Consider the following 72089-nt stretch of genomic DNA (forward strand, 5'->3'; position numbering starts at 1 on the left):
TAGTGTGAGTAGTGGGATGGAGGTGTTTCCTTTTGTGTCTTTTACCATGTCTGAGGTTACATCCAAGTCTAAACTATCTGTGGCAAATGTCTTCCTTCCTGAGTTGGCTCAGCTCCTCCACCAGTCACTTAATGAAGGTAATGATAGTATAACTCAGTCACTGGTGAAGGTCATGTCTGAAGACCATGTTCAAAATAAAGGTTCAAATGTACCAGAGCTGACCGGCTCCCAAGCCACACCCTTCTTTGATGGGCCAACAGGTGTGTCTCTGTCTGAGCCGGACCTCAAGAAATGTGTTTTCTCACCTCCGGGGCCCTCTGAAGCCACAGTAAGCAAGGATATTGCAGAGTTGGCGAATCATGAATTAAAGTGTGACATGACTAGTGATCCTGTTTTCCCTGCTACTCTTGTGTTTAATGAACTGAAAACGGTGAATGCCGATCATGAACTCACGTTAATCCGTCAAGATGAAAACATAAATGCAGATCATGGTAACCTGGACTGTGTAACGTCACAACATGAATTCTGTCTTCCTGAAGGTAATAAACAGGGTGATTTTGAACTGTTTTGCTCCAGCACCATTACCTCCAATCAGGAGATGGAGGCTGAGATCAGGGTTAATGTGACACCATTTTCTCCTGTCTCTGTGAACTCATCACTAGATAAGATTTTGACCTTGAACAATGGTGTTACCACTCACTCACAGCCTGAAGTGTCACCTGCTCCACTCCATATAGTTATCACTCTGAAGCCACAGATCACTGCGGGTGTGGGTTCAAGCAAATGTGTCTGGCCAGCCCCTCTGAGCCTTACACTGCCATTGATTAGGTCCAACAAGCTTATGTTGACTCCTCCTGTGACTACAGAGACTGGGCCATTTGCCTTTAAGCCAATTAAAACTGATGCAGACTCTGAGAACCTAAAGACTGCTGGCTCAGAACTGGTGGTCATTAACACTGCTCACTTCATGGACTCCTGTGCTAAGATAGTAAGCACTATGGACTGTTTTTCACCTGCTCTCTCTCTGTGTGGACTTATGCCTCAATAGCCTGTTTTTCCTTAGCCTTTACCGCAGTTAGCAGCTCTGCTCCCTGCCCAGGTGGCAGCTCTGCTCCTGGTCCAGCCAGGGGCCTCCATAACTGTTCATCCTGCGTCTGCTGCTGGATGCCCGGGTGTGCCTACCCAGCACCCTGCAGCAGCCACACCACTTCACGTCATGTCAGCTGGGGGGCCCGAGGAGCCCGTCCAGCCTCCTTCTGTTCCACCACCTGCGGCTTCGGCTTCGCCTGGTCCAGCTTCGGCTTCTGCTTCTGCTTTGCCTGGTCCAGCTTCGGCTTCGGCTTCTGCTTCAGCTTCGCCTGGTTCAGCTTCAGCTTCTGCTTCAGCTTCGCCTGGTCCAGCTTCGGCTGCAGCTTCGGCTTCGGCTTTGCCTGCTCCAGCTTCGGCTTCTGCTTCAGCTTCGCCTGGTCCAGCCTCTGCTTCTGCGTCGGCCTCGTCTGGTCCTGCAGCTGCCACGCCGCCGCCCATGCCACGTTCTGCACCTCGGAATCGCCGGCCACTTTCCGGGCCACCAGCTGGACGTCATCGCCGTCGAGGTCGGCCCCCAGAACTGTTTCCCCGTCACCGCCGTTGCCGTCCGCACGATCGGCCCCCTGAAATGCTTTCCCCTTGGCTCCTGTACTGTCGGGACCGGGGTCGGCCCCCTGAACTATGTTTCTGGACTCTATTCCCTGCAACCCATGGTTGTTCTTGGCCTGCCTGTTTTGTTTTGAATGGTTTCCAGGGCCCCTGTGCTTTTCATGGACATTTTGTGTTGGACTATTTTCTGAGTTCCTGTGCTAGACATTTTGGTTTTGTTCCGAGAAACAACACAGTGAGCACAGGAGGTCAACAAAAAATCAGCAAAAGACAAAAGGGACCCTCACACTGTGCCGAAAGAAAACGAGTGCGCGTGAGATAACACGAGCCTTCAGCCTGACTACTTTATCAAAGACATAACAATATGCTGCTAATGTTAGATAAACCTTGTTCCCAAACACCAGCTCTGACAAGTTATTCTCACTCTGAATTTTAATGGAAGTGATTTGTTTGTTATGTACAGTGCATCTACAAATATTCACGGTGCTTCACTTGTTCCACCTTTTTTCATGTTGGGGCCTTATTCCAAAATATATAAATTTCATTTTCACCTTGAATTTCTACACATAATATCCCATAATGACAAAGGGAAAAACGATTTCTTGAGATTCTTGCAAATTTTTAAAAAATAATATGCATAAGTATTCACAACCTTTGCCATTATGCTCAAAATTGAGCTCAGGTCCACCCTGTTTCTGCTGATCATCTTCATCATCAGATGTTTCTGCAACTTGATTGGAACCTACCTGTGGTAAATTCATTGACTGACCATGAATTGGAAAAGCACACACCTGTCTGTATAAGGTCCTATAACTGACAGTATCAGTGCACAAAGCAAGCCATGAAATCCAAGGAATTGTCTGTAGACCACTGAGATAGGATTGTATCAAGGCACAGGGAAGGGTGCAGAAACGTTGTGCAGCATTGAAAGACCCAATGAACTCAGTGGTCTCATCATCTGTGAATGACTCAGGACCAGGACTCTTCCTAGAGCTGACTGCCTGGACAATCTGAGCAGTCAGAGTAGAAGGGCTTTAATCAGGGAAGCGCCATGGTCCCTCTCACAGAGCTCCAGCATTTCTGGTTGGAGAGAGGAGAACCTTCCAGAAGGACAGCTTTTCTGTTTAAACAGGCCTTCTGTTGATTATTTATTTAAAATTGATCAATTGTTTTATCTTAAATTACTTGTTAATCTTACTGTATTACATTTAAACTTTTGTATTGTCTATACTGTCTATTTTGGTACCTAACTTTCTGTTTATTTTAGCCTTTTGTGTACAGCGCTTTGTGACTGCCTGTCTATGTAAAGCACTTAATAAATAAACTTACTTCCTTACTGCATTAATTTCTTTTGAACTCCACAAATCAGGTCTGTATGGTAGAGTGATCAAACAGAAGCCAATCCTCAATAAAAGGCAATGAAAGCCCATCTGGAGTTTGCCAAAAGGCACCTTAAGAACTTTTAGAACCATGAGAAATTTCCCTGGTCTGATGAAGGATATACCATAAAGAATACCAGGCACCCCCTCATCAACTAGCCAATACCATCACTACAGTGAAGCATGGTGGTGGCCACATCATGCTGTGGAGATGTTTTTCAGAAGCAGGAACTGCGAGAGACAGGGTGGAGGTAAAATCCATGAACGCATGCACAGACATCCTTGATGATAACCTGCTCCAGAGCACTGTGGACACTGTCATAACAGAGGAGTGGCTTCGGCAACTGAATGCCTTTGAGATGCCCATCCAGATCCCAAACTTGAACCTGATTAAACATCTCTGGAGAGATCTGAAAATGTCTGGTCACCTACCCTCCCCATCCAAGGTGATGGAGCTTGAGGAGTTCTATGAAAGAGAATGGGAGAAATTGCCCAAAAAATAGGTGCACCAGGTTTGTAACATCCCACTCAAAAAGACTTCAGGCTGTAACTGCTGACAAAGGTGCTTTAACAACATATTGAGGCCGTGGATACTTTAAAAACATTTCATTTGCAAGAATTTAAAGTAAACCTTTTTCCTTTGTCATTATGATGTATTGAGTTTGGAATTTTGAGGTGAAAAATGAATTTGGTCCTTTGTGGAATGAGGCTGTAACATGCTAAAATGTATAACGTGAAGAGAAACACTTTCCACATGCACTGTATTCTTTCTGTGAACTGAATTTAAATAGATAAAAACATTGTTTCTTCATTACCACAAAATCTGTTTTTGCACAACCTCACAAAAATGAAACACTTATGCAGCATGCTCTAGAAGAATGCAGTGAGCCCACTTCACAAAACTGGCTGTTTATCATAAAAAATATCTCCTGAGAAATAAAAATAATTTCATTTGTGGAGCTAAAGCAATTACAAATGTCAGACATACCAGTTTTGCCCTTCTTCCTCTCCCCCTCTATGTAATCTTATGGTAACTGGTCTCAGTTTGTTACGGGTCAATGGGCACATGACGTGAGACAGCTTTCACACAAACTCTGCAGCAGAAAATGTGTGAACACTTTCCCTCAGGCAATAAAAAATAAATGATCACTTGTTTAAAGATGTCCTGGCTCAGAGGAGAATGGAAAGCCAAAGTGAAACTGGAACTTGGGTTCATAATCAAAAGGAAAAGAAAAATGCCATTATAATCAAAACTTTAATAGTGGACTGGTCATGCAACACAGAGCACCTGTATAAAAAAGCCCAAAGCCGACTGTACTTCCTCAGGAGGCTGAGGTCTTTTAACATCTGCAGGAAGCTCCTGAGGATGTTTTACCAGTCGGTGGTTGCTGGAGTACTTTTCTATGCTGTGGTGTGCTGGGGGAGCAGCACAGCAAAGAAGGACTCATCCAGGCTGGAGAAACTGATCAGGAGGGCTAGCTCTGTGGTCGGCATGAAGCTGGACACTCTGGTGACAGTGGCAGAGAAAAGGACATTAAAGAAACTGATGGACATTATGGACAATGCCAGGCATCCTCTGCACACGGCCATTAACAACCAGAAGAGTCTGTTCAGTGACAGGTTGCTTCTCCCAAAGACAAGAACTAACAGACTTAAAAACTCCTTTGTCCCACACGCCATCAGACTGTTTAACTCCTCCCTGGAGGGGAGAGGGAGGGGAAACAGGAGGACAAAGGAGGGGGGAACAACTAAGCTGTAGTGCCTCTTCACCTCACTGTGCAATACCTTTTGTGCAATACTTTTGTAAATAGTCAACGGTGCAATAGACTCAATACTTGAAATGTGCAATTCACTTGTATTTTTATTTTTATTCCTATTTATTCTATTTATCCCCTTCGTATATTTTATTTATATTGTCTCTGTATTTATATATATATATATGTGTGTGTGTGTGTGTGTGTGTGTGTGTGTGTGTGTGTGTGTGTGTGTGTGTGTATTATATATATATATATATATATATATATATATATATATATATATATATATATATAATATTCTGTAACTCTGTAACTTCTGTCGGTGCTGTGCTTTTTTGGAAATCGAATTTCCCAGAGGAACCCACCCGAGGGATTAATAAAGTTCTATCTGATACTTGCTTATCTCTCCCTATTCAACAGTGTAAAAGTTATGTTTAGGCCATTTGTCAAACCATTATGTTTTACCATAACTAAACAGTACTATTAATCATTTATTTTAAAAAGAAATGTCAGTGTTTAAAAGAACCATGACCTAGATACCCATAACCTTTATACCATCAACATATATGGTTATACCTCCTTGGAAAGAAAGGAGTAGTTAAGTCGTCTTCTATTATAATTGAGAGATTAGGATGAAGGTGAAGATGTTTTTAGGAAAGCACTGATTATAACTGTTGAGCTCTCTTTACATTCTTTTTTACATTCTGTAAAAAGGGATAAAAAAAAATTCAAGGGAAAATGAAGATAGCGTCGGACCATTATGATCCACTAGAACAACTCGAATATTTCTTGGAATTAGAGCTGGCAGATTGAACGCATTTTTCTAAAACAACAACAACTACAACAACAACAAAAAATACTCTCTAATTAGGTGTGTTGATGTTGGCAGTAATAGTGGTGATGAATGCTGTCTCAAATGTCAGTCTAATATCCAAAATCCAGAAGTATTTAACTGTGCTAAGCACTGGTGAGTGCAAAAGCTACAGTGCGACTCACATCTATTTCACACTCATTGAACCGTTTAGTGATGGATGGGGACATTGTCATATTTGAAGAGAACATTCCATCTGAAAGATTTAATCATAAGCATCAGGTAATCACCCAGAACAACTCTGCATTGATTTGCAGTTAACATTTCCCCTAAGGCCCCAGGTACACGGGACTAAAGACTATTTGGCGACTGCCTGGTTACCACTGGTTTCAAGGGAAACATTTGCATTCCTTGACCAGCAAGTAGTTGCTTGAGGTTGTTTCCTGTTGCTTGGTGAAATCAGCTGCCTTTGCACCTAAAATCTCCTCGGAATTGTTTTGGTTGCTAACAGATTCCTGTGGTCAGCCATACTTTTACTTGGCCAGGCAACGATTGGCTTCTTCTGGTTGGCATGGCACTTTTTCAAGTTTCACTACTGCTAAGTTAGTCAGCAAGTGTTGGCAGACCAGCTGGTATCGTCCATGCAGGCTATGAGTGAACATGGCAATCTGTTAGCAATCAAAGCAACTGCAAAGAGAATTTTGGTGCAGTACCTTATTTGCAACCAATTTCCCATTGCAAAGGTGGAAAAACTACTCACCAACCCAACAGGGAGTACACATACACAAGTCACTAAATGGTTTCTAGGTCTCTATGAAGCCTAAGGTGGACAAGTTGTCTCAGTAACCAAATCAAAATGCGTCCTTGCAGGATAACAAAGCCACTGGATCCTCTGACAGCAGGTGTCAAAGATGTGGGATTTTTTATAATTGGCTATCCTATTATGTCAATATCACCTTGAAGAAGAAAAACATTTCTTATGATATTTATCAAGCACTGAAAGAAAGATTAAAATGAACCTAGAGGGGCCTTGGTGTCTCATATTTAATTAACTTATTTACCTGTGTCCCATGGCAAAGCATGGTCACACTGAGGCAACCTTGGGTGTGTGTATGTGTGTGTGTGTTTGATGTGTAATATTCTCACTTCTAAAAGCCCATTTTTCCTTTTATCTGCAAGCTGTTCTGTGCATTACGCACACTAGTTGTGTGGCTGTGCATTTACTTTTTCTGTATTTACCACAGCTATCTTCAACATCTAAGGCTGGACTATTGACTACAAAACAGAAGGTTCTTAAAAAAACCAAAACAAATAAAACCAAAGGCTATCCTTGAAAGCATAGTGAGGTTTTCCAGGATTTTCTTTCACTCAAAGTGTTTTTGTAAATGCTCTTCAACAGACTGTCAATTTTAGAAGACCGTGAATGCACCACACACACATCACCAGCAAGAGGGGAGCAGTCCTCCTCGTTAAGCTCAACGTACTGAATCTCCCCTAATTTTGGACAAAGAGCTCAGCCAAGTGTGGTGAAAAATAAAGCCCTGTTTTCACAGCATGTGTATTCTGTTTTTTAAACCACACTTCAATTAATGATCATCTGTTTCACTGTTTTTGAAAAAAAAAAGAAAAAGTAATGGCTTTCATACAGTATACATAACCTGGAAATTAATGGGGTCACTTTTCAGTTTCAGAACTGGATTTGAAATCATTTCACTGTATCTGAGTGTTTCACCTCAATAAATTAATCATTAGGTGAATGAATCAATTATAATCTCAGAAAAGACATTCTAGCTTTCGAGATGAATCGTACAAGCCTGTCTGAATGACTCCTGCACCACAACATGAGCAGCCATATCAGAAGCACTTTGTGAATGAAATGGAGCAATCCCAAAGGCAGTTGTGACTGTAAGCCATTTTGTGCTATTTGTGGGTGTCATAATGACAAGCGGTCTCTTCACTGAATTGTTGTAATTTTTCACACCAACCACGATTGTTTCTGGTGGAGATTTGGTTTAACGGATTTGACATTAAATACATTTTAAAGTGCCAGTGAGAGTAGCGCAGGCTATTGTTAGCGTATTCTTCTGACTCTCTAAGGTTCTGTGAGATCCTTTATTCACCACATTGAGTCAGCAGAGAGAGCAGGAATAGCCTATTGCGCTATTGGTTAAGGAATTCTCAGATTTGACAGCGTGAATCAAATGATTCTGTCAGACAGATGGGATGATTCATATTAGATAAAAGAATCCAAAAGGCTATGTATAATGCAGAAAAAGCACTTCCTTTTAAACAGATCCCCTTCCATCCTCTGACCTCATAAAATAAGCTACAGTACTTTTTAGTTTTGGGGGTTTTTTTTCTCCAGCGCATTCTTGTCAGTTCAGACTTCTTTGAGCTGCTTAGCAATCGCTTTTGTTCGAGTCTTTCTTTACATGTGTTCATGTGCAAATGGGACAAAGACAGCAAAAATGGTGACAAGATGTCTGGTAATAATATATCCATGGAATCTATTGAAAAAAAAAAAGAATTGCAATTTTTATTTGTATTCATGTACAGTATGAACTACAATCTCATGTATCAATAATTGAACATCATCCTCAGGGAAATTAGTTGGACTCCTTACAAGCACAGTCTCTTGTTATTTTTTTCTTTTTTCTTTTTTCTTTTTTGTCATTTTTTTAAACAATCGAAGCACATGTAAAATTATGATCTGATTTTTTTTTCTTTTTTGCAATGTGTTTTTGAAAATTTTTTTTTTTCCTTTTGTAGAAATTTAACCGTGTGATGAATACTCTCTCTGAAAATGAGAGAGAATGTCCCCAACATATAAGTATCCCTCCCCATACATGGACAGTTGGCAGAATAACACACAAGAATTGGAATCACCTTGGCTAAGGATTTTGCACAAAAATCAAGCTCACTCTGCTGGTATTTCAAGTCCAACATTCTGCATTCAGTCCTAAATCCATTCTGGCTTTCAAGGATCTTCAATCTTACACTGTCCAACTAAAGTAAATACCAATACAGAGACATTCCATTCATTCTGAATAACTCACAACCCTCGACCCAAGTATATATATAAAAAAAAATCTGAACCTTGTTTTTTTCACTGTAGCCAGCGTCAACATTGAATCATTAAGCCACCAAAAGCGTTGAAAAGGAATTGAGCACTGAAAAAAAATGAAACAGTGGAAAGGGAAAGAATGGTTCACTCACTGGCATTACCAATCAATAAATTCCAACCCTGACGGGGAACAAGTTACTGATTCTCTCTCATAACCAAGTCTTTAAATGCATATTTTCCGTCATGTTTGTTATTCGCCATCTAACTGCTATTGTAGAAAACAAAAGAATTCATTTAGAGAGAGCGAGAGCGGGAGAGGTTTCTGAATATTCAGCACTCCGTTCCCCTCATACTTCTAGCAGACCTCACAGAGATGAAAGCTAAAAAGGCAAGCGGAACTGCCTGGACAGCTATATTGTCAACTGTTTTTTTTTTTTTTGGTTACATCATGTGACGATTTACACTAAATAACTCAAACGCAGAGACATCATGTGTGGGTCATATCCCGTCCAGAGCCATCTGTAAATATAAGACTACGTTTCATTTTGCCAGTTTTGTCGATGATTAGATGTATTTGTGAAGTGGCCAGTGGGACACATTAAAATATGCTTGTTGCACAGACACCAAAGCGAAAGGCATATCTACCTCCTCTTACTTTCTGTACAAGGTCACTGTTTCCATGGCGACAGGCTGATGGCTAGTTTTTCCTCCTTATTTCTTATCTATTTTTTCACTCCTCTCTCTTCATATCTGCAATATCTCTGTTTGAAGACCCCTCGTGACCATTATAGGTCTGACTCCCTCTACCCAACTGCTGTTCTTCACTTTTCAATTCTACCTTCCCCTTTCCTTAAGCCTTCTCCGTTGAAAGACTAAATGAAAAAGCGGAGCGTAAACAGACTACAGGAGAGACAATGTTTTGATGGTCTATAAATGATGCATCATCAAAGAGAGTGTGTGTGTTTGTTTTCCTCGAAGAAAAAAAGCCGAGTGGGGGTCGCTTCAATATCAAAGGCCTCTACCCCCTGTTAGATGTTGGGTAAAGGGAAAGTGAAAAAGTCTCGTGCTGTTTCCTTATCAGCTTTCCTCTGTTAGCCTGCAAATGAACTGCTGATACAGATTAATGAGCTATAACCCATCTTCCCTTATTTTGTTGCAGGTTCCTAGCTGCTTCACTGACTATGTTAGCTCCGTCTGCTTTAGTCTGACAGGGTCACACTACATTACAAAGCAGCCTCATTTGCCTCTTTATCTGTTCTAACAGATGGACTATCAGCGCCTGAGCTTGTGTGACCCTGGGGTGATGGCAAGGTAATGCGACACTGAGTGGACGTAGATCATTACTGGGTTAACAGGGAGGCTACAGACCACAGCCTTATGCTTCCCGTCATTTTCCTAAGCAATATTCTGCCATCGTGCGGCACATGCCGGTAGATAAAGCGAGACAAATGAGACATGGCGAGGGGTGAGGAACGTGCCCGAGCTACGCGACAGCAAGACAAAGAAGCAAGAGGACATGGAGGAGAAGAAAGTGAGGAGAAAGAAGACAGAGGGTAAAACGGCAACATGGAGAATTCATGGGGGTATGAAGAGGGAGGGGGAGGTGAAGGCGGAAAAAAAAGACAGTCAAGGTAAAGCGTCAAGAGTGTAAAGAAAAAGTAGGAGGAGGAGTGGGAGCAAGACCTTAATCTTAATTAAAGTGAAGGATATATGGCTGTTGTTTAGAAGCCACAGGGGAAATGCACATTTACTCATTTGGCAGCTTTGCTCCTCAGGCACGCTGGCTTCGCTGTGATATCATCCAGAGCCGTGCCATTAAAAGATCTAATTTTGTGTTGAGTGACAGCTAGAATAGCATGGCGAGGAAAAGAAAAAGTCATTTTATGTTTTCACGTTTCATAAACTTCCTTCAAATTGGAACTGGTGTGCTGCACTACTAAATAAATGCTTGTAAATACTTGGGCATTGTCCTTCAATAAACCGTGTTATCAGATAAAATGTAAGTAGTGAATGAAGAGCATTGCATTAGAGTTTAAGGCCAATGGAAATAGTGAATGCTGCATTTGATACCTTTCAGTTTCCGTTTTAGCAAACCATTCTTTCCCTTGTGCAGTATTACACAGAGAGATAGAGAGAGAGAGAGAAATAAAGTGAGCTAAAAAGCTATCACAAATTGTTTTTCTTCATTTAGCCACTAGACATATTTTTAATAAATAATCTTTGTTTTTGTAAAGACACTTTTTAAAGTTTCATATGTCGTCCCTTTGCCAAATGCTGACTAATCGCCATAATTGACATCAACTCTGTGAAGTCAATGGCATTCAATTTCTTTTATCTTTGCGTTTTGGTCCATTGTACTCCAAGTGTGTAACGGCTGATGCTGGACATTTAGTCAAATTTAAAATCAGATTTGGGTCTCTTGTACATTGTCTTTTGAGCAAGCTTGAATCAGTAAAGGTTCCTGTGTGGCTGAGCTGTGTATGGTACTGAGCATAGGAGGATGGTGATAAGAGCTCTTGTAGGTGTTGTAGTGGTTGTAGTGCTCCAGAGGGGGCAGCGATAGGTGTCTCTCCATGGCAGCAACACCTGCCAGCTCTTCTTCAACGGTAATGACCTCCATGGAGGAGGCAGGGCCATCGGGATCCTGCTGGTTGTGTTGCTTCCTCATCTTGTAGAAAATAACCAGCAGAACAGCAGCCATGAGTGTGATGGCCACGAAGCAGCCAATGATAATCTTAGTGGTTTTCATCACCTCATCCAGGGATCCCTCTCCCTCCGGATCAAGAACTGGAATGGTGTAAGTCCGCTCTGTGGTCCTTGTGGAAACAGGAGTACCTTTTGTTGTTGAGGAAGACACCCAGCCAAATGGGGGAAGTGGTGTTTGGCTATCCTCCCCCATCATGTCAGTGGTCTCAACTGTGACTGTGGTAAAATAGGTCACCCCACTGCTGTCCAAAGAAGTGACATTAAGCACAGCGGAGGCAGAAATGTTGCCTGCTGTGTTGCTAACCATACAGGTGTAAGTCCCAGTGTCCTGCATTGTGACGCTAGTAAAGTTCAGCGTCCCATCATTGAGGACAGACAAACGCACTTTGTAGGCCCCGTGAGTCACCAGTGAGCCGTTTGGTGTGAGCCAGCTGATGGAGGTCACCGAGCTTGTACGACATTTAAGCTCTGCACCCATGCCTTCGGTCACATTCAAGTCACTGGGTGGCTCCACAATAACAGGGACATCACACTGAAAGTAGCTGTGGTCCAGTTCTCCAATGTAGCGACCTTTCAACGCTGAGGGAGTATGGCAACGTGCACAGCAGCTGGTATTGGCTGGTACAGTTTCCTTCAGCCACCAGCTGAGCCACAGAATATCACAGTTGCAATTCCAAGGATTGTGATGGAGGTGGACCCGCTCTAAGCGATGTAACGGTGTGAAGAGGTCATGGGGTAGAAATGTAAGATTGTTATGAGCCAGGTTGAGCTCTACCAGTGACTGAAGATCGTCAAAGGAATTCCTCTCAATAGTTTGAATCTGGGCATGCATCATCCACAGCTTCTGGAGGTTCACTAGCCCTGTAAATGAACTGGGCTTTATAACAGAAAGCTGGTTACCTGACATTTCTAGCTCTTCAAGCCTTACCAAAGGTAAGATATTGGGGATCTCTTTGAGATTGCACATTCCCAGGTTCAGGTAGCGGAGATTGCTCAGGTCCTTGAAAGCCCCGTCAGAAATATAGGAGAGACGTTTGAGCTCACCTAGATCCAGCCTTCGAAGCGAGGGGACCCGGTTGAAGGCATAAGATGGTATACTTTCGATGGGGTTGTTTCTTAGCCACAATTCTTTCAGCTTGGACAAGTACTCGAATGCTCCATTGGGGATTGTCGTGAGCCGATTATCAAAGAGCTCCAAGGTGTTGAGGCTGGCCAGCCCATTGAAGGCGCCAATTTCAATGCTGCGGATGTGGTTCTTGCTCAGTTGTAGGATCTCCAGATGGCGCAGATGTTTAAAACTGTCCACCTTGATTACCTGAATGAGGTTATCCTGGAGGTTCAGGTAGCGAGTGTTGGTAGAAATGCCATCTGGAACATCCCTTAGACTGCGGCGCGTGCATATGACTTTGCTGAACTGGTTACTGCATGAGCAGACGGAAGGACAGGTCTGAGCACGAACCAGCCCAGCCACCACCAGGATCTGAAGGGCCAAAAGCAGCACAAAGAGGGGGTTGGATAGTGCCCCCTTCAGCCTACGACCTCTCATTGTCTGGCGCTGGAGGGAAGAGATCATTGTGTTCAGCATTCATAGTTCATCCGCTGTTTGTGTTCTCTGTAACGAGAAGAAGCAAAAAAGAATAACATTAAGTACCAGGAAAAGTAGCCGGCAATACATTGCACATGTTGTTATCATGTATGAAGGCAAACCCAATATCTTTGTATATTTAGACTGTTTGGTCACATGAAATAAATGGCACAAAGGTGGAACTTCAAGCTCTGAGAAATTGTAATAGGCATTTGTTTTTCATTCTTTTTTGGCATTTGGACTGAATTGTTGAATAAATTTATACAGTACATTGTGCAGAGAATAATGAAACAACAAGATCAAGAATTCAAAGCCTAAATTAATTGTCAGTATTACTCATTTGTGTATTGAAACACAAGTATTTTTTTAGCTCCTTAACTCTGGACTGTCCCAGATTTTCAAGCTTCACAGAAGCCGACACATCTACACAGGAGACTGAAAATGGAAAATGAGAACTTAGTATCTGCATCCCATCAGAGCCCGACCTGCAAATTTCTTGTAAGCCCCCTTCTCATTGGCATCATAAGACAGAAATTATTTAATAGAATAAAAAGCCTTAGTCATAAAAATTTCAAAAGAAGTGCAATCCACTGGAGTCATTTTTTTTTTCAGTGGAAGACAAGTCAGTAACACCAAGGCATTATGCTCAGTGAATATGGCACGGCACTGTCAAACACACTATATGAACGACAGTTAAAATTACTTTCTGTCCAAAACACTACTAAAAAAAGGTATGTAAAAAAAATCAATTTCTTCTTGGTTAAAAATGTGCTATAGGTTATATGATACGCAGCAGGTTTCATTTAATTTAATTTTGTTTTTACTCCAAAGCTTGAAAATGATCTTTAAGTAAGGCTTTAAAAAAGTGTTACACAATTACTACTTTTTCCTCATTTAAAGCAGCGTTCCAGCCCTGTTTACATTTTATTATGATCCAATGTATGGCTCAAGAGTGTGAAGAGGTCTTATACTGTCATTAAATAACTATAGCAAAATTTCTTACATCCAAAATCAAATGACTAACAAGAAACTCGTTACTCTGCTATCTTTGATTAGATTAAATTGGATTATATTAATCCAGTCACCCAATAGATCTACTTTAAGAATATGCCTGAGCATGCTGAAGATAAAAATAGACCACAAGATTCATACACATACAGCACAGCACAGCCTGTACCTCCCACTTTTACACTGCAGTGTGGATATGATGTTATTGCAACTCTGCCCCCCAAAGATGGTACCCTACAATAAAGTTGTACATGCAGTATAACAAACCTACCCGACATGTGGAGAAAGTATAGGTTTGGCAACATTGTGTCAACCTCTGCTGTTAAGTGATACACACGTCATCCTTCACTGCACTTAATGGGTTCACCAACAGCAAAGCACTCTTGACTTTTGCAAAAAACATTAACCTTGCCTACTGGTTCCTTAGATTTAAGTATTCTCCTTGTCTCTTCCTGGCTCTTCCAAGTGAAGTTATCTGTTAATCATCTCTTTCCATCAACCCACGAGCAAGGAGAAACAAGTATATTATGACAGGTGTTTTCTAAACTGTAAAAAATTGTTAACTGAGGCGGAAATGTTCTCCGGTGAGGATGAGTGGCTGACTTAATCAGTAGCAATGAGTCTACATGTGGCTTGGTTTTGCACCAGCCAGTCTGTCATGATAGCTGTGATGTAGTGAGGCTGTGGAGAGACGTGCCTCTGCTGGGGAATCAGATCGAATAAGGCCTCCCACTGGCAGGAGCTCATTTTGTTCGGCTGGAATTACAACAACTGCCACCTAAGAGAAGAAAATGTCAGACATGGCAAACACACTAATACTGATTATTTGCTGTCAATAAAACATCACAGTTTGCACTTCCACTTGAATGCTTAAAGAAAAGAGCATGTCATTGCCACTCCTGGAGCAATTGTACTTTTCGGTCACATGCCTTATTCATAAAGCACTTGATCTAAAACCAGTTTTATCAGCACAGGATGTCTCATTCCATGAAGAGATGGGACATATATTGCATAAGGAAAGGAAAACGCTACCAACATCCTTCCTGCCTTTGTTGCTGCAACACTGCATGGATTAATTTCATCTAGGCTCGCTCAACATGTATTCAGACTCACTAAAAGCAGTGGCTGCTTACATCTAAAATCCTGCCAGCAACATAAAAACACACCCACCCTTACTTCTGCAACAGCCGCCACTGGCATTGTGTGTGACACCACAGTGATTTGCCAAATGCATTTGTTATAATGAGTTTGTTGGAAAAGTGCTAGGGTAACATATGTCTCAATCAAGGTGTACACAGCAAGGAGAGCATTTAAATTACAATGTCAGATGATTAGTCTGTCAGTGTTGCACACTTGAAACAACAACATTTTACTCTGACTAGGAAAATGTGTTATAGCGGACATTTCCACACGCTGGGGAAGCAAGCTTGGCACAGATGTCTAGACACTGAATGCTTTCCAGTCAAGAAATTTAGTACTACTTGGAAAAAATAATCTCTTTTGTAGTCTAAATTAGTGAATATGAGAATAAATATGTTAAAAGTTCTCAGCACAAATCAAACTGACGGGAATCTTTGAGGATGAAATGCAACAAGAAACGTTTCATTACGGATCATTTGCATTTGTTGGCAGCTGTTCCCCTCTGAGTTGTAAGGGGGAACTTTGAATTGTTGTGCACATTTGCATTTCCACTTTTCCACAAAAAAAAATTAAAAAATAAAAGCTCACATTCATTAAGCGCTGTGTCGATCTCATGTTTGTCTTAAGATCATCACACTGACTTCCCACAGCTGATTTCACTTTGTGTGTTATTTACACTTTCAGTTTTTCTTTATTAAATGTAATGGTACAATAACTAAAGCCAGCTGAAAGAACAATAAAAAAAACTGTCTTCTATATTATTGCATTATTAACTTACTGCATTAGGGAAGAGTGAGTCAAACCAAAAACGAAGTCACATTGTTCATTAGACAATTACTAATCAGCCATTTGCAGTTGATCTGGTCTATATGAAATTGATAGAGTGGATAAAATATGGAGTGATATGAAATGTGGCAAGTATCTCATTGTGCTGGATAAAAGACGCCCGTGGCCACGGACAGGGCTGTCTGATGAACTGAATATCATCTTCTTAATTCATTCAATGCATTAGTGATTCATTGTATTTGCATACGTTTGTTGCATCTCTTGCTTTTAACATCGTTTGTGCTGCTGTGTAACCTCACAGGCCATCTGGGTCTTGGAAGACCTGAGCATAGACAATGTGCCTTAGACATGGACAAAACAAACAGTGTTTGAAAGTCTCAAACAGTTTGAAAGTGCCATATTATTAAAGTGTTACATTAGCATATGCTTTGTATACAACAACCTGCACCCCATAAGCAACATAACACACATCAGTATGCTAAACAAGGATGATATGGATTTAGAAATTCGGGGGGGTCATTCCACTGCAGGGCAATCTGCCACTGCATGTGACGAATAAACTTTGAACTTGAACTTGAAATTTACATTTTCATAAATATCTTCCACACATTCCAAGGACGAGTAATGATATATCTGTAAAATTTTACTGTTTAAAGTTTTCACCATTTGCACATACAGAAACATTTCTTTGATTTGCAAACCTTACTCAAACAGTGATCAAGAGTGGACTGTTAAAACTACAATGACAATACCTACTGTGACTGTTTTCTCTACATGTATATGAATTATTTGCAGAATTGTAATCTGTTATGATTTATGTTCTTTCTGCAAATTATCTAATAAATTAAACATGTCAAATTTTCTTCAGTAGTCATCCAAAATATTTTGAGTGACAACTGATTAATGAATACTTTGATCATTTAAAACAATACTAACATCTAAAACAAGCTGACCACAGAACATTTGGGTCTGGACAATGTTCTTTACTTTCTAACATGTCATAAATAAAACTGTGAACTGAAAAAAGTGATATTTAGCTTAAATAATAATTAAAACAATGACCCATTTGATAAATGACTGGAATACAGTGTGAAATGTGTGCTAATATCCAGTGAGGCATCCAGTGTTGTGCCTGAAGTGTTCTTATGCTGATCAGACATAAACATTAGTAGCCTATACGTATATGTAAACATCCTGAAAATAATTACTTGTTATGTTGAGTTAGTAATTAGATTTTTGCAAGCGTGACTGTGTTTGTGCCACTACATATTGTCAGTAGGAAGACTACTAGACTTTTAAATCCAACATAATAAAACATTTCTCTCTTTGCTGCAGTGCGTGTGCACGCTGGCATGCATTTTTTGTCCCAGAGGGTATAAGGAGGGGAGGAGGGGGGGCAGCTTTAAAATCTGGCACTGAAGGCCATCATAACCAGCGGCCATCACTGACATGCAGACTGGAAGTGCTTCACTCTCCAGTTTTCGCTTAACCTGAAAGAAAGGCAATTCGCCTTCCTCCATTTTGGCCTCGGTGCTCTCAGTGCTGGTGTTAGGGAAATAAATCTACACATGCTGCCGGGTGCTGCTGACTTATCAGTCATATGCTGTTCTTACAAGAGGAACGGAAATGACGGCTGGTTGTGTCTCAGCACTGAAAGAGAAATGTTTTCTTGAACATTTTTCACTCTATTGGTTTGATCCAATATGTTTTTTGGTATAATTTCTAGCTTGCTTGATGTAGCGATTTTTAAACCTCGTATCTAGGATATGGCCTTGCTGAAGATGTTGCATGTATTGCTTAGCACCACATCTGTCACCCACCACCCTGGCTGGGTCAGTTGTTGACCAAGCAGCTCTTTGCTCTGACTTCCAATCCACTCCTCCCAATACAGTGAAGTCAGAGTCATGAAAACAGAAAGAGCACATTTTGATGTTGATTATTTCTTTACACCCTTTATTCTGGATTACCTTCAAGATCATGAGTAAAATGGCCAGAACAGAACAGGGCAGACACACATCTGAGTTAAGCAAAATGTAAATATATTTGGTGGAACGGGCAGGTGATGGAAGAAACATCCCGGAAAAAAAAACTGCACTCCATGACGATATGAAGCCACAAAATAACATTTTAAAGTAGGTTTGAGGTAATGTGTTTCTGATTGCATGGGATTCACATCATTCACATTGTGTTAGAAGCACATTTAGTTGCAGATTTGCTTTAGACATGAAAAAAAGTAGTAGTAGAAGGTTAAGCTTTGATTTTCTTCCTAGTCTTATGTGGAGATACGAGCACAGGGCGTTAGATGGAATGACTCTATGTAGCCATAGGGTAAAGGATGTTATGATGACTGCAGGAGCACTCTAGACTTATTAAAGTTAAATGTGTTCACACTGACCCCTTTTTCATCCTAAAGCAGCATTGATTGATTGGTTTTGGCCTCTATGGAGAAGAAAAATCAAAACAAGCTTGCAAACACATTGACTTAACACACAAAACCCGAGGAATCTATTAACCTATCCATCTACTGACGTTCAAGGTCACGAGGGCACTACAAATATAGTAATTCATTAACGCAGATACAAAGTTGTAGTACGACTGCATTTTATCATTAGTTTTATTTCTCTTTGGTTTTTTTGGTTCATTATCTGAAAGTGTTAAGATTTAGTTTAAGTCTTTATTTGTGTTAATTTTTATACTTTTTTATACATATTTTTCACAACCTGTTTTAGTCAACAATAATAACCACAATTATAATAATCCACAATGTTGTTGTACATGTACAGTAACAATAAAGGGCTTTTTTTATTCTATTCTATTCTATTCTATTCTATTCTACCCTTGCATAAATGTCACCAGTGTTTTGGTGAATGTAGGTAAAATCTAATCTATAACCATCTAAGCAAGCTTTGATTGCTCCGTGCACAAAATGGAAACGGACAACAATCTCAGTCTCACGAGAGCAAAGGTGGTACAGTTGACCCTCTGACCCAAAGCTTAACCTCTGCCATCCCTTCAGGGGGAGCGGTGCTCCCAGATGGCATCATATTATTGAAAATCATCACGTATTTTTATGACCAGGCTCATTTTCTCCAGTCTGTGATAGAAGAGATTAAATTAAAAGAAAGGCAGAATTGAAACCAATCAAACTGCCATCTGGAATTATAGTTAGACAGACAATCACTGTGGGGACAGAAACATATAGGGACACTTTCCTTTGCCATCAGGCAATGTGTGGTGATATTATTTCTGAAAACAGAACAAAAGAAAATTCTAATTAATCTGTTGTTTCTTGTGAGGAATGTGATAACAGTTATCAGGAAACCAGCCCTTTTTTTCCTATAGACTGATGATTGGTGTATGAGTTCTGGTCTGTCCACAATTTGTTTGCATTAGCATAATTCACTTTGCAACTGCAGTTCTGAAAGTGCCGTAAAATAACTGATATGATGAGATTTTGTATCGCGTGTCAAATTTACCTGTTATAAAAACAAGAAAACACAAACATTAAAATCTGTCAAAAATGTTTTTAAAATTAAAAATGACTAAACTCCCTGAACTCAGTCACACAGTTCTATACTCAATTTTGAGACGGTACACTGGGCTCCTCTGAGTACTCAGAAATTAATCAAGTATAACATGCAACCATTAAAACAAATTTTTCTGTTCAGGAATGCAAGTAAATAACTGTAATTAAGCATCTTAATAATAATAATTATATATATATGTATATATATGCGGTATAAACTTAAAACTGGGTGGTGGTCTAATAAATTTGTTACGTGTTGTATAAGAGGAGTTTTGAAATGTAAATCCTCTGTGTATCAAAGTTACACAAAGATTTAAGATAAAAAATTAAAAGTCTTGCAGCTCATTAGCTCATTCACAGCAATAATCATAAATAGGGATGGGTATCGAAAACCGGTTCTTGTTGAGAACCGGTTCCCACTGTTTCAATTCCTTGGAATCATTTGCCACTTTTAAAAACGATTCCCTTATCGATTCCAGTCGCCCCGAATGACGTCATCACGTTGAGTAGCGTCTTTTACCCAGTAGGAAACACGGCGCCTGAGCGGCACAAACGCTCAAAAGTTTGGTTACACTTTATGAGAAAGGATGACAACAGGGCAACGTGCAATACTTGCAAAGTAGAGATTTCATCAAAGGGAGGAAACACTACGAATATGCAAAAGCATTTGCTCAAAAAACACGCGATTGCTTTCAACGAATGTCGTGTTTTTGATCCGCTCCGGACTAGCGAAGCTCAACCCAGCAGCAGCGGTAGCGTTTCCACGTCCTCTCCCGTTAATACTGCAGGTAACTAATCAATTAGCATTGCATATTATGTTAGCGCGATTTACCTTATTACAAAACCTGCTATTACTGTGCGTTGCATTTAGATAACCATGATGAGAGAGACAGAGTCTGGCTGGCTCAGATGCTGGCAGTTCTCGCTGCAGTCTACCGGTAGCGTCTCCTTTCAGGCCAGGATAGACGAATGTCACCCAGCAGTGTCTAAGTTTGTGGTCAAAGGCTTGCACCCATTTGCCGCAGCAGATGCCCCCGATTTCACTTTGGTAAGTGAATGTGTTTAATTGTAGGCAGGGACATTACTGGATATTCTTGTGTAATTGCTGCAGAATAATTTATGTTAAACTTTGTTATTGCTACAGAAGAATATTTATTTTATTATTTTACATATACATTTTTTTTCCTGGGGACCCTGTGACACCCCATTGAAGAGCCGTAGGCTGTGAATCTCTTAAGATCTCACTGTTGGGTTTGTAAGGCCATGTTACTCCTAAATTTCTATCTTGTTCAAAGAGAAGATATAAAACACAGTTCTAAGCTAATCGACTTTAGTGTTCTCCTTTTAAAAAAAAAAAGAATCGATAAGAGAATCGATAAGGAATTGAATCGTTAAACAGAATCGAAAATGGAATCGGAATCGTTAAAATCTTATCAATACCCATCCCTAATCATAAACATTATTCTAAGCATATGTTAATAATACATGTTTCTAAACAAGAAACAGAAGAAATAGAAATTCTGCATTCATCCAGTTCTCAAAAGCAGCAGGAAGAATTTCACGGTCTGATCCAGGATCACAGACACACATATTTCAGGATGTCAGTGGGGCAGTTTGAACTTGATGGCAGAGTTGGGACCGCATCTAAAGAGGTAGAGAAATTATTTCAGAGACCCAAATGACCCGGAGCAATATCTAGCTGTGTGTCTGAGGTATTTGTGTCTTCAGTAATGGTGCGTGTTTTGAGCTAAGCGCGCACTTGTTGCCAAATGCAGTGGTATGATTGGTTATATGAGTTTATTTGGAACTGACAAATCCAGCTTGGGCCGAAAAAAATAAATGGCGCAAATTGGTCCAGTGAAATCAGTCAGAGTGAATGACTGCATTAAGAACAGTCCGCGTCCAGTGTCTAAAGGCCTTAAGAAAGATTGCTTCTGTGACTGTTGTTAACTGCAGCAGTTATTCATGTAACCACAATGCCTGTTGTGGTTGTTAAACAGTGTCCTGTTATATAGAGTTTTGTATGTGCCTTTCACATCGACTACAGGAGGTATGACAGGGTTTTAGAACTGAAAACAAGTATAAGCCACAGTGGTATTTTTAATTGACATCGGTCCATATGATGATGATAGGACTCCATTATGTCAATAAATGTTATTCAGTGGGCTCACATAACTAACTATACTAACTCAACTAAATAAATGTATACAAAGTAACAAAATGGTAAATGGCCTGTGTTTGTATAGCGCTTTACTTAGTCCCTATGGACCCCAAAGCACTTTACACTACATTCAGTCATCCACCCATTCACACACTGGTGATGGCAAGCTACATTGTAGCCACAGCTGCCCTGGGGCGCACTGACAGAGGAGAGGCTGCCGGACATTGGCGCCACCGGGCCCTCTGACCACCACCAGTAGGCAACGGGTGAAGTGTCTTGCCCAAGGACACAACGACCGAGACTGTCGGAGGCAGGGCTCGAACTGGCAACCTTCCGATTACAAGACGAACTGCCAACTCTTGAGCCACAATCAGTTCAAAAACATGAACCTTGGTTGGGTCACGGCTCTGTCCCTGTCCCTTCTGCAGAAAGGGACAGTTTCAGGTAAGTAGAGGAAGATTGCTAACATGTGCCAAGCAAGAGGGTAAAGAAACACCTTTCAAGTGATAATTCAATCCCTATTCACGTATTACCTTATGCTGCCTCCATTATAATAATTACATGAGCTAAATAATCTGCAGGGACCTCCATGTTCAAATGCACTCTGCCAAGGCTCTGTCTGGTCTCTGCAAAGGGATTAAGACAGGATGCCCTAGGTGGCAGACTGACTGAATATGAGGGCGCTCTTAGTATTCGTGTCACTTGTCTAACCCACCAATCTGCTCCCATGACTGCGCTTCTAAAGAGAGATCTGCAGGACTGGCCAACTGTAGGTGGAAGGGCATCGGGGCAGAGTCGGGGATGATTAAACTAAATGAAAACATGGCACAGTGCAGTATGTTAGTATGACTCAAGCAGTGGTGTCAGTCTTGATACTTGGTTGCACACATATGGATTAACATTCTCACTGGAAAAAAATAGATTTGGTAACCAGAAAACTGTGAAGAAGCAGATTCTCTCCACATGCTGTGCATAAAGGAAGGTAGCAGTCTGTGCTAGGTTGGCTGACTACACACAGCCAGCATTGGTGACTGAATAAGGATCTGCACAAACCTCATATATTCCTTTATTAGTACAGTATGACATAAGATTTCTTTGTGTGAGCAGTGATGTAGTAAGGAGAGAAGTTGTGCTACCAGCAAAAGAATACAGAATGATTTTGTTTCTTCATTTAAAAGAGGAACCATTAAAAAGGTTTCACATTACAGTGATGCTCTTGTTACACTGTATGCATTTCCAAATGTTTTAAGTGAACGCAATTTCTTTTAGGTTTGTAGGCTCAAGGCAGAGGGCCAGGAAACTGTGTTTTAATTATGTAACGCTGTAAAGTGCGAATATTCACAGACATGGATAAAGTTTGCAATTTACCAGAATCCTTGAGATTTCTACCTCACAGTGGGAAATCACTAATATAGTGGTATTCTAATGCCTCTAAAATGCTGCCATTCATTGTTAGTATTGAGAAAGACAACAGTGTTGCATTAAAAATGACACAATAGCGATGTAGCTTCATTGGCCAGTCTTGGCAGGTTGCCACTCCCTCCAAAATGCAGAGTGCTTGAAGGGATTAGTTCACTGAAGTGTCTTCTGTTCAGTCACAGCTCTTTGCCAATGAATTCCGGCCATTCTAGTTTGCAAATTGACTGAATAGCAGAAGTTGCAGGCAGTTCTCTCGGGAGCTTTTGTGTTCACACTGGGGCAAAAGGATAGCGACAACAGATGACACTATACGTGGGCCAGTCTTTTGTTCTTTTGTTTAAGATTGCTTCCCATCAGTGTGCTACTGTCTTTCATTCGAAATCCCTTCCATGGATTCTGGCCTTTGTCTGTGGGTATGTGAGGAGTCATTCACACATCTCTAATAAGCGAAAAGCCGAGACCATTATGTGGTCACAGGTCCCTATCCTGAGGCACAGTTGGTATTGAGATTGGTCTTATTATTGGTCTCACGTTTTTTTGTTCTTTTTTTTTTTAGCAGAAAATGCTAGTTAGAATATATGTGGGCACACAATTACTATTTAGTTTACTTTAATAGTGTATAATTGTAGAATAGTCTTTAAAATCTATGGCTTTGTGTAGAATCACAGCTATTCTGTTAGATTTAAAGATATTTTCATAGAAACACCACTCTTAAAAAAGACGCCCAGATTTGATATAGTTATTTTTGTTTTAATTGATGGAATAAAACATCAATATTACAAAAAAGTAACTGCTCACAGACCCACAAATGCCTAAAACCACTATGTCAAAACAGCAGTAGCAGGACTGAAAAGATGCCACTGAATATATGCCTCTTTTTTTACTCCCTACTAGAGATTATTATCCAAGCCATTCTATAAGCAAGTCTTGCCATCGATCTTGGGAAAGCCTCTGGGCAGTTATTCTGAGCCGACAAAACCAACCTTCTTTTGAAATGAATGGGTCAAAAGCCACAAATGGAGCAAAGCATGCCTAGCACACACACCTAACACGTCTCACTCGCCATGTGTTATATACCAAATATTCCCCTCCAAAACAGCAGTGTATAGATGATGAATATTCCCTGTCTGTCCCTTTGACACATCAGTGACACTCAAGTGGGGTGACTGCCTTGGATTTCAATCCCTGCGCCACCCGAGCATCCACCACCAGCTCTGGATGTGGATAATTACTCACTACTCTCCAAACTTTAATTGTATTCCTTTTCTGCAATTTATAAGTTTCAAGTCTTAGTTGTCCAGCTGAACTGAACTGAATGTATCAAATCATAAGATCTGTTTAAAAATGCTTAAAACATTTACGGATTCTCCCTCAAAATATAACCCTGCAGGTTAGATTTTAGATTTTTAACTACGTACAGCTTCATGAAATCATGGCTTCATTTAGGTTTAGGAATAATACCATGATCCGACACCCCCAAAATAACAGACATATCTTGTAAAACTATTCAGTATTTCAGTATTAAAAAATGCTTTATTCACAATACAACTTATTTTATAAAATATTTTAGCTCATTTTGAATTTGATGACAGTGCAACATCTCAAAAAAGTTCATACGGGGCAAGAAAAGGCTGGACATGTAAGGACATGTAAGGTACTAGAAAGACAGCTGGAGGAATTTTACATTTTGCAGCTAATCAGGTTAGTTGGCAACAAGTCAGTAACATGACTGGGTATAAAAAGAGCATCTTTGATAGGTAATTTCTCAGAAGTAAAGGTGGACAGAAAACTGCATCTACAAATTGTGAACACATTCTTAATAATATTCCATAAAGTTGTGAAGAATTAGCTACAGTACATAATATCAAAATATTCAGAGAATCTGAACAAATCTTTATGTGTAAGAGACAAGGCTGAAAATCGATATTGGATGTCCGTGATCTTTGAGCCCTCAGGCAGAACTGCATTAAAACAGTCATGATTCTGTCATGAAAATCACTACATGGGCTCAGGAACACTTACAGAAATCAATGTTTGTGAACAAAACATGGGCACTGCTTTCTGAGCTAAAGAGGAGAGGGACCATCCGGCTTGTTATCAGTGCTCAGTTCAAAAGCCCACATCTCTGATGGTATATGGGTGCATTTGTCTCTATTAGCTTGGCACCTGGCACATTTGGAAAGGCACCATCAATGCTGAAAGGTATTCACAGATTTCACATAAACATATTTTTCTGGAAATGGAATTGTACATTAAATACTGCAGCTATTACAACAACAGGGCTTCAAAACTGAAGAGCCTGGGTGTTGAACGGCCCTTCTTGCAGTGCCTACCTTTTGCCTACTGAAAACATTTGGCTCATCATAAAACAAAAAATGTAACAAAGAAGACCCAGGACTGCTGAGGAGTCAGAATATCAGACAAGAAAGGGACAATGTTCCTCTCCCCAGTCCAGAAACTGGTCTTGTATTTGTGCCATCAAAATCAAAATGAGCAAATATTTCTCTGAAAATGGTGATTTTTCTCAGTTTAAATTTGATACATTTTCTGTGTTCTATTGCAAATAAAATAAGGGTTTGCATACAGTATGGGAGATTATATGAAAGATTTTCAAATGTCAACCTCTTTTGGAATTTTGACACATGTTCACTACAATAGCGATATGCCTGCTAAACAACTGGATGAGGTTTAATGTTTTGGTGGTTTTAAAAAGAAAGCACTCTGATTTTTGAAGAAGTTCTCTAATAGTGGTTCTCTCTCTCTCTCTGGTTTTTAATGTCTGTTATTATACCTAGATTGCATTTAAATACAATAACATGCATCAGCTATGGATCAAATTTTAAACTACATTTGCATCTTTATGGCTGCAGTGTTTTCATGTTCACTCAACAAACCGTCACACAGTAAGCTTTCATTCAGAGAGAAGAATAAAGAAATCATAGAAACAAACAGAAATAAATTGCTCCTCTTGACGTGCCTTAGCTGACACACAACTCCTGACTAGCATTAATATATAATTTTGAACAGAACTTTGTTAAAAAATTTAAAGAGGATTTAACGGCTTTGATTCAAGAGTGGTGAATTACTTCCGTGTGAGACTTTGGTTGGGCTCAGATCTGCATGCACTCTGGGGGCAGACTCAGGCACTCATTATCATGTTTGGACTCTTAGAAAATGTCCAAGATGAAAGCTACAAGGAAACATATGTACTGTATATTTAATGGGCTTCATCATCTGAATATTCTAAAGTGGACACGCATCCAATTATCTACATGCTTCCATGATAGATGCATGCAATGTGCACCTGCGAGGCTGTAAGTCGGCTGTTTATACAACATTACACAATTAAATATTTCAGCAAAGAGAAGAATGCAGGCATGAAACAAAATACCACAACTTTGTGAGAAGAGAACATGGAAAATGTAAATCACACGTTTACTGTTTTTGCACTAAATCCCGTACTAGTTACAGAAAAAATTATGTGTGCATATCTTGGTCAAGGATTAAGCGCAAGCTAAGCCCTTCTTTCTTAAATTGCTTAACTGACTTGAATAAAGTGACAACAGCGTGATACTTCTATTGATCCCTGCAGTGAAGCTCTCTTTTCACTTTGCTCCCCCCAGGGAGGTCGGAGTGTAGGGTCATCTTCACAGAAAATGCCCCTGGAGCTGGCAGCAAGTCTGTGGGGAATCACTGACTTGCTCAAGGGCAGGACAAGTACATGTGCAATACAAGCACTTCCCTGTGTGGTTACAGTGGAAGGGCCATCTCAAATCTCTTCTACTTGGAATATCTTCAAAGAAATTTTCAACATGAGAGAAGCTTAGTGGAGGTTTGATTTTCCTTTAAAGTGAATATTAGGAGAGCGCTATGCGGTTGTCTTAGTTTAAAGGCAATCTAGTCCTCTATACAGAACAGAAAGAACAATGGGTAATTTTCAGTGATTTCTCTCAAAGTATATACCTGCCATGTGCCTTGTGGTCACATATGGGTACCTGCCACCATTAGTGCTAATTAATATATCATAATTGCAAAAATAGACCCTGAACAATGCTGCGTTTTGCATATGTGTAGCTGTTGATATTATAGAACACTAAATTCCTTTCATAAAGCAGCTAGTCCATCCCACTGCAACGATCTTCAGCTTGGAAATTAAATTCCCTTCGACCAGATTACTATAATTATCTACCTCACAGTGAAGGGTGAGCAGAGGATTAAGGTCTGTTTAAAAATAACCGCCATCCAATATATTTGGACTCAATAAATGAAAGCTGAAGAGCAGACATTTTCTCAGTGGAATGATTTAGATTTTTTTTCCTCCCCTCTTCTGCCTTCTCTTTTCTTCCCTCTATGTTAATCTGCTTTGATAATTCAGCAGTGAATGCATTGCGCTTGGTGGGAGACCGTCTTACAGTCAGGCAGAAATCAAAGCGGGGAAAATGCTGTTATTCAAGTGGCAGTCAACTATTCTGTAAAAAGTGGATCTACACTGTGCACAAAGTGTTGCACAAAGGCCCAGATGTACCAATAGGATGACAAATACTCATGAGCCATATATTATATGGTTACTTGGGATTTACCATGTTGGATTAGGATTGCTGGATTCTAAAGATTGCTGCCTCCTTTTTTAAGGTGGTTGAGGACATGTTAACTTATTTCATATATCCAGCCTTTTGCTGAACAGACTAGTTGTGGTTGTGTTAGGTAAAGGACTGTGTTAGCACTTTCTGATGGCTGATTGATTGCGTGTAGCCGGTGTTGACAGGATGCAGATGGCAGTCCATCATGTTTTTCTTTCATTATTTGTTCGTGGTGAGAAGTTTCAGCTGGTATGCTAATAAGCTGTTACAAATTGGTGCTGTGTCAGAAATTAGTATCTCCTCAAAAACATGTTTCCGAATGAGTTTGTCCTTGTTTGTCCTCGCTATCTGTTTCCTCTTTTGCATCTTTGGTGCCGACACAGCGCCACAATCACAAACAAATGTGATATCTGCTCATTTGAAATTCTATTCAGTTTTATTCCAATCTTATCTTTAAAGAAAAAAAATGTATCTACAGATGAAAATGAACAAAGTTATGAATGTAATACACAAACTGACACAGGAGACATTTAATGGGGAGACAAAACTTTTCCTACTGATTGTATTGCTTTCTTTTCATGGCTTTTTGTGATATAACATATTTAATATACCTAATGCTTGGCCTTATGTCACTATAGTGATAACAATAACATTTACGTTGAGTTAAGAAGCATATGAAATTATGGCACTCTATCTTGGACATTAAGTTAACCTGTAAAGTGCAACAGTTGTTAACCGACACGCATTAACCAGTGATGGGCCATGCGCATTTCCAAAGATGAAATGGCCTTGGGTCATCTTTACGTGTTTGATATTATTTATATTAAATCCTGGTCACCCCGAGGCAAAGCTGTCCAGCCACTGTGATGCTGATTATTGCTCATCTGAGTAGCTTGTTATTCAACCCTTTGATGTGAGATTGTTTGAATCAGCCATGTAGCCACTTGACACACTATTTGTCTTTGCATTTGTTAACAAATGTGTACTTTGCCCTCTTAATTATTCATGATGCTAGAAAAATATATGGATGAATTTTATGACTGCAGTTTATGTCAGTCAGCTGTAGGCTTACAGTTGGCCTATACAGTATAATATTATGCTGGAGACACAGCAAATTCCCCACTGACTTTAGAAATGCATTTGCTGCTAGCTGACAAGAACATGACAGCTGCAGGTTGACCACCTTAATAATCTCTAAAGCTCTAAAATGATTTGTCACTGGATTGGCATAATTACAAAACTAAATAATTGAATCCTAATTATCACCAGATTTCCTGAGAACAAGTAATACGTTGGTCTATGAGGAATCAGTACATCTCCAAATGCTTGAACATGCATTGTGTTTAGATGGTGCCACTTTTATGATAGATCGATACAGGAGATCAATAATAATCTAACCATAAACTCCCAATCTTTTTTGATAAATGGTAATGATAAATTTGCTTGAAAACCAACAATAGCTTATTTATTTAGCAGATTTGGAGCAACTTAAGCATTCTGTGTGGTTGTGTTTCTGGTTATCTGCTGTTGCTTTTGGTTTCCTGCATATAATGTTTTTCCTTTTAGCTTTTATGTCCACATAGCTGCTAAAATTCATTACTTGTTTTTGTTGTACTTGGTAGGTCAGTGTTATTGTTTGATTTTGTGTGTGTGTCTAAAACAGATGCCAGCTGTGATTCAAAACTATCTTCGAGATGAAAAATCAAAACTCAGAGAATTAATTCTGATATCAGTCAGCAACACCGTAACCTATTACAACAACAGGCACTAGATGAAGCTGTAATGACAAGACCATGTGTTACTAAAACTATTGACTCTTTTTTGCCTTTTTGTGTGTTTCCATTGTGCCCAGTCTTTTGAAACAGCGTCAGAAACTTTTTATAACCAAACGTTCTAGGGAATATTTTGTTATGCGGGGGGGGGGGGCAAAACCATGAAACAGATGACGCCATTTTCTGTACACTTGTTGCATTAAGTGCCTAAGGGAGTTGAAGTGAGTCCCATCATGCATGGGTGAGAACCATGATGGACAGGCTGCCAGTCTATCACAGTGCTAACACATATAGACAGAGAAACACATTCGCACCTACAGGCACTTTAGAGTCTCTAGGTCACCTAACATGACCTAACGCCTTTGGACTGCATGCGGAAACTGAAGCACATGGAAGAAGCTCATGCAGACATGTGGAAAACACACAAAAATGCAGTTTATGTATTATCACCATCAGTGTAAAAATAGCACACAGTAATCCTCTGCTTGTATGACTCAGTGTTACATCCATTTTCCTACTATTTAAGACACATATTTGTGTTTTTTTCTTCTTACCAAAAGAGCACATGGAGGACATTGTCTTTCTTGGTCTCTGTCTGCATATCTGCAGCTCCAGTGCACCTTAATCCTAGTGTTTTTTCACTCTCTTTCCTCGAAGCACCTTTCTCCTTCTCCCACACTCCCCTGAGAACCACTATCTGCCTCCCTCTATCCTGAAGCATTTCTCTGTCTCCTTCTCATTCTCTACTCTCATCACTAAATAATTCCTTACAGAAGAAAATCTAATCAAATCTCAGTGAGAGTGAGAAAAGCAGAGATGGGAAGAAATTGTGTGTGTGTGAATCAGACTTGGGAGAAGGGGGTAGAAAAAAAAAAGGAAAGAAAAAAGAGAGAGACAGAATCAGAAAGCAACATTGGCCGTGTGTGAGGGGGTTGTAGAGTGAGCGAACCGCAAGTGCATTAGCAGTCAGAGCACTTAGTGTGAGGAATCCATTCATTATTCATTAGCTAATTCACCATGTATAGTAATTAAAATCAGAGCCCGCTCCAAAATGGAAAGAACCATGATAGACTGGTTTTCTATGTACAATATTTAAAAGCACTGTTTTTTAGTACTGGTGGCTTCAGGCTTTTATAAATCATGCTTAGGTGCAGGCTGCGACTAGGTGTCAGGACTCTCTTGGTGCATTTAAGGACACAGGGTGACATCTGTCTGAGGTGAGAATGCATCCAAAATAGAAATATGTAAATGTGTTGCATAAGATACCCAGAAAAAAAATGTTTATATATGAACAGACGATTATTTACTGCGTTTGAGTTATAAATTCAACATTTCTCAAGACTCGATAGAAAACACATTAAAAACTCCATTAAAAAACAACTTTTCTTTTTTTCTTTTTTTGTGTTTTTTGGACGTTGAAAGCGCTGCAAGATCAAAATAATGTCATGTCAATTAATAGCAGACTGAAATAGGGCATGCTGATCATTCCCCAGCTCAGTCTGCGTGGGAGTGGAAAAAGAAAAAAAAAGTTTGAGCTATATTTGAACAACAAAGTTGCTTGTTTTGGCCTCGTTCTGACAGCAGTGGTAAAGGTTGATGTCAAAATAATTCTACAGTACGTGTGGGTCTGTGAAGTGCCTGTTTATTCCAAGCTTAAGACTAATTGTCTCTCTGGCAGGTGTTTAAGATCAGCGGGCATGACCTCGAGCTTCTTTTTTCTTATTATTAGCTGTTGACTACATTTAAAAACCTTGCTGTGGGTAGCTCGTGCAAGTGTATGCGTGTGCATTCCGCAAACTCCTCAATTATGAGACCAGACTGATCGACTGTGACAATCGATGCAGAGTCTTATCAGAATATTAATGCGCAAGCCCCATACCATTGCTAAAGTCTGTGTATCTATATCCATGCATACTGTGTGTTTGTAAATCAGTAATAATGACAGAAATTGATAATAACTTACCACAAATCCATTCTAAATGAAAGTGATCAACAATCTCTGACTGCTCAGCAACTTTTGCGTGTATTACATTCCAAAGTGATGCATTTCTGTAATCACGTTACATTTGTTAGAAATGCAGTCATTTAATGCTCCAACCACAAATATGTTGCTACTTGAACTAGATAAGTTCTTCAATTATCTCTATGATGCGGGATAGAAACAAATGATCTCACATGCCTGTTTATGCCCACTTGCAGATCATTTGCTTGACCGAGCAATCTACAACTGCGGAGGAGTGACAGCGTTACGGCGTTAATTCTAATTCATTGCATGAAGGGACAAGATTCTGTCGGTGAAGACCAAACTGTGAGGCTCAGTCCAGAAACAATCAACAATTATGTGCTATGAAAATATTAGGGGTGCAACGATATTCGTATCGATATTGAACCGTTCGATACAGTGCTTTCGGTTCGGTACGCATATGTATCGAACAATACAAAATTTGTAATTTATTTTATCAATTTTCCTTCTGACGATGCTGTCTGTGTTGAGCGCTCAGTGAATCTGCGTTCGACTACTCCGCCTAGGCTGCACTGTCGAGCGCAGATCCACTGAGCGCTCAACACAGACAGCATAGTCAGAAGGAAGAGCGCAGGGCAAGCTAGCGAGACAGAAGTTAAGCTCTCCTTGCAACAGGCAAATTGAACCTCATTCAGATCTGGCGTTTGGAATTAGTTTGGTTTTCATGTGACGTATGACCCTGAAGGTAAGCGAGTCATGGACTAAAGTAAAACAGTATGTTGGATGTGCCACGCAATGCTCAATTACATTGGTGTGAACTAGTGTGTTAGCGCAGTTAGCTCGTTAACGTGTTGGCCGTCTAGCCCCATGCACGGGGCGATCGGCGGTAGCTCGTTAACGGAGATTTGCTGTGTTGTGGCGTTAAGGTCATTTCAACGAGATTAACCTGAAAGCACTAGTGGGAACACAACGAATATGACTGCACATTTACGCCGACATCATCCTAGTGCAAAGACAAGTGGAAGCAGACAAAAAAAAAGCAAGCATGCTAACTTTAGCCGAGTCATTTAGACAGCTGTTAGCACATGATTCTCCTTATGCTGCTGAGAATATAGCCCAGAAGAAGCGGATAGTATAGCTTTTATTTTGGAAAGAGACATTTCTCTGTAATAAACTCTCTTTTCCAAAGATGAGTGATTCCTCAATCAGATACAGGGCTTGCAATATCGCTAGCCCGACGTCCCGGAGCTAGCGATTTTTTCAGTCGGGCTACCAAAATCTATCTCTGCCCTGCCCGTCGGGCTATTGTAGGAAAAATATATATCAATGCTTTTGCATTCTTTCGGAAATGTAGCTGGGTAATTATGTCATTGGCATCGGTGAGCCACTGTCAATATGTGACATATTGAAGTCGCGTTTGAATTTGCGCTTGTTTTTTTGCTTTCACTTTGCAATCGTGCGAACTGTGTATAGAGAGCGACAGCACTGATCTGTGAGTGATGATAATTTGTGCACCAATTCCTCTGACATCGTCTTATTAATCATTAGCTTACTATGCAAACATGACAAGTGAAATCTCCCGCAGCTTACACATGTGAGAGGTTGATCGCGCAGAGAATCGCTGAGCTTATGTGAGTGCGTGTGTAAAAGCATTTCAGTTCTGCTGAGCCAAATAAGACAGGTCAGGGTGAAGAAGTGACAGCCAAAGAAAAGCTTACCACAAAACGGAGAAGTTATGACAAATCAGACTATAAGGCAAAAAGAAAGTGCAGCTTTATGGTTTCATGGACAAAAGAATTTCTGTGGCTGCAATATGATGAGCTAAATAACCAGGGCTGCACATAAGTGGTCCGCAGTTGCGCATTCGCTGTCAAAATAAAAAACACGCACAAGGGTTAGGGTTAAATTTAAAAACTGTACTTTTGAGTTAAAATATATATTTATAATTTTAATAAATGACAAATAAAAAATGCATGAACATTTTTTTGTATCGAAAAAATATCGAACCGTGACACCAAAGTATCGAACCGAACCGAACCGTGAATTTTGTGTATCGTTGCACCCCTAGAAAATATGGTCTGTAAAAAGCAACATTGTAATTTCTTTTATACACTCTGTTGCAAAGCTAGCAGTGAGACACCATGGCACCATGACAGTAATGCTCAAGCTGGGCCCAACCAACAGCATTACTGTGCCCCCTCAGCGGACATCTAACTGATATACCTTAACTGTAAGTTACACTAATTGATACAATTTGCTATTAAAAAACTTGAACATCCATATCACCTGTAAGTTACTGTAGTACATGCTCAATTTAATTAATCAGCACACAGTAGTTTAGCGCTTCTGCAGCCATTGTGGTAACCAGCATGACTGATGAGGACACTTAGCAGATGGGCCTGTGCAGGTCAGACTTTGGGAAGTACCCCTCATGTCTCTCTGAAACTAAAAGGAGGTCATTCATCAGCTTGTGCAGCTAGTTTTAAAAATGACCCTGCTGGAACACTGCATAACAAAAACGTATTGAGGATATCATGCACTCACAGTCAACTGCAGTAGTGTGTGGTTATTCCACTTCTGCACTTAGAGAAAATCTCTCTTCTGTTTGCTTCCTGCTTTGCCGCTGTAATCTAAGGAAGATATTTATGCACTTTTATAATTCTGCCTAGATTTATCGGGGAGTGCACTATGAGTGCATGGTTTTAATTTCGCATAGCGTGTACAAGTGTACCGTAAGTGTTTTATTTATTTTATTTTTTGGGAATAGCAAAGTAACTTGAGCTGAATGCCCTGTTTGGTTATCTGTTTAGTTCATATGGTCTGCTGCCCAACCTGCCAACAAAGCAAGCAGATTAGTCCTGGTGTGCAACAGGTCACTACTGCAGAGAAGACAGCCCATACTCACCCTTGCTGCAGAGCCACTTTTTTTCCTGTGAAGTGCCCTATTGGCTGTTTACCACTGTCTTTGCTGTCAGCTTTATGTTAGTACTTGAACTTGAAGGCTACTAAAAGAACTATCTTTTGAATGTTTTCCTTATGAGGAGAGGGATTTATGCAGATGTGTGGGCATATGAAAAGCACTGTTAGACTGTTAATTGGCAATCACAGAAATGAAGATGCTAAGTAATGCAAAAGTAATATAACTAGTGTAATAAATTACTTTTGTTAGTAAAAAAAAAGTAAAAAACAGGTAATGTGTGTAATGCAATATTTCTTTGAACCCCAGCACTTGTTAAAAGATAACAGAATTTAAAGTAATTTCAGTGTGTGCTGTTTTCTACTGACACCTTATGCATACATTAGTGATTCACTATATATCCGGGTCATGAAAACATTAACATTTGGTGTTAAAAGCACTTAGTAGTGATTCGCTATAGGTCCTAATAATTAGTTTCTAATCACGTTAAAAGCCCAAACACAATAAAAGTGCCCCAAAAGAAAAACCTCAGTCAGAATAGGGACAGTTTAGGCTCAAATGTACATCCTTGCTGCCTTGTTGTACATGCTGCAGGGATGCATGCTTCTGCCCTTTACTCAAAAGTAGTAGCTTCTTATCTAAACTGCTCCTCTGTTGAGTTTTAAATACAAACTCTCATCAAATTAAAAGTGACACGAGAGCGACAACGACTGCACTCAAGGGGCGATAGATATCTTTAGGGAGTTGACCAGACAGTGATAAGAAGATGAAAATGAATCAGAACATATTCATCACTTTTCCGCACATCGCACCTTTCCGCTGTAGTGCATGTCTATCCATCCAAGTAAACACCAGACAACAGTTAATCATATCCCAGGTAAACCGGTCACCTGAAATAATAAATCAGATTGGTGGAAGAAAAAGTGTCTATTGAGCCACAGTTCATGTAAAAAAAAACAAAAAACACAAATTATAAAAATTACAAGCTTATGCTTCCCTCAGACCAGAAGCAGCAGCTAGTTTGGAACAGGCAGAAAGACCGAGCACCTGCGGCAACGTTACAAAGGATAATGATGGAGATACATGAGTTGCTAAACATGGAAATGACTGTGTGGAATCCAAAAGTGGAGGACTCGCATTGAGTTTCGTAGATGAAAAGCACTTGAGGATGAGACAGGACATTGACGAACAAACAAGGCTAGTCCCTTTTGTTTTTTTGGACAAAGCCATGATCATTTATCACCAAGCTGCTGCCAAAATAAAATGGAAGGAAACCCCCCCCCCCCCCAAAAAAAAAAGTCATCACATATAGACACATAAAGTGTTTCAGAAACAATTTAGCATCAATAACAGCAGTTTGTACATGGAGGCATCATAGATCTGTATCATGGACCGTACTACTTCATCATTACAGTGATGACAGGTGTCACATCTTAAATCCTGAGCAGCCTCCAACCTTCACCGCTGTCATTAGTGTCATCACCACCACCACTCGACCTGACAGGCACCAGAGACACAGCAGACCTTTGTTTGTTTGTGCTGTGCATGTGTGTGTGTGTTTGTGAACGCACTTTTACAAACTGCTCAATTCTGCTCTTTACAAATTGTTCTGGAGTGAGGATATGACTGCCACGCAGAATGTCTTCGTCGTGTATCTGATGACATGATAATAGAGAAGGTCAAGATGAAATCACAAAAAAGTCAGGATCTGTACAAATCTAATGGTCAGAGCCTTTTAGCGATGTGATACAGCATTTCCAGTATGCTGTCGATAAAACAAACAATACAATTGCTCTTGTTTAGCTGTAAATGTATTTTTAAGACTGGCTAAATGGGAAAAAAGCCTAATACGGAGCTTGATGGCAATCCCAAGTTCTACTAACAAAAAGTGGCTGTGGCTAACAAAAAGCTGCTAATATGAGCACAGAGAAACTGCTTTGACTGCTCAAAGCAGAAAATTACTTATTATACTGTGCAAAATTTGCAAACCTGTTTTTTTTTTTCCTTTTATGAACCTTTCGTGGGATTTTAAAAGGCTGTCTGGTTTCTATTTGTATATTTTTGGAAACAGGTTTGTGCTGGTCGCTGTGAACCCTACTGAATGCAGAAAATGTTAGCAAACATGCGTTTTCTGAACATGTGAAATAATTAATGTTAGTTAATATATGCAGATAATAGGTCATATTGTACATCATCAGTAGCCACTAATAGCAATAATAGACTGGGGAATTGTGTAGTTTCAAAGCTTGGATGGAAACGGCTGGCTGTGTCTTACGGTACACAAATATGTTACCACAGAAAAACAGGTAAAACATCATGATGTGCACGATTCCCCATACTTTTCAAATATAATTATCAATTAATCTGAAGATTTTTTAATGTTTATTTATTAGTGCTGTCAGCATTAAGCAAGTTAGCACGGATTGCCCCATGCGTGGGGCTGCATGGCGTCAAAACGCGTTAGCATGGTTAGCTCATTAACGTCATTTTAACGAGATTACCACTGACAGCACTATTATTTATAGATCATATTTTTTGTTTTGTTTTATCAAAACAGCTGCCCACAGTTGTTTAAATTGATGCATATATAAGGGCAAGGGACCAGTAGGAAGACCTGTGTATGAAAGATGTTTTGCTGGAGATTGCAGGCAGTTGCTAAGTGCAACTAGTCTCAAAGAAAGTGGGGCACCAAACACCTCGGTATGATTGCTTTGGTCACTACCAGGTTACTGCAGTTGCCTGTAGTTTGTGTGGAAGACAACTACTTGCCTGAAAATACTTGCTAACTCCTGTCAGCTTTTGGTTTGTGTCAGACTTTTTACAGTTTCACTACTGCTGGGAGAATAGTTGGCATCTTCCATGAAAACTACAGGGGACTGTGGCATTTTGCTAGTGACTAAAGCAACTGCAAGGAGGATTTAGTGTTGCACGATATACGTCTTTGCAATTAATTTTACAATCAAGCAATCCCCAATAACCATTCGCCAGTCAGTCAAAGAATATATAATTTTTCCTTGTGATAGTGACTGGTACATGGTTGCCAACCAGTCAGTCTCTGCGTGTCTGAAGTCTAAGAAAAAAAAAACATACTAGATTAAGAAAATGTTTCAGGAAGAAAATTCACCTTTTTGTATTCCAAGAGTTCAGCAGCTCTTGGGCTGTACTGCTAAAGCTCAACACAGCTGTACTGGACTGCTGCCCATCGTTTTGACTGCATGCACAGACAAGAGAAGGTAGCATCAAAACTCCAGCAGGAAGAAAATGCAAAATGGAGCACAAATATAAAACAAAGGATAATTTCATCTGTCGCAACTTACTGTAATAAACAAAATAAGCCTGAATTTCTATCAAGACTTCAGAAGGAAAAACCTTTCTCGGAAATAGGTTTCCATCCAAGTAGACACTTCAGGTGTTTTGCCACTCGTATCACTTGCTGAAAGCAGACAGTTTGTATAAATGCAGCTTAGATTTGTTATGTGTTCTTTACAGTACCTTCCTCTATATTAAAGCTCTGAAAGTACTGAGGGAAAGAGGCACAAAAAGCAGAATGACAGCCCACTGAAAGTTTTGCAAACGCTGCTTATTTTGCATGGTTCTGATTGCCTTCCTCACTGAACCAAGCAAAAGCAGAGCAAGGCATGCCACGTCCTGTGTGAAAGCAGCTTTAGGGTTATGTAATAATTAAAGTACTGTTTCTGCCTGACACATTGCACTGACGCATTTTGGATTTATTTTTATTTGTCTTCTTTTTTCTTTAATTGTACACCTCAGTCCATAACTGAGAAAAAACAAAGTGTTTGCGGCCTGCTATTGTCTGCTTTATAGCAGTTGACATTCTGCGTTCACAAATGCTTAATGTTGTTTTACTGTATGTCCGCTGTTTCTACAATGAATGTACCCAGACGTCTGTCATAATTTGAACTAACTAGTGGGTGAGTGAATGTAAGATAAAGGGAAAGCAAAAGATGTTGGCCGAAGTCGATATTGCTCCTCTCCCCATCGTGGTGTAAAAGTGGATGTTCATCCCCAGAATACAGATGGCATTACACAAGCAATCCTCTAAATGACTGAGACAAGCTAACATGCATGTGTCTGAAATGGCCTTTATCTATCTACAGTGCCTTTGCAATGCCAAACACCTTTGTTAATCTCACAGCCAAAAGCCTAAGCTGAGGTTCAGAAGACATTTCATATAACCTTTTACTAACGCTTAGTTCTTCAGTAAATGTGTCACATTGGTTTTCCTATTAGCTGTGATGTCAGCGAGACAAGGGAACAAGCAGTAACTTATGTAGAAAATTGGAGAAACTCTTTGAAGCTGCCTAGAGGTAGTCTGCACTGAACAATCAATGCCTAATGGAAAATATTGCTTGAATGCGCAATCGTCCTAATAAAATTGAATTTTGGTCTACTGTCTATCCTCTGGTCCCCTCCCTCGTGCTTTGGTGGAAGACCGGCCTGAACTTATGACAATTAACCTTGAACACCGTGGGGAAAAGCAGAGGGAAGAGCCCACAAGATTTTCAATAATTGAATTATCCCTCCTGTTGCACATCTTTTAGTCCACTGCCACATCCTCTGCCTATGATAGATTAGGTCTTTGTTGTGTAAAATCCAATTCGCTGTATCTTACAACATCTCTATCTTGCAATTCAGAGACTGTGTCCATTCAAAGATGCATATGAAAATGCCTCTACTCTATAATTTAATAAATTGGATGCATTAAGTGAGTTGTTTTCCATTGTGAAATTGGTTCTGAACCTTATTTCATGTAACGCACCCAAACTATCTTTCATGTTTCCGCTATCTTTCGTGTTCACGTGTTTCAACCGAATACATTTTCATCCTGGATCTGCACTGATTTCAGGTTACTCATTCTACAGCCGTAGTGTTTTTACAAGGCTCTTAACAGCTTCTTATTTCAAGACACTTAAACTGGCGAACCCATTTAACATTTAGCTAACAATTTGCATTGTTAGCTAACAATTCAGCTGTTGGTCATATTTTTGACAAAACCCCAGCAAAGTAGCAAATTCAGAATTTTAGCTAGATACTGCATTTCAGCAATTAAATATTATGCTTATTCAACAAATTATGTATTCTCTATCCTATGATCTGACAATAACAACCATTATTAGGAGCTAATAATGCCATTTCTTTCCTTTTGGTTCTCTGTTAATTGTTAACTTTTCCACTCAAACTTGTTCAGATCATTAATTATCTTTCCACGTATTCCCCAGCTACTGAAGCAGTAGCTCTTGGGATCCTTGTACCCCTTGTTGGGAATCACTGAATTATTCTACTATCTGATGCAGCAAAGGCAACCGCATAGGCAGCATATGCTTGTTTGATTAAAGTCTGTAGCTTGAGACTTAAGGATAAAGACGGGTGCAAATTGGTTTGAGACTTATTACATGTCATTGCAAAAAGAAAACGGCAAAAGAGGCATGAAAGAAAATAATTTCAGATAGAGCTGCATTTGCATCATATGCTGTATTTGGAATGACAAAAAACACCTTTGTTACTGAGAGCACCCGAGCTAGTATTTGATCTAGCTCCACAAAGCCAGATTCTATCTTGCAGTCCTAGTTTTTGCTAAAAGATTTAAGACTGAAAAACACCTAACTCAGCCCAACCAAGATAAGGCAGGCAATTGAGAAGAGAGAAAAGACTGGAGCACACAGACTATAATGGAGCAATGGTAATGGATTTCTATAAAACACATCAAAAATGATGAATGCAATGAGCAGATTAACGTGTCAAACATCAGATATGCTGCAAAATTGTGTTTACATAATGGTGTGAGTCAAGGCATGTCAAAACTGGGCTGGGTTAGAACCACAGATTGTTTGTGGTAACTGATTGTTGATATAACTGTGCTGTTAGCTTAGGATTTCATATTAAAAGTAGCTCTTTTTCTCAGCTCTTTTTATTAGCAAAAATATTTAATACCTTCTCTCAGGTTAATACAGTACAATTACAGCAACTGTTTCTTTGTTGCCTGGTATAGTTTCTTTTATGAACGTCACACTGACAGGTTGAGCTAATAAACTCACATTTATGAATCAGACCATGATGTGTCTGTAAAGATAAAGCAGCTCCAGTAAAATAGGGTGCAAAAACGTATAGGCTATCAAATATATGTTGCTGGTATGGATTGGATAAAATTGATCACAGCCTGATCCTACTCTGGAAAATTCCAAACTTTGTGAGCTGCTGCAGTACCAGATTACAGAAACTTTATCTCTGGAGGGCGTGAGTCTACCTTTGATTAATCTCTGCTATTTAGGAGTACTGATCCCAGGACTTTGTGCCTGCGAGGTAACAGTGGGGCTTTTTAGTCCACCTCAGACCGATCCAAAAGCAGACCTTGATGGATAATTTTCAAGCTCCGGAACAGCTGCAATGATTTTTGAGTCTAAACTCCAGAAGCAAAGTGCACTGACAGCTCGGTGAGTGTTACGCTCATTCATTCAGGTTGAGAAGTGTGTTTGCTCAGTCAGATGTAGAAGGGTTCATGATGATGTGTAGGTGAAGGAGCAGAGACATGCCAATCACTCAGTGAACAACCTGCTTGAGAAAACACTTGTCTCAAGCTAATGCCTATTGATCACCATGAGCAAGATAAAATTGTGGGGCACGTTGGCATGAATCCACCCTAAGGAAAACAAACTATTACAGTACAACAACACACACACAGACACACACAACACAAAAACACTTTAGGTAAATCTGTGCTATTTTGGCAGCCGCATTTCTTGTATCGTGTTTAAAAAGGTGAATCTTGAGGAATGATGATGTGAAGCAGAAGAATTTCTCGAGTAAAATTTAGAACTTTAAGGACACTAAGTGCTCTTCAGGTATTATTTCTGGTCTCCGTTAGTATGGTTAAGTTTATAATCACTACTGACCTAATCTATGTACAGACAGGTCAGTGAAAATAGATTTCAGGCACACAATCAACTGAGTTGTGATCTTGACCCTCAGTTTAGGGATCTGCCCTAAATTAGATGAGACCCACCGTGGTATGAAATGCTCTGATCACCTAATGGGCAAAATCTGCTATAAATCCGCACCATTACAGTAATAGACTAACTGGACTGTAATCACAAAATGACTGTAGGTTCCCATTAAGCTGATGCAAATGAGTGGCTTTTTAATTTGATTGTCAAGTCAAATGCAATTTCTATCAACAGTGAGCAGACTGTATTTATTAGGGAATGGCAATAATGTTTTTTTTCTTGTCACTTTGGATGTGCACTTTTTTCCTTTCTCTTGACCTTGTAAAATAGCTCTTGGTAAAAAATGAACCCTGGTACTATTTGCACTCTTCACCCGCTTTTATCATTAGACTTTAGCGATTTGACTGCTATCGTTATAAGGTTTGAGACTGAGATTCGTTATCCACACACGCACACGCACACACACGCACAGCCAGTTACACATGCACAGGTGTCTCATGAGGCCTCCTTGCAGTGTTGCACTTTCCTCTGGATATGCTCAAACAATATACACGAGCTCGAGGGGCTTGGAAGAGGGCCAGGCTCGTCTCCTCGATTTTGGGTCATAAATGCGGCCTCTGCCGAAGGACTGCAGGGCCTTTTAAAACAGGGCTCAGCTTGATTGGACACACTTCTGTTGCTCCCTCCCAACTGCTAGCAAGCCAGCTGATCAGAGAGGCAGAACAAAGCTGGTCTCTTACAAGCCAGTCCGCTCTCAACCTATCGTACAGTAAACAGGATATATTATTCCTTAAAAGAAAAAGAGTGGTTTTGCTTCGCCAGTGCTAGTAGACAATGGAAACGTATCTCTGTGAAGACAACGGCCTGGAATTTTGTACTACAATAAAAATAATCTATGGAATATGTTCAGCACGTTCTTGAGAGGAACCCAGCACCCAGCACCAGGATCGGTGATGGAAAGGAGCGAAATGGAAATCGATGGGTCAGGATAAGGTGGAAGAAGTTCAAGTGAGAGCATTCTGCATACGGCCTCGCTCACACTGGTGTTTTGAACGTCTAATTTGTCCATGAATATTACAACGCGCACCATTTGGCTCATGAATATGAAATAGATGGAACCACAGGCTCTCCCCATAATCAACAGTCGACACACACATAGTCCGTCGTCGGCTCTCGAGCTCTGCGGAAGCATTTTCTCCACCGCGTTTAGCCAATCGTGGCCGATCTCAGCTTCAGCAGAATGTTAGTGCTGGTACAAACTGTCCGCGAATAACGTGTGAACACAGCATCCGTTGTCGACCAGGGATATTTTAGAGGAACGCAAGCACTCTCCCCACTCCATTTGTCTCTCCTTTCTGTCTGTCTCCTCTGCAGTCACAGACAAGTGGCTTTTGCAGTGTGTGACAGTCCCAATTCCTTACCACCAACTTTGATGATCACGGAGCAAAAATATGATTGTAATGTTTTATTTACTGCTGTTGGATAAACAGCAAGCTCACTGGAGAAACAACACTGAAACACGATGCAGAGCTGAAATGCTAATGCACCAGCAATCCCTGCCCATCCGTTTACCCCGCCTTAAGCCGGATGGCTGTGCTCCAACATGGCCATATGCCCCTTAGCCTAGCTGCTCTACGCTATATTAAATGACTCATGATACATAGTCTACATATCCTCACTACACAAGAATGAGAAACAGGAATGGGGGATACTGGTAGAGTTTGCCTGGCTCATAGCAACAGTTACCGTGAAGTAAATTGCATCCTAGTTTTGGTCTTGGTGCATTTCTGTCATTATATGTCATTATACGAGTTGTCTGTGTGATAAACTTATAGCAATATGGGATTGTGGAAATTACCAAACGCAAATTTAAGAGACTAGAGCTTTGTCTTTTTCTTTGCCCGTTTGCTTATTTTATCTGAAAAACATTCAATTTACTACCATATGTTCCCAAAGAAACACGTGAAACTGAAATTCAGTCTCCTTTGGCATTTATCACAGAAACTGCTCACTCAGTTAATGGCGTGAACCAACCTACACAACCTTCGCATTCCTTTTGATTTTGATTTACAAGAAAACATGATCAGATATTTTCAGACCTGACTTGATGATCTAGTTGTTTACTCTGCTTACTTTTCGTGTCAGAACAGACATTGTATCTTGGCGCAAAGAAGCATTTTTACCCAATGAGATTAGAGGACTGCCATCCTTCCACCAATTTTCTTAACCGCTTATCCAGCTCAGGGTCATGAGGAGGGGGACTTGGAGCCGATCCCAGTCTTTATATCACAGGGGCTAAGAGGACTTGTTAAGTAAAATAACTGCAAAACATGTGGTAGGTACTGTAGTCAAGCAGTGCCTTCTTCCTTTACAAAATTAATTGGCTCGCGTTGTTGATCATATTCATAACTGAGGTGTGAAAACGATAAAGACTCGGGTCTCCACCTCAGCTCGTGTCACTATTTTTCCAGCACGGATAATTAAAGTCCGTACAGCGGGAGCTGGTTGGGCGAGCTTGCAGTGTTTTTGCTTCAACTGTGTAACACACATTTGCAGCGACAGAAGCAGCTGAGAAGCACTTAGAAGTAGATTCTTGGCAATGTATCTAAAAGGTTCACATGAAGAATACTGTTTTCGCTTAACCCAAGTAGTAATAACCCGTGCACATCATTTTGTATATCGCCTAAATGCTGACAAGATGCCAGTGTTTGAGATCTCTGTGATCGCCCTGAAAAATAGAGAGTGGATAGTTTTAATTTTATCTGTCATGCATTTTGGTTTTTGTTCTTTTACATCCACACACAGGCAGAAAATTAAGGTAGACTCTCATGAAGGAGTGCACACGTAGTGTTGCTGTCAAAATGTCCTTCACTAATCTCAGTATTTTCAGAGCGGTCAGCAATGATTATATTTCGGAGATTTTTTTCCTGTATTCCTCTTTTATTGGAGGAATACAGTGAGGTCCCAATTTATTTTGGTGTCCTGGTAACTCCAAATTAAAGCCATAATGTTAAAAGAAATACACATTTTAAACATTCACTGACAAGACCAAGGAGTCCTGCAACAGATGGCACTACCCCCACAGAGCCCCGCTCTCAACATGGAGTCAGTTTGAGATTACATGAAGAGGCAAACACAACTGACATGCCCAACACTACACAGGAACCATGGAAAGTTGCTCATAACAACCTGCCTGACAACCACCTTCTGAAGCAGCTCACACAAAATACTCATTTGGATTAAGGGAGTAACCAAAGCTGCCGGTGACATTATTTCTGAGAGCACCTGTGCTATGGTTTTGGCGCATACATTTACTGCTCAGTGCTATATTTCACCGTGATTTATAGGTGGTCACCAAGAGTGGTGCTACTTGCTGCTGGTGCTGAGAAAATTTTAATCAAACCGGAGCAAAGGAGGGGCTTAATTCTAAACCACGTCAAGGTCAGACTGTCAGTTCTCTTTCCACTGAAAGTGATACAAAACATTTGTAGGATACTTGTTTTTTTTGTTGAAAATGAAAGATATTTACTAATTGCATAGTTACAATAAGCAGATTTACTACATTTAATGACAAATTTGACCAATTGCGCAGCGATATGAGCTGATATGAGCTATGCATGCACTTGTGCTGAATGTCAAAGGAACACTGGAAACACACTATTGGAATAAAAACAGCAAGAAAAATGACTGGGATGTCCCCATCTGTACTGATGTAAAAAGATTACAGGACACATGGAACGAGGAAAAGATCAAATTGTTTTACAACTATCCTTTATCCTAAGTATCCTTTGGATACTTAGCAAAGTCTTAATACATTTCATAACAAATGAAAGAGACTTTGTGTTATAATTGAGGATACAAGACACAAAGAAAAGCAACATGAGAGGCTTTTCTCTTTCCTTTCCTTTGAATGTGAAGGACAAAATGCTCTTGTCGCAAACAATGAGGTTCACCAATAATGCATTAGTGCGAGGAAACAAGGGAACATGATGTTCACCCAGCTTTGTTCAACCCTGGAAAACCGTGTTGGTGAAAAGAAGTGTTGTCGTAAAAAACAAAAGTGGTGGGATTGGTGGGGAGGGGTTGGAGAGGCAACTCCAAGCGACACAATAAACAGGCAATCTTGTCATCCCTACAAGATTCCCTTCTCAGTTTAGTAGTGTTTGACTTGGCGCCAGTTACTGGGGTTTCATTTTTGCCAATTAAGCCAATCTAGTGTATTCCAGCAACTACAATCTGAGCCTTTTGCCAAAGCATTAATGAACTAGATATTGATTTAATTCTTACACACCCTTATTGTATCATGAATCACTGTCTGCTCCTTGTGAGTTGTAACATGAAAACCCAGGCACGCATGAATTAAGTAACGCTCAGCTATTTTCATCAAGTACATCTGAGCCAAAAGAACTGGCAGGAGATAAAATGTATATTAATATGTGGGGAATTAGATAAATAAGGGAAAGTTTGAAAGACGGAGCCGGAAAGACGAGGGTGTATTAGACATGAGAGAGATAGAGACTCATCATGACAGTCATCACTTCAGCTATTATCCCTAATTCTCCAAGGCAATATCTCAGTAAGGCGGAGTAAATTTGAGGCTGATAAGCAGACAATGAGATTTGCCCGCACTTTGAGGCAAAGCCCTTCCAAGGGCTTGCTTTCACCTCCACTTGGTCTAAACTTGATACATCAAATGGCAGAATACTCCAACGGCTCGCTTTGGTCTACTTTGGCTTCTGCTATCTAGCTGTGTTTTGAAGCATGGATCCAGGTACAAACTTGTGCGTGGGACTTGAGTCTGTCTTCTCTGACCTCTGTGATTTTCAGTCTAATTAGCACTATGAGCCAAACCACAAATTTCTTATGACATAAAACGATGGGCTCTGACTAAATACCTTTGCTTAACACAGAAGATTTTTTTGGGCTGCATCACTTTGGCCTGAGACTGAAAGATCCTGGCAACTATCAGGATGAATAACCATTAATAATCTCCAGCGGTTCAATCATAATAAACTCAGACTTTTCTTTTAGGACCAACATATGTGATTGTTTGGCCTTTTGTACAATGTGTTGACATACAGATTGCAGTGTGATGAACACTGGGGAGAAAAATGACTGATAGTGAGGCAAAGGTCTTCACTGGTGCAATACTTCATGTAGTCATACTTCATGTATTCATAGATACCATGTAGTAATAGAAAAAGCTTTTGCTTCACTTCAGGCCAGAAATATGCAGTGCATGCACTTCATATTCTCACTATGTTCCAGACTCCTCTTAGCATCATTTACTGCCAAAAATATGGCCAAAATTTACAAGATTCTAAATATTTCCACACTTTTCCCCCCTCCCATGACTCTAGTTTTTCAAATTACAGCTGCTGTCTTCTACTAAGCCTTACCTTCAAACACATCCTAGAATAGTGTTTAATATTCAGAACATAGGTTTTAGGTTGACCTAACAGTTAACTCCTTAGGGCACATGTCAAATAAGCAAAAACATAGAGTCCCTGATTTAATTTTCAGCTGGTGTCCTGATGTGTTTCTCCTTATTTATTTATTTATTTTGCTCAACCGCTTCCAATAAAGCTTCAAAAGACAAAGGAGTTAATGAATTCTTTATAGATTAGCACTAGCAATTTAAACAGATTACAACACTACATCACCTCAATCACATTAACAAATGAGTTGTTCTCTTTCTGAATACTGTATTTTATTTTATTATGTGATGATTTTCCATCTGGCTGCAAGATTATTTGCAAACTACTCGGCTGAAATGAATGAAACTTGATGGAGGAAACAGCAGTGGGGTGGCCAGGTTATGTTGGGTTGCACATCATATTTAAGCCCTAAAAAAGGCTTTTATTTTAATTTTGATGAGTGTGTCTCATAGTGCAAGAAAATCAAAAATTCCCTCTCTGAAAATATTTGTCTACTTCAATACATGCAACCACACTCATGTGGGAGTTGTCCTGATCGCCAACACCCTCCACAAGGAGGTTAAGTCACAGAAGGTCATGGCTGAAAAGGTTGACTGTTCAGCGAGCGCTGTATCAAAGCATAGTAATGGAAAGTTGAATGTGGTGGGAAAACGTGCACAAACAAGAGGTGTGACCGCAGTCACAAAAGTCAATTCAAGAACCTGGGAGAGAGTCATGACGAGTGACAGGTTCAGTTCATTGAAAGTCACCACGCACTGGTATCTTCAAGAGACAAAAGTCTGATTGCTGTACCACTCCTGAACAAGAGACAACATCAGAAGTGCGTTACGTGGGTTAAATAGTTACAGAAAGGAAGTCCTCTTGTCAGATGAAAAGTAAATTTTGTGTCTCATTTTGAAATGAAGGGCCTAGAATTCTGTAGGAAGAATGGAGAGGAACCGAATCCAAGGCGTCTCAAGTCCAGTGGGAGGTTTCCGCAGTCTGTGATGAGTTGGGGCGCGATGTCATCTGCTGGTGTTGGTGGTGGTTGTTCACTGTGTTTTCTCAAGTCCAAAGTCAATGCAGCACTTCATGCTTCCATCTGCTGATAAACTTCATGAAGATGCCTGGTTCCCTCTTCCTGCAGGACTCTGCTGCTGCCCACGGGGCCAAAAATGTTTTGCTGACCATGTTGTTATTGCGCTTGATTTGCCAGCCTAGTGGGCTTCAGTAGAGCCACAGCAGTGCCACAAGCTGATTGCCTCAATGCTGCATCTCACTGATGCAGTAACTCATGGTAAAGGAACCCCAACCAAGTATAAATGAGCATAGTTTCTACGAGGTGGACATTTCTGTTTTGTAAGTCCTTCTGTGGTTGATTTTAGGAAATATTCTAATAATTCCAGATAGAGGATTTTTGATTTTTAGTAGCCCTTATCATCAAAAGTAAAACTGAAATGAGAATGAAATATTTTAGTCCATTTGGAATGACTATAGACTATTAGAAGGTTTACATTTTTTAATTTCATTTTTAAAAAGATCGACACTGAATATTGCATCAGCATCATAGAAACAGACTCTAGCACATGTTTTTACTTAACATACAAGCTGGGAACATTAACGTGTACGCTCTCTGGATTGGATTTAGTTTGGTCATCCTTAATAGCACCCATTAGAATTTGGTGCTAAATCCAATCACTTTCCTTAAAATTGCCAAAAACTTTGTAATCTTTAGAAGAAGGTGTGTCCTCTGAATACTCTTGCAGTTCATTACTATTTTAAATCTATTATCACATCTAATAACCAGTTTCAATTTCAGCAATAAAAAGGTAAAATAAAGTTACCTTTACTATGAGACATAAACACACACATAAAATCACACTCCAACAGTCTCAAGGTTTTCCAGACAAATAACATGAAGTATTCATTCAGCAGTTTTCAAGTCTGTAGAGGCCCAGATATCTTGAACAAAACTGGCCCAAATGTAGCTGGATTTTCTTAGATGTATGGTTCTCTTTCAAATTTTAATGACTACGGTTGGTCTTAAAGTTACCTGCTGTGTGCTGAGGGAGAGCTGTTTGAACAATAAAACGTTTTACGCTATGCTAACTGGTAGTGTAATAAAATACAGAGTATTAAAAAAAATTAATTTGACGAACTGGTTAATTTCATCATCTTGGGACTAGATGTGAAATAAACACACTAATGAGAACATCGCTGCAAATTCCCATAAACATCTCCAATGACTTCCAGAGTTCTGTGCTTTCTTGTAGGCTGCAGTGATGTGCCTTTACTTGATTTGTACAGAATTACATATACTTATGAAACATTTTTTTTAAATGAATAAATAAATAAAGCAGTAAAGTAGCTGAATAAAAGCCATAATTGCCTTTAGGGCATTATTTACGGTGATTATGTATTCTTCAGCAGCAGGAGGTGGAATTCAGCTGCGTCTCATATCACAGAAAACAATGTTGACTTAAGCTTTACCTGTATATATGTAGATTGTTAGAAACCTGTAGCAGAATCTGTAAAGGTCATTATGTCATTTCGAGAAAGCGGCTCATTGCTGCTAGCAGGCAGAAACATGGTACCCGTAGCCCGAACATACTCTTTCTATCAGAGGCTCTCAATGGAGTTGATGGCTGGCTCCTGCTGCAGGCCACTGCAGACACATGGCACACAACACAGATGGTGAAATAAGGCACCGACAGCCACAGTCAAAACAATTACAACATTTGTGCCATAAGTTATGATTTTTAATTTTTTTATTTTTTGCAGGCCTCAACGCCGCCGTTCTACATAAGCCACAAGCAGCCGTAATGAGCAGGCAGTTAGTTCTACAGGCACACACGCAGATGCAGCGTCTTCATACATCACCACACTAATATTTGTTGATTTAGAAATGCAGACTTGTGAATGACACAGAGCAGGATTCGCTGAATAATCCCCTTTCTGGTGCACAAAGGCATAACTTAAGCTGCTACAGTGAATACTAAGTCTCTCTCCAGCCTGGCATGCGTTGGACTCTTTCACACCCGAGCAGTCCAACTCGCTCAGATCAGCCTTGTCTCTTGACTCGACACAAACACATGTTTTGTGGAGGTACTACTGGAAAGATACAGAGTGCAATCTATCAAAATGGAGCTGGCTGGAAGTCATTCTAATCTCCAGCCGCGACCCACTTACATATTTACGTCACACGGATACGTGCTTTAAATATACATATAGAAAAGCAAACAATCCTTCTGTATTATTTAAGATATAACACAAAGCCCTGGGGCGGACTGTGCTGTGTGTGTGTTTTTTTCACTTTACCCAGACAGGAGCTCAGCCATAAATGATTCCCATATCAAGCAGAGATATATGCAGACGGGCAAGGCGACGATATAAATTGATGAAACAACAAAACGTATTCCTCAAAAACACTGACTGACTCCATCAATTGCCAGAAGCTTAAGTGTAATGGAGAAGATAGTCATTTGAAAATGAATCAGCAATTTTTTATTTTTATTTTCTTGCCGTTGTCAAGTTAAAGAAAAAGGCTTTAAAAACAGGCATTAATCTACCGCAGTAGCTTCAGCTTCAGAGTCTTGAAAATGTCTTGAAAATGTCATGCTGAAATCAGATTGAACTTTGTGGGGTTGACCCATAACCTGAGGATTTGGGGGAATTAATTAGGAATCCTAGTTTGGATGACTGGACATTTAACATCTAAAAGACTGGAGAAAAAAAAAAGAAGACATTTATTCCACACGTGTTTGTGTGTTTTTGGGTGTGTGCGACTGGTCCTTCAAATTACTCCGTGATTAACATCCTACCATGCTTAGTGCTGCGTGTAGCAACCATGGGCAGACCCAGTTGCTCATTATTTTGGTTCCTGTGGCTTAAAGAAAAAAAACATTTAATCAGTGGATAGATTGTGGAGTTTCTGTAATGTACATTAGTTGACTTAATGAAGTTTGAAAATTGGAAAATGCAAAGAGAAAACTGTGAAACAACACAAGCGCCTGAGCAAAACAGAGACACGCGTGCCTCCGCTGTGTCCACCGTTTCCAAAAGCAAGGAGAGAAAAAAAACCCCACACAGGCGAGGCAACATGATTCAACCTGCTGCAAATGTTTGTTGGGGGAGTAAGGAGGCAGCTTAGCAAAACAATATTTAAGGAGGGAAGTGACGGTGAATCTGAATCACGTAAACTCCTTATTACAAACAAGCTCTTTTATGCAGCAGGTTGGATGAGAACAAATGCATCGCTTTAACGAGGAGAGAAAAAAAAAAGATCTGAGGTGGTTAGATGAGTCACCGTTCACCCTGTTTTGAACCAGTGGTTTCATGCATGCGTGACATGCATGAAAAGAAATTTATTCACCCAAGTGCTTATTTCCTACAGCGAAGGCTTCTGTCAGAGCTGCTCTGGTGACTGGTCTTGGCATGCTTTATGTCCATTTGGTCCCTTAGTAGGCAGGTAAATGCCAGAACTGACAATGCTTGTCGGGGTGATCATATTTCTCGTGCTTTGGGTGTTTCTGGCCTCATAACCGAGGAATACACAAGGTGATAAACCCAAATCTGCAGGACAACCTAAGACACCCCCCCCCCCCCCCCCCATTCATTGCTTTCGAGCACTGAAACCAAACACAGCACTACAGCTTTTCCCATAGAAATGATGCTGACCATCTTTAAGGTTCATATGAACTTCTGGTGGGAAATACTCACAACTCTCCAGCTGAGCTTCAGGTTTCCTTTTTTTTCAGAAACTAAGAGCTCGCTGTTACTCCTCAGGTGGCCCAATGCCCTATTGAGACACTTACTTGTGTGTGGCCTTAATTTTAGCACTTACAGCACACTCCAATAACAGGGTATCTCCAGATTTCACAAACAGAACTACACATGGAGGAACTTGAATTTTAAAACTGTAAAACAACTGTTGCAAATCACTTAGAAAGGAGTACGGTATGTATATATATATTTAAAGTATAGAGGGCAAACTGTACAATAACCCAGATTTCAAAATAGTTGGGAACGCTGTTTGAAGAACAGATGGGAAAAGAAAGGAGGGATTTGGAAATCATCTGAACCCCATTTGACTGGCAATAGTAAAACATGACATGTCAAATATTGAAACTGAGAAATATTAAAAATGGCAGGAGAGATTTCAAATTTCAGATTAAAAAAAAATGCTGTCGATGAATGTGGTGTTGTTTCATCTACAACGCCAAGTTAAAACTGGAATTTACAAAGAAAAAAAAACTTGTACTGAATGAACAAATACCATCACAATCAAGTTGCGATGGCATGGTTAATGTGCACATCTGGAAATGCATTTTAGCAGTGAAGGATACATACAGGTGTTAGAGCAACATATGCCTTCTAGGACAGTTCTTGCTTAATTCAGCAATACAATGTCAAACCCCATTCTTCAAATGTAATAGTTGCACAGCTCTGTATTCCAGGTGCTAAACAGGGCGAACTGCATTCCTGTGGCTCACTGAAAACAACTAACAAATTATGAAATGGAAAAATACAACAAAGAAAGAAACACTTTGCTTTCAAAACTTTAGTAACTTTAAGAAAAGGGGTGACAGAAAAAAAAATTAACATTTGCCTGACCCATGTTTCTTGCAATGAGGTAGTTGCATTGTAATGATTTCAAGACATGACATGTTGTCTTTATGCTAAGTATAGGTGTTCCTTTTTGCTTATACTTCAACACTGAGTCAACTTTCTGGTAAGCAGGTTTGTATAAACTACATGCTGGGAAGTACACTTGCAACAACCTGACTCTTTAGCAACCTACTGATCATAAAGAACAACTGCACCAGTGCTTACCAGAAAAGCCTATTTAAGTGTCTACTCGTGAAAAATGTTACATCAAACAACAGCACATATGAGGTATCGTATAATGGGAAGGCTCTGCCTATATGTGCATGCAAATTTGTGTTAACCAACCCTGAATCACAGACTCATTCACACTCAGCCCGTGTCCTTCATTTTACAGGCATGCTGTAAAATCGCCAGAAGTGAATGTGGATGAGTGTAGTTGAGAGGGAACCGGTTCAGGTTTAAGTGGACTGCTTTTAGCTGATGCCTGCACCAACAATGCCAGCTCCATGTGCCTATTTCAACCAACACACATGTATTTTCAGCATCAGGGCATTTTCAGCACCTCCCACTGATGGACAGCTCCTATTCAATTTGCTTTCTCTTTGAAGACTGCATTACTAAAGCTACTTAAACCCAACAAGTCCTTCAAGATTTGACAGCTTAGATTTTAAAATGCTGCTCTATACTTTCTCTGACCTGCTCAGGCTGTGTTAGGGGGAGAATCAAAACCTATTTTCTGCTCGAGCTGTATCACTCACGAGTTGCTTGGTTTGAGATACACTGGGTCACCAGTATAAGCACAGGGAAAAGAACAAAAAACATAAACGAGCATATTTTATACAATAAAGCATGACTCAAACCTCCAACTCAAAGCGCCCTTCGACTGGACCAGCCAGCCCACCTGGCCAATCCGGCGCCCTTTTTGCTGCAAACGTGTATGCTGAGAATACCTGAACTGAATTTGAATTACCATATGACGTCGGCCTTTTTCTAGCTTTAATGTCCTATTGGCAACGGAGACTACACAGACTCACGGTGTCTACCGAGCGCTCAAACACACGATTTGGTGCATCAGTTACCCCCACATCTCCTCAACCCCCTTTCCTATCTATCTTTATCCCTCTCTCTATATAGCCCATATGTCTCACACACACAGACACACACACAAATCCAGAACGCACACAATCGCTCACACCCGAAAGAGAATGCGACAGCTACCGTAACCCATAGAGAAAGAAAGAAAAGAAGGACGTATGAAAGAATATTTAAAAAGTAGCTTTCCTTACATTGAAGTCTGCCAGCAAACCAAATTGCGGGTTAAATGGCGATGGGAGATTAGTCTACATGGGGATGCACAGCACCACATCACACCAAACGGGCTGTATTGGAGTGAATTCAGTGAAATACTTACGCATTTTCTCGAATAAAAGAAATTGAGGTTGATCGAATGAAAAAGCAGCAGGGCCCTGGTCCCCGTTTTCAAGATTTGCAGTACGACCGAGGCACAAATCTCCATGTGAAAGGGATTAGAGGCTGCTGCAGTCCGCGTCTTTTCTCGATCACAAGTCAAAATGTTCGCCAGCGAAAAATGCCAAACATTCAGAAAGAGTTGCGTGGATCTGCGGTGCGGCTACCATTCCCTCGGATGCAACGAGCGCCAATGAGCGAGCGGGGGAAAAACGCTCAAGAGGACCAGCAGTAGCCCCCTGGACTTGAAGGTATTCCTCTGGACTTGAGAGGAGGAAATCCTGCAGAGTTTTAGATGGTCAAGTCCGAATAGGCCCCCTCTTCCTCTCCAGACGAGTCACAGTCCAAAACTGACTCCCACCGGTGGTTTCCTCTTTGAAAATCGCCAAACCAAATTCGACCAAAAGAGAGGGGGGGGGAGAAAGGGGGGAAACGCACAAAAGAGAGAGAGAGAGAGAGAGAGAGAGAGAGAGAAAAGAAAAAAGTGGACTGATTCTTACAGATATGCCTGTTTGGCTGTGAATTTTTAATAAAGATGAACAAAACCAGTGGAAACACCTGACAGTTAACAATTACCCATTTAAAGCGTTGCTGATAAGGTCAGCGCAGAACGAACGGGGTGCAGAACCGTCCTACAAAAAAAAAAGAAAAAAGAAAAAAGAAAACCTGAGGACGCCTATTGGATAAAATTAAGGATATCCGTCCCACCGCGACCATCACAGGCGTCGCATCAGGACAAATGGGTTGTCATAGGCTCCTCTAAGAGCATATGGCATACAGTATTCTCTATTAAGTCAAATGGGAAGATTCTACAGGGTGCTATTCCCCCCTCCCCACATACACACACACAGCAACCCGGCGCATTGATTACATAAGCGCAGCTATTAGTAATAATTCCGCTTGTCAGGGAGCATGTGTCCGATCCGGGTGGTGAGACAGCACCAACATCCTCCGTGTGTTGCAAATAAAGCGCCTTTTTTTTTTTCTTGCCCACCGTCTCCTAATGGTCCCCCCGCTCGCTGCAGTCCATGACTGGAATAGTGAGCACGTTGAGTTCACGGTCTCCAGGCACAGATCTGGCTCGCGCGCGTGCGTGTGAGCGAATCACGTGTGTGCGCGTGTAGCTAGGCTACTAAGTGTATGCAGGTGCGGGCACGTGTGGGCGAGAGCGTGTTCCCAAAAATCGCCTAGGGACCACTTTAACTTTGACCACTTTGCCTGCGCGTCCATCTGCCCATTTAAATCACACAGCGGTCGTTAATTATCAGGGATCAATAGCATTAACGCAAGCCCAGGTCTAATGTCTCCGTGTACGTGTGTGTGTTTGTGTGTCTCTGCGTGTGTGTGTGTGTGTGTGTGTGTGCGCGTCGGTACGCGCACGTGTGATTCAGTTGTTGATGAGGTAGCCTATGGTTGCCACCTACAGGCGTTATGCTCTATTCAGTCATCCAAAACGGTCTGCATCCACAAATAAACCCACATTCAACCGTTCAACATGTGCACATCCTACCAGCTTTCTTCCACATAAAAAGTGCAGAAAGAATCTGAATTGACCACCATGTTAAAGTCAGTACACATATCTACACACACACATATATATCTTTTCATCATTCCCATCAATGTCATCTTCTTACTGATTTACTGAGTCCTAACTGCCAATAGTGATAAGATGAAATATAGGCTAGGATAGTAGGCAAGGAGCTTTAGTGACTTTCAGACCTACAGACAGACAGAAGTGAGTGTGGTTTCATTTGATCTGAGATGAACTGCCTGTCTCATTAGATGACATAATGAACCACAAGTCAGCTACCTGACAGAGCGGCTCCTGGTCACTGAAGCCAGGCTGTTTTATGAGATTGAGAAAGACAGGGAGAGAGAGAGAGAGAGAGGGAGAAAGAACAAAGATGAATATAAATTAGTCATAATGGTATTGTATTACATGTTGTTTTGATCACACAACAAATCGAATGAGAGCTGTGAGAGAATCTATGTTTAAAGTAAATAGTGACAGCTTATCTACAGAGAGGTGGTGGTGGTGGTTGCGGGGGAAAAACATGGATGCATTTTTAAAGAAACACAAAACAGTGACACTTTCATAAAGCATAACTGAACGGCTTGATGGGTATGAAAATGAGGTGAATTGTGTGCTACGGTCTTCACTGTCAGCACATCAAAAGAGTAACTAAAAGGGATTTTGGACTGGTATTTTAGGCATTGCTCTCAACTGCTATTATACAAGTCACAGTTGCACTCTATGAGTTCAGCTTCCTTATTGATAAATACTCAGTTCTTTATTGATTAATCAAACCACTTGTCCAGTTCAAACCTGAACATAATGATTTCGATTCTTGAAAATATTTTTAAAAAATCCAGTCAGAGCAGGTGAACTGCTTGCATTTCTGCAATATCGTCATTAAGGTTCTGTGATGGTGTGTTAGCGCTTGTGAAGAAAAATAAACTGTTAGATGAACCAAGAAATTAGACACATTAAAAGTTTGAGCTGATAATGGTGCTATAATCAGATTGGGGTATTGGACATTTCTGCACCAGAGTATATATATATATATATATATATACTTTTGCACTGTCCACTTCCTGCTGTGACAAAACAAATTTCCCACGTGTGGGACTAATAAAGGTTATCTTACTTACTTATATGGCGATCCATCCAACAGCTGCTGATGCAGTCCATCCTGCACTGTAACACTGCGTGCTGCTACAGGAAAAGACAGTGAATCACCAAAGTCAGATCAATCTATCATCTTTGGAACCTCAATATCTGTAAAATATTCATGACAGTCCATTAAATGTTAAGATGTTTCAGTCTAAATGTTGGACTAACCAGCATAACCAGCATATTTTTTTTACTTCTACAGTCTATGCCAGTGATAACCGAGTCATTTCATAACACTGGATCATAGTACCCAGCACCTTATTCATACATCTTGTTGGATCCATGATTTTTATAACCTTTGGAATTTTGTAATTTAGCTAATTTGTCATGTACTAGTTGTGTTAGCTAAATCATACTACATCTTTTATTTCTTATGTGACTGAAAAGGGCTGGAAACAATTATCTAGCAGCCATCAGTGTACACGGTAACCATGAATGAATGTGTCAGACATAATTAGCCACAGTAAGTCTTAATTTAGAAAACAATTTAAAATTACTGGTTCCATATGCGCTATTTTTGAATCTGTTAACATCTATCTGACTTTAGTCGGTGAACCAGAAACATTTTCAGCACTCTCATAAAACATTTTAGTTTCCACATCTGTGAAAGTCAGAACTTGCCTCTTCATGCATAACTAAAACGGTAGCTTGTTAGAACACATGCCAATTTCACTTTGATTAAACATAATCCTGTTCTGAGGAGCTAAATTAGTGGGACTCTTACCTTAGTTCATTTTCATAGCCTCATGTAAAGTCAGATCCAGGTGCACAAAACTGGACCTTTTATTTTCGCATTACATATACTGAGCCACAATTGCGACTTACTTTAGTATAATTCTCCTACACAGCACTGCAGTAATACCAAACTGGCAACAATCATAAAACTCAGAGACATTTCAGTCTTCTAACTAAAGATGCATTCAGAAATATTTTCTGTTATCAGCATTTTGTTCACGCTTTGATGAAATATGAATTTTAATTCCTTGAGCTCTCTTGAGCAGAAAAAATGAAAAATAAAGGTGGAGGGAACTGGGGTGGGGAGGTGGGGTGCACAACCTTTGTTGCTAAAAACAAAACCTCAGCAGATCTGTACAATCAAATCAATGTCAACCACATGCTGCCTTAACTATGTACTCCCTCATTAGAATGTTTTTCATACAAGGACAATATAAATATACTGTATGTCTTATTTAAATCTGAACAACAGCAATACTTAGTGTCAGTGCCAAAGACTTTCAGCCCACAAATGGCTTCTGGGTGGTAAATCAACATACTGCGTTAGAAGCCTATTTGACAGTTTGACAGCTTCTCTTACTTCTATTTTCCATGCAAAAGGCATGGTTGGAGACTTCTGAGACCAGGTGTATATGCCTTTATATTTTTCTGAAGGATTTAAAGAAATGTAAATCTGTCATCCTTCTTTTAGCCTTTTTTCAGACAAACTAATCAGCCTAAAACAGCTGGGATACTATATGTCAGTACATGTAATTTGAGCGTTCTATAATCTGTAGCTTTCAAAATGTAACATATTCATTCCAAAAGGGCTCTTACTTACACAATATCACAATAGGTATCATTTTTCTGGCATTTGAAACAGTATTAACGTAAAGTACAACCCTGTCTCTCATATAAATATAACTTCTTTGCAGCTAATTATCTAATTATTTCTATGAAAATAATTATCAAACTTTCCATAATTATGTATTGGACACTTTGATAATTGCAGCCATATGAAAAACGAAGTCTTTATGCAACTCTCTGCAGTTCTATGAAAAACACACCATAGCTGCTCCCGTAAGAGTTCAGAGGGTAAGTACAACCGAGTGCTGCTAATCAAATGCTCTTGATTAAGTGATCATCAGCTAGTGTGATCGCCACTAAAAAAGCAGAAGTTTTGGCAGTTTGCTGGTCTGGAGCATTCGGGTATATGTTAATACAGTGCCATAATCTTTCCAGGCAGGAATTAACGATCCAGCAAATTCAAACCAAGGTCGGACCGTCAGTGCTCGGAGAAGCTGCAAAAAACCCAAAAGCTACAAGTCACACTTTATAAGCCTCAGTTAGCATGTTAAATGTCATGACAGTCCAGTTGGAAAAAAAGAAGCTCTCATCTGCCTCTCACCTTATGGCAGCTAACAACCCTGATTTCAGAAAGAAGAAAATAGATGAAGTATGATTTGTTTCTCTCTGAAGAGAAAATGGCAGCACAGTGTAGGATTGTAATGTTGCATCAGAATAAAACACAAGACTTCTGGAGCAATGTCATTTAGACCGATGAGATCAAAGTGGAGATGTTTGGTCATAATGCATAGGGTCACATCTGATGAAAATCAAAGTTTATCAGCAAAAATAGCACCTGTCAACCATGGTGGTGGAGAGGTAATGCTTTGGGATGATTTTCAGTCTTCCATGAATCCCTCTGTATTCCAAAGTATTCAAATATGAAGCCACGGATCTGACAGCTGAAGCTTGGTCAAAAATGTGCCATGCAGCAGGACAACAATCAAGCACAGCAGCAAATCAGTACTAAAAATAAAAGAATATAGTTGTTGCAATAGCACCAGTCAAAGTCCAATCCTCAACCCAGTTGACAGGCTATGGCAGAACCTTAAGAGAACTGTGTATGAATGAATGCATAGAAATCTAAATGGACTGAATCAAAATTGTAAAGAAGACGACTCCAAAATTCCTCCACACTGATGTGAGAGACTAATAAATCATACAGAAAATGATTGCTTAAAATGATTGGTGCTAAAGGTGGTTCTAAAAGCTTTTGAATAAATAGGCATTGCACAGAGTCCCATTAAATACTTACATTCAGGTATTTGACAAGTTGTAATGTGCAGTTTCTTTCAACTAAAATATCTGATTATACAGTATATCTTCCTTCGGTGCCTTTTTATGGACCTTTTTAGTCAGTCACAGCACTTGGTTAAAGTCATGGAAAGCTCTTGTCTAACACAGAAAAAGATGTGTGACACATATTTTAAATGTGGAGCTTCATCCAGTAATAAATAAATAAAAATTGCTTCTGAAGGTAATCCTGACAGCCCTTTTGCTACAAACACATAATTGAGAGAACAATTTAGTTGAATGAAATTTCCGAGTTTCTGCTTGAGATATGATGAAACGATAAAGGACAGTAAGAATCTAAATGTGCTTCGTAGAGCTTCACAGAGACTTTTTCTTTCTTTCTTTTTTGGGGGAAGAGAAAGAGGATACTGCTCACTGGCTTATTTAGAGATACTGGCTTTAAAGTCTGTCAGACAAATTGAAGGACACAGATGGGAAAAGCTATGTGAAAGTGTTTAACAAATTATGGGCAGAGATGGCTTTAGTTGATTCTTTTTATCCCTCATTTTGGTCCATAGCCACTTATCTGTCAAAACAAGTTTGGCCTCTATATTTCTTTCCCTCTGTGAGACATCTCTTTTTTTCCCTCATCTTCCTTCCTTTCTATCTTTTCCCATCAGTCTATTGGGATGTTGGCTCGGCTGCTGTGGTAGCACAAGTCCCAGACTGCTTTCTGGGACAAACTTCAAGAAGCTGGGCTGGAAGAAAAAAACACGGAAGGGGAAATATGGTGAGAGAAAGAGAAAGAAAGAGAGAGAGGATCCTCTAGCTCTACGGAGCCTCTTCATTTATTCAAATGGCCGCTGTCCCTCTGCACTTGTTCTCTCTGCTTGGTTTGAATATTAAAATGGCCGCCCCCAAAGAGACAGATATCCACAAGATGAAGCCCACGCAGAGAGCAAAGGCTGAGTGTGCTTGACTTTTTTGCATCTCTGCCATAGCAGTTGATGAACAGGAGACTATCTTTGCAACTAAATGCATGACTTTGAAGAGTGACAAATTCTTGTCACGTATAGACTAAATTCTATTAAAGACAGGCTCAGGGACTGCCTTATTAGCATCAAGTAGAGCATGCTACCTGTATCCCAACAGACAGGAAAAGCCCTCTCTGCTCATTCGTGCAAACTGAAGTCCCTGGTATTTTCTTTGAGGGGTTGACCTGGTCAGAATAGTCTGGTGGGACTTTGTGACATGAACAGGAAAGTCTAAAGATTCTCCTCACACTCAGTGTTGACAGCACAATAACTTTATTTCACTTTAATTTTAGCCAAGGTTGCTAACAAATATAAGATCAAGTTATGTCAGATAAAAAGCCCCAAACTGAAAAAAACAGCTTGCTGCTCTCCATAAATGCCAGGTCTGGTGCCCAACAACTACAGGTTCACATTAAAGGATCTCAAGGCTGTTTTGACACAATGGAGGTGGTGCTGTGCACACTTGCAAATGATCTGAACAGGGAGTAGTAAGAACCTTTGTAGTGGTCCCCAGGCGTACAAGGAGACTGACACAAAGAATCAGCCATGTTTCAGTGAGGTATCTGCCTTTTGGGGTGTCGTAGAGCTTTCTGATTACACCACACATCTGAATATGTTGTGAAAAACACCATCACATGATAAAGAATGAAGTGACCATCTGACCATCCATCCATCCATCCATCCATCCAGGGTTATATTGTGGTGTCCAAATCTCTGGTTGTGAGCTATAGGCAACCACTCACATTCACATCTACACCTGGGGGCAATTTAGAATCACTATTTCAACTAACACATCTTTAGACTGTGGGAGGAAACAGGAGCAGCTGGTGAAAACCCACACACCTACTGTGGCACTCAGTTAATAGCCAATCACCTTAGGGATGGCAGCGATGCTAGCTCATATCTTTTAAAAAGAAAAGAAAGTCATTGACTCAAGTCTTGCATACTAATTCTTAAGGAAATTACAACAAAATGTATTAGTTTAAAAAATGCACAAGTATTCATTATACTAATATTATGGCCCTTATCGATGTGATGAGCATTTTCTCAGTGCAGTGAGCAATTTTTTTTTTTTCTGTCAAAAAGTCAAAAAGAGTAATTTCCTGTAGAACAATTTGGGGATACATGTCACTAGGCTAGTCTGTAATTTTAGTGTTTACCAGGAACAAATGTCAGGTATTTTATTTAAAAGCAAATAAACTAAGGGAGGTATTACAATAAGCCTGAAAATAAGGGTAAAAAGGAAAAACTCTGAGACTTGCTGTCTCATGACATCAACCAGTTTTAAGTCGTTTCCTAATAAATCCTTTACATTGTTGTTTCCATCATATTTTCAGAAATCTGCATAGTTTGTGACTTTGTAGTGCCTCAAAATCTCTTGGCACAGCAAACATGACCCATGGTGGCAGCCTCCTGGAGGCCAGATGTTAAAAGTGTGTCACCTGCAGTGTTGCTTTTTTGGATACTAGCACCAATCAAGATGCACAACACTGTGTGAGGGAGGAACAAGGCATACGAATGCTAAGTAACCACCTCGTCGTCTTAAAAGCTGCAAACCTGCAAAAGTGGTAAAAAAAAATGTCAAAAACACAAACAAGGTCAATTACAAATATTTGACCAAACAGTAGTTTAAAAATGATTTAAGTACCATTACTTCTTTGTGGTGGGGTTAATGGTTTAATTCAACTTTTTCCACTCCCGCAAAGTCGCAGTTGAAAGTTTGAATTTTCTTTAGAACCTAGACTAATAATTGTTCTAATAATTGTTCCTGAGTAGCTCCAGGAACTTTGCGGAAACGGCAAATATCCTCTGTAATTGTTTTATAGCTTTTTTGTGGCAATATATAAATTTCCATGAATTTTAACACTAAATTATTAAGAACAATATTATTCATAAATAAATTACAAATTTAAATGTACTTAATAAATATTAATGTAAATTCAGCTAAATATTCCATATAAAATATAATATGTATACATTTTTTAGCACTGTAGAGAGAACACAAAGCAAACATGGAGGAAAATGTGATACTCCTGCACTCAAGGCGGGAAGTTTCAAAGTAGCCAATCCGAGAACATTATTCATCTTTCCTTCTTGGATCTCCAGCAGATGCAGTCCAGCATTCTTTGCTGTTTACAAACTGTGTAGCTATCTCACCTAGCCTTCTTTGTTTTTCATTTTGTTATCTTTTGCTGTTTAATTTTTGCTGCGAATTTCAGGGGTCAACTTTATACGTATGTGATAATTACTTTTGAGGAAATTGTAACACAACAAAAATGTGTCCTTTGGATGAACAGAAACAGCCAGTGTGATCCTGAGGAACACGCAGACTTACTTTTGTTTTACTCTCTGGTTTTAGTATAATATTACCTGTATTATAAATGCAGTGGTTAAGGTTGTTAAGACTGGTGTCCAGCGGTGAGCCTTGCCTTTCTTCTTTGACTTTTTTTGTCATGCGACTCAGTAAAAACTCCCCAGAAATAAAACCTCCAAGGCATTCTGCTTTATTTATTTCATTTTATTTTGTTAGTATTCAGTGATCACAGTGAGCAGTGTAGGAGGATGAACCTTAATGGACCATTACAGCAGTTCCAGATAATTAAAGTGGCATTTCTGTGCATGCATATTACACTAAAGCCCCTTTGTGGAAGGAGAATAAAAAAAATCAGCTGGTGAAATGAGTGTGCAGACTGTAAATGTAAATGAACTCTAAAGTGAATAGAAAGCTGCCAGCGTCAGCAGCTCCTGGGGGCAACAAAGGTACATCCAGTTTTAATATAAGGTCAAGCAATCTTGAGGAAACCAATGTCAAAATTAGGTTGATTCAAGTTAGTGCCCAGTCAATAAAGACAATGGTTATTGTATCTAGTATGCAAGTGAAATACTCTAAGTTTAAAAAAAAAAATGAGTTCTGCTTTTTTATGGTTCATAAAGGCTCCAATATTATCAGTATGTAGGTCAGACAGAATAGCCTGTTCACATTTTATTTATAATTTTTTTTCCCATGAAAATGGGACATGGTATGTATAATGGTCATTTTGACCTTTGGATGCTGGGCCACAAAACCCCCAATTTTTTTAAATTAGATCCTTTGGTGTTGAGTGTTTTTTAATTCGATTAAAAAATTTAAAGAAAAGCTGAATAAAAAACAAGGTTTAAAATAAAATACGGTGCCATCAGATTTGAGTTTGTCATTTCTTTCTAAGACACCTTAGCACTTAAATGCATAAATATCTGAAGCCACAGGTCTTTCAAAGTGTGTTATAAGAAGCAACAGGTCAATCATAAAAGTGAGTTTTGTGACACATGTTGCAAGAGAGCATAAGAGAAGAAAAAGGTAAGGATAAAAAATATATATATTAGCTCTTCTCATAGGTTGCAAGCAAGTTTATATTAAGAACTGAGAGGGGAAAAAAAGTAATGTGTTGGCATGTAGTCAAAAATGGTACGTGCCCACATCATTGCTGAACAGCGCTGTCCAACAGTCCTTGTTTCTCCAGAATACATTATTGTGATTAATTACACCAGGTCCCCATTGAATTTGAATGACCTCCAAAAGAGTGCACAAAGTCCTGGTCATGTGACTTCCTGTACGGTGCCCAGATTTCTATAAAGAATGATAAGGAGCCTTATTAGCATAAATGTGAAGACAGAGAAAGGCTTCTAAAACTGGCCAAGGTGTTATATCTTTTATCTGGCAACTTTCAACAGTTTTACCACCTCACACGGAGATACAGCTCGGAAAAAAAGACAACAAAATCATCCAAAAAAAGAAAAATGCTGAACACATGAGGAGGGTGATTAATGCAAATGCTTTACGCGTTGCACAGGAAGGCATAAAGATGGTGGTTAAGGGAAATTTAGTGTGCTCTTCTTTTTTGCCATAAACATCATACCATGCCACAATAAAGCAAACCAGTGCCTTGTGAATAATGACGCTCTCCTGCATATGCAGCCCATGAAGCAATGAGAAATCAAAATACCGGCTCATGCATGTTGTCATATGTGATGTGCAGGTTTGCAGTCCTATGCATAAAACATCTCTATACTGAGAAATGCTCTCAAGAGTTAAAATCATTAGGAGTGAAACAGAATTGCGGATGAATAATGGATTTTATGATTTGATAACCTTCAGATGGAAGTTATAATATTTTAATGTGATGGGTTTGCTTTAGATTCAAGAGTTAGAAAATTCTATTCACCAAAGTATAGGAAAATTGTTCACCCTCTGATGATCAGGAAATCGCAGATGTTTTTAGTTATCAGTGTAGATGGAACTGCAGGTTGATATACTGGTTGTCTTACTGCTGTAGCAGTTCAATGCTTCTCTTAATCAGAACGGACAGTGGGTGCTGTGAAGGACTGAAGCAGTGACCTTCCATTTGTGCGATTGCTTCTTGCAAGCCCTTGCAAGTCTTCTGCATCATTGATCTCTCTGTACTGAATTTTATATCTTAGCAAAAATGTCTCTGAATAAAAAAAAAATTGTATTGAATAATCAATGCCTAGAGGGCATGGATATATGGAACTCATGAGCATTCTTTAACTGTTTTAACAATAAAAATTTCACCTTAAAAAGGCCTTTTTTGTGACTTTTTCTATCCTGAAATCCTATCAAACCGCTGCCGGATGACAGATATGATCAGGTGGTTGTATTAATCACTACACAGGATCTTGTGTTACAGTCTTTTGTGGCATAATCCAGACTGAGCACCCACACAGTAGCCCTATTCAGATGTCAAAGCAGAAGGCTATACTCACCTTCAAATGGTGACTGAGGCATAAATCTATGTGACAATTAGACAGGCGACACAATTCATTATGTAACAAACTAATCTAGCTGCTCTTTCCAGCAGCCAACTCATTTAATTAATAAAAGTTACGTCTCCTTGGTTATCAGATATACATTCTTGTTTTGGTTTTTTTTGCAGATCTTATGTTACTACTGTGCCCAATTCATCACTAATAACGATTCCTTCTAAATCAGTATTTTTCTCTGTCCTCAGATACGCGAGGTTTACGGAATGACTAAAGACCACCTGGAGGCCTCTTCACCAATCGATACCAACCTCATGGTTGACGTTATCTCCTAAGGAGGGGAGTTGAGATTGATTGTTGTTAAGCACTTTGCAGGATGGAAAGAGGATGAGGACGGATCATAAAACGCCCACGCACACCTACCCATCCCTTTTCAGCCGCAACAGAGTGCAGCCAATCGATAGAAGCAGGATCAGCAAAAACAAATAAATAAATAATATTAAAGGAGTAAATATGTGAATAAACAGGGGGGCAGCAGTTAAGAAAACAAGAAATTGTATCACAAATTACTCGAATCTATGACAGTAAAATGCTAAAATCTTATGTTTTTTATATTCCTTCCAAGCCAAATAAATAAACATAAAAAATTTGTTATTAATGAGGTCAGGTGAATTTTAATTGATCCCTGTAAGACTGATTTTGCATTTTTATGAGTATTATGTAACCAGGGGAGTCTGCGTTGTGCGAGACAAAGAGACTAGAACCACAGATGTCTTTAGAGCTAACCTCTGTGTATTCCTGACATGAGAGAAAGGGAAAGGCAGATCTTCAAATTAAATAACCACGACCCTCCAGCTTCGAATTAATAAAGCAAATTTGGGGGATTAGTTTAACTCACTCAGGAGGTAACAAAAATATGCACAATGGATTATTAGAAAGCATGGGAAGGAATTATGACATCACATTATGGGTAGGAGGTAAAATGGGTACACACATGAATTGGGAGGACTTAATCAGTCCGGTTACTGCTGTGTACTGACAGATTTTGAGTATATAAAAGTATATTTTAGCGAGAGCAGAGCGCTTTACATTTTCAGAGCTTTTATAGCAGCCTTTCAAGCCTCGGTTGTTATTATGTGACTGAAATGACTCTCATTGGTAAATAAGGTGTTTTTTTATAGGCACATGGAGCTTTACTGGAATACCTGAAGAATTAACCAAGAGTCAACATTACATAACTGCACCACCTGACAGTCCTCATTCACGTCACAGCACATTACTCCCGCTGTTCCCGCTTCTAGCAGATATAATCAGCACAGATATCTTAAAATCAGCAGCACATAAACCTGGGGAAACTGTTGAGTACGTTAAAGCTTTAGAAGTCTCTTCACGGCCACGCTGGAGGTCTCAGTTCAGTATTTACATGTTGTCTTGGAAGGGAGACGTCTCTTTTCACTCAGTCGTAGTCAAACGTGTGTTTTACTCATTTGACAACACTGATTTTAAAAAACCATTGATATCCATTATTCATTAAATTGCACTAGTCATTCGATACTGGCAATAAATAAATAAACAGGTGACTACAGTTTTTATTTCTTTTTTTTTTTTTATTGCACTGCTTCACTTATAGTTTGTCTGCACTTGGACACGGCCTACCATGATGTTGGTAGCTCCTCGATTAGCCCTGTGTGTGCTGTTGACTTGGTGCTATTTTGGTTTTAGTGCCTTCTGTTGATGACACACAGTCTCAGTGCAACGGTGTCTCTTTTGCTTGTGGATTAATAAACCCACAGATTTGGCAGTGTTTAATAATTTGAGGACATGAGATTCCCCTCAAACCACCTGTGCTATAAATACAGTGACATTGCTGTCATGGTTGCTATGATTCATATGTTCTCGAGGGGTACAAACCATTTGCGATAGAGAGAGAGAGAGAGAGAAAAAAATGACCACCCCCAAAAAACCTCAATGATACATAATGCAGCAAAAAGTATGATTTTGTTATACTGCACTAAATAGAACACCATGAAATTGTTTAATTTGCTCCAGATGGCAACAAATGATTCATTCCTCAGTCATTTTCCACAAGACAGTATGGAGGATATATACAAAGGAAAGATGTTCCCCTTTATCGCCCAGTTTGTTCTCAGACTGAAGCAACACAAGGCATTGGATAAAAAGTAAATCAACAACAAATACACACAACATAGTACAGGAGCAAAGACCCATGATTGTTTTCTTTTTGCACGTTAGCAATGACTGGATTTGGTTATAAAGCACAACATAAAAATACTGCAGCTGTTTTAGATTCAAATAAGTATTTTTTCTCTGTTCTCACTAAATGAACTCTTTAGTTCAGTAAGGCCACGAGAAGCACAGGCACGGCAATTAAACACTCGAAGTAGAATGATTTGCAAGTCACTTAACAATCTGCAGTTTTCAGGAAAAGGAAAAGTGAAGCAAACCTGTCTGTGACAGGTGGGCAATCACAAAGACTCCAAAAAAATAATAATTGTGAAAGCACTGTGCATCTCACGGCTTCTTAAAAGAGTGAGATCATTACAGCTGCCAGCTGCACAAAAATATTTAAAATTAAGTGAGATGGGAAGACTGATTCACAACATGTCTGCCTCACAAAAGTCTGACAGTCTCAATGGTGAGGAGGACATTAAGTTAAAGTAGCTCAAAAGTATCAAATTAAAGTCTGGCATCTTTAAAACTTTGAGCAAAAGATCAAAAAAGAATAATTTGACAGTCATTGGCTTAAACTCAGGTGAAATACACAGAATCAGGCAAAGATTAGGAAACACACTTTAAAAGATGCTTTCATGACCTATTACAGTCAAAACCCAGGATCCCACAGTGAGCCACTATTTTTAGCTTTTTCAAACTTATTTTTTATTTTGATGCCGGAAGCAACATTTTAATATGCTAATACATGTTTTTCCCACTTAATGGCACCAGCTCTTTGATACCGATGCATCCACTTGCAATTAGAATGGCAGGGGCTAAGATTAGAGTCACAGAATAAGAGTAAAAATGGAGCCGAGTGTGCCCTACATCTGTCTGAATTTGTTCACAAGGCTGGTCAGGATAAGGACAACGCTGGGATCCACCAGCCAGAGAGCGCTCACTGGTAATGGTGTAGGTGTAAATGGAGTCATGCTCTGTTGAAAGAGTAAGGCTTGTGTGTTCGTTCGCCTCATCCATCATATTTGAGGGTGTGCGTGTCTTGTCTATGTGGGCAAGGAGAGACGGAGGATGCTCTCCAGCCGGGCCCAGGAGATGGGCTGAAGGGAGGATGACAGATGACGGATGAGGTGCCGTCATGGTTTCCTAAGAGCTCAGTAAGACCTGTCTTCTGGCGGCACGTCTAAATTATTACCTCAGCTTCTCTGCCGTTTGTAGCGTTCAGCCCTGGTCTTGTGTTATTCAAGCAAAGCTGCAGACCTTTAGGTTTTCTAGGCTTGAGAGCTTTCTTTCTCCTTTTTTTATTAACATTTACCTACAGGGAACAACACTCCTCTGAATGGCTCTTGCTCTTTAACAAAATCTGTCAATTTCTATTTTCTGTGATGTTAGTTGCACATTTGAAGGTTTATCTAAAGTGATGAGTTAATACGAAGCATTAAAGGCAGTGCTTTTTTGTTGTTGTTTGTACACAGGTTCAGTGAAAATTCGGATGCCCAAGTCATCTATTTTTCCATTTCTGCTCTGGTGCCAATGATAAGCATATATATTTCAAGATATTTTACCATCACTTGCCAAGATGCATTGCGATATGGATTCAGCAGATGAAGAAGTGGTATGTAAAGCAAATGTTCGTGCTCTTTGAAGAGCTGGTCTCAAGCCAACGTCACTATTATAGAATGCTTGACACAAACAAGCTTTAATGATGAATCCTCCTGCACACTCATTAATTCAAGAGTTTACTGAAAAAAAATCTAAGTGAAATAAATAAAAACATGCATGGAGTGTTATCTGCTGCTTGAAGGCAGACTCTCTTGCCGGGAGCTTGGATAGCGAAGGGCCCCGATCCGTCGAACGTGCGACTGTGGCCCTAGACAGTACAACTGGCAAGGACGCTCACAGAAATGTGAGCTAGACGCACGTATCTGCCAGACACTGTGTGCCGGTGCTGAGTAGGAGCTTCAGCGTGCCAAGTTGATATGGGAGAAAATAGAGCGCACAATGCTGTCCAAAATACAACAAAGTGGGCCTCTCTTTTTGCTGAGAAATTACACAAATGTAAACTGTCAAAAAGATTTGCATATATTTGCAAACTAAATGGCGACAACAAGTCATTGTTATAGCAAGTGCGGCTTTGCTGCGAGCCCATGGCACATCTGCGGTATCACAGTCGCCAAGAAATTTCAAAACAAATTGCGGAAATGCAGATTTCAGCCAGGATCTGTTTTAACTGGGCACGTGGAAGCTTTGTGTAAGTGAGGCGTGTTTCCAGAGGTGCTTTGTACATATTCAGCACAGTGTTCAAGATGATATGATTCTTTCACTACACAATGAAATATTTAGAAAGAGGATGAAGAGAATGGCCGCAAATCTGTGAAAACTTGAAGTGTAAGAAAATAAAGCCTCTGCTTTCTTTCATTAAAGGTGTAAATGATGTCCTACACCTCTGCGCTCTTTCATACGAAATATCTGCTCTCACTGGCTGTCTTTTACATGGTGACTTTATTTTCTTTAATTACCCAGGCTGATCTGAAAAAGGTTAAATAGTACATAACACTGAACAATCTCTGCAGTCTTACACGGGTTTTGTGCGTGTCTGTCCCGAAACCATGGATTTTCCTCCACCCATTTATATCCTACCTTTGAAACTCTGAGAGAGGTTTTACACTTGCGTGTCGTGGGACGTTTTCGCACATTTTCATGAAACCTTCATTATAAAGTTTACTTTCGCCAACTGTGTGAAAATGACCAACTTTACAGTAGGCTCGGTACAAAAAAAATATTGCTGCCATATTTTCATATCATAACAATTGTAGGAGGATGATTGTTTGTTTTGTTTTTCCTTTAATATAAACACTTTATTGAGAAATATTTATCATTATGGGCACATCTGCTTTGACAGCTAAGTTTCCTTTTTCAGTTTTCAGGTGGACTAAAAGATATTTGAAGCTCACTGTTTTTTTGGGTTTTTTAAAAAATACATTTAACCCTAAAGGTTATATTAGTAATAAACACCCCAGTTAATATAGTTGTTAAAGATAAGTCATGAAGGAACGGCTGTAACGGCTAAAACGTGCTAATATACTCTATATGGACAAAAGTGCTGAGGCACATACAGATGTGACCGAGGGCTGACAAGCCATGCAATGTGTTAACTTTGGAGTGATCGCAGGGAGGAGACAACCCCACCTAACTCCACCCACTCCTGCTGCAAATGGTGTGCATGATTCTGTTTGAACAAATCTACTGACAACAAAAGCCACTCAGTGCAAATGAAGAGCGAATATATATCCTTCTGAGAGTGGGAAAAAAGAACCAAGAAGAAGAGAAGGGGGGAAAAGCCAATCAAGAGTGGTGCAGATAACTAAATGCTGCTTGTCTAGCTTTAACTGTGTGAGAGAAACACTTGAATAATGCAATTACTACTAGCAACACATGATTTCCTTTGTTTACTTTGACATTTAACATTAATTAACTTAGCTAGCAGAGCAACCTAGTGTGTCCAGCCTTGCTGGCCGAGACCTGACCTAGATGAATGTGCAGTTTGGGGGGTTTTTTTGGTGTCAAATTATTTATAAAATAATGATGATGAATACTAGTTGGAAGAGCTTTCTGTGAATTTTTGTCTAGAGCTCCAACAGACACTGGAGCCACCACTGCCTACAGAAGCTCCTCAGCCATAGAAACCTATGCCATGAAGTTCCCAGGGCACACTTTTTATGCTGATGTTAATGCCAAAGGAGCTTTGGAACCTGTTGGTAAACCCAGTTTGTAACTTTACATTGTCTGGCACTTTGTGGCCGAGACAGGACTTTGCCATAATACCATTTTTGTCAATGACTGTCTAATATCCAGATGGGAGGAAATTTCACAAACTTACTTATTGCAAAAGATCAGTTTATTTACTATTACCTCCACTGAATTCAGTGAGCTCTTTGAAACGACTGACTCTTTCACAAATACTTGCAAAGGCAGACTGCATGCGTAATTTAGTTTATGTAAGGATAAAACATAACTAGAATTTCAGTCACAGATGTCTTGGAAGATGTGCTAGCATACTTAACAGGACAGGAGGCCATAATATTGCCAGATAACTGCTTTGAAAATACTTTGAAAAGAATGTACAGACACTACAATTACAGCTGAGAGGTTCAGTTAGGTGACTCAGCTGAAGTGAGCAACTATAGCAGTCTGTATCAGCGCCCTGGTGTCACTCAGAGCAACCAAACCCATCCCACAGTGTATAGCCCCCAATCCCAGAGGAGGCTATGCAATAAAGAACTGAATCAGGTTTTTGTTGCAAAGCATTTGCAAACACAGGTCTTTGGGGACTTACTTGCTTTCAATCTAAAGTGCACATTTGAGGACCTGCAGTTTTGGCATTTCCACATTGGTTTCATTTGGTCAGTAGTGCCTTCTTTCACATTAACAGCAGCTATGTGATTAACAAAACATCGATCTGGCATGCAGTAACATTTGCTGTTGAGAAATCAATTGTTTAATAGATAACTATGGGGAATCACTAGCTATCATTAACATAAAACAGCCAACAACAAGGATATTAGCAACAAGGATAATACATATATTTCCCATCAAGATATTTCAGCACTTAGGTATTAATATTTTATTCCTGTCCACACTTACTGGTTTGGAAATCCCCAATGGTGCAGGTGGTGCAATGGTCCAATCATGCAGGCTGAGTGGTGTTTTTTTTCCCCAGCATAAATGGTCTAACCTCAATATGAACATTAAATTCAATACATTAAATGGCATTTGTATTAAAGTGTCTAATGCCTCTCATGTTCACTTTCATATATGAAATGATTCTTCAGGCATCTTATAAGCACACCTCTGGAGGCCGGAGACTTAAACTAGTCTGCCTCAATGTGTCTCGTGATGACACTACAGAGAAAGCAGCTTTATGGTAACAGCTCAGAGGATATCAATTTCAGCCTAGTTGAATATAAAAGGGGGC

At 39.9% G+C, this 72089-nt stretch overlaps 1 protein-coding gene across 3 annotated transcripts; it reads right to left on the reverse strand.

Moving 5' to 3' along the window:
* Window positions 1-8095: 8095 nt before the first annotated feature.
* lrrc4cb (leucine rich repeat containing 4C, genome duplicate b) lies at window positions 8096-54718 on the reverse strand. Of its 3 annotated transcripts, XM_085275712.1 has the most exons (4): window positions 54660-54712; window positions 54242-54297; window positions 53610-54038; window positions 8096-12967 (listed from the first exon to the last, which is right to left on the reverse strand). In XM_085275712.1, exon 4 carries the CDS (start codon window positions 12938-12940, stop codon window positions 11054-11056), a length of 1887 nt encoding a protein of 628 aa, XP_085131838.1. In that variant the 5' UTR covers window positions 12941-12967; window positions 53610-54038; window positions 54242-54297; window positions 54660-54712; the 3' UTR covers window positions 8096-11053. The 3 variants fall into 3 exon arrangements, with proteins under 3 accessions (XP_085131838.1, XP_085131837.1, XP_085131836.1); XM_085275711.1 differs by having other exon boundaries at window positions 54242-54718; XM_085275710.1 differs by having other exon boundaries at window positions 53610-54718.
* Window positions 54719-72089: the final 17371 nt, after the last annotated feature.

The sequence above is a fragment of the Mchenga conophoros genome, linkage group LG1, assembly GCF_057382185.1.
Source record: "Mchenga conophoros isolate Kocher_MC1m ecotype Shallow Benthic linkage group LG1, M_conophoros_male_GT1.1, whole genome shotgun sequence".
NCBI classification, from domain to species: domain Eukaryota; kingdom Metazoa; phylum Chordata; class Actinopteri; order Cichliformes; family Cichlidae; genus Mchenga; species Mchenga conophoros.

Coding starts and splice junctions, on each gene's coding strand:
- lrrc4cb (XM_085275711.1), bottom strand. CDS start 12,940: ATGCTGAACACAATGATCTCTTCCCTCCAGCGCCAGACAATGAGAGGT.